Genomic DNA, 72,089 nt, shown 5'->3' on the forward strand with positions numbered 1-72,089 from the left:
GAATGCAAAATTCTGTTAATTGTACTGAAACATTGTCAATATTATTGTCTATCCGGTTGGAATCTGTTAAGTTTCAATTTGAATTACTAGCAACACGGCCAGCTTATAAATTGATCAATGTTGACAATCAACGTTGTGTTCTATTTTATAGTAGTAGTGTTGATGATGAGCTGTGCATTGTAGATAAATAAACAAAGCAACTTAATGATTGTTATTGTTGATAACGACTATAAATAGCACGGGCAATAAAGTGACCTGGTGTCAGTATTCAGTGAGAAAACTATAGACTTGTTGTTGTTATCCGAACATATCAGTTGGCGGCGAGATAAAAGTGAAAGTGAAGGTTGAACAAAAGAAGCAAAAGAGCAGACATATCAGTGGGCAGTGTTACGAGCGTTGGCAAGGAGTTGGTTGCTTTTCGGGAGCGCAATTGTTATCGCGGTTCGTGGAATACGGAAGGATTTTTCGGAAGAAGTGGTCATTATACGGAGAATTAGAGTGTGGTGCTATATCCGGCCGCGTGAGAATAGTGGCTTTGGCAGTTGGTGATTCGCACAAGCCGGTCGAAAAGCGACGCCTGAGCAATTTTCACGGTGGTGTTTCTTTGGGTCTGTGAACGGAATTACAAATCGGTTACGTGTAGGAAGGAATAACTAGTACTGAGAACGGTGGTTTCGACGGCCACGGAAGTGCAACTTTAAGGAACGGCCCAAGCCGGCGACCGGTCAACAGCGGATTGCAGCGAGATCAGGACATCTCCAGTTGCGGCTAGACAGTCAAAATGGCGTTGATCGGCACAATCGACCCGTACGTCCCCGGCACCAGTTTTTCGAATTACGTAGAGTTAATTGAATATTTTTTTTCATCAAACAATATTGCGGAAGAACGGAAGAAAGACATATTCATGAGTTGTGCGGGACTAGCGGTGTTTGAAGAATTGAAACTCTTGTATCCAGCCACGGATCTTAAGACGTTAACATACGCGGAAATAACGAAAAAATTGAAAGAACGACTAGACAAAATTGATTCTGAAATAATGTTGCGTTTTAAGTTTCGCTGTAGACGGCAAAGCCCTACGGAAAGTGGAGAAAATTATGTTCTGGCGGTTAAACATTTGGCTGAATCGTGCGATTTTGGCGCGTTTCGTGACTCCGCTATTCGTGATCAATTGGTTTTCGGTGTATATAATAGGGAGCTTCAAAAGCGACTGTTAAATGAAGAAGAATTGAATTTGCGTTCGGCTGAAAGGATAATTAAGGGATTTGAAATGGCGAACAACAACAGCCTTTATTTTGCCGAAACAGCAGCTGGAGCTGGAGTGAATTCTGTTAAGAATCGCCTAGGGAACAGACAGTCTAGGGTGGATAGATATGATCGCGACCGTAGTAGGTCGTGGGACAAAAAATTCAGTAAAAATGGAGATTCGCGTGCAGTTTATAGGAAATATGAAGGACGGGAAGGGCGATCAAGGTCGGGCCAACGGAATTCGAGCCGGGGCAGATACGCCAATTTTGTCTGCCATTTTTGTAGGAAGCGGGGCCACATCCAGAAGAATTGTTATCGATATAAGGATAGTCAAGGAGATTCGGTCAATTCGGTGAAGGAGGTCACAAAGCCAAAAGAAGTCCACGACTATTTCAAGAGACTCCGAGTAGACTACGATTCTGAAAGTGAGGAAGAAGATCTCAATCGGAACAGCCCTCATCTCGGCCCACAAGGGGCAGGTGAAGATTCGGAGTCAGACTGGACGAAGGCGTAATGTGACGCTCCAGCTACCCAAGCCGATCAACGAGGATGATGCCATCAACAAGAGAGGGTCGAAGAGAAAGTATCAACACCTGGAAGAAAGCGAGGAAGAGTTTAGAGGGTTCACTCCTAGTCCCGAACCACCACTACCAGCATCTCGCGAACTTCATCCCAGCGTATTACGACCCAATATGCAATCGGTTCCGGATACGACGAGTAATCTAAGAAGATCTACAAGATTGAAGAAAAAGAAAATAGATGACATGTATGTGTACCAACTATGAATTCTACGAGTGTGAATTAAATGTGTGAACTATGATTAATGTTGAATTCAAGTTACTATTTAGCTTACGGTTTAAACAATCTTACTGAAAGGGAAAGGTATTGTTAAGTTTCAATTTGAATTACTAGCAACACGGCCAGCTTATAAATTGATCAATGTTGACAATCAACGTTGTGTTCTATTTTATAGTAGTAGTGTTGATGATGAGCTGTGCATTGTAGATAAATAAACAAAGCAACTTAATGATTGTTATTGTTGATAACGACTATAAATAGCACGGGCAATAAAGTGACCTGGTGTCAGTATTCAGTGAGAAAACTATAGACTTGTTGTTGTTATCCGAACATATCAGAATCAAGACCGACATTCAATCAAAAATTGCCATTTTCTTGGTCCACAAGTGTCGCAACTGTTTCGCATCTAGTGCGCTGTGTTGCTGACAACAACGGGAAAGATGCGCACTACCTTTGACATGATTTAAAAACGTCGCGAGTTGGGTCGCGTCGCGACTTGATTGTGCGAAGTCCGGTTTGGTGGCGGCCCGACAATACCATGCGTGTATTACTGTTGACTAAAAACATTCTTGGTTCTACTATTTGAGCATTGTAATTTCGACCATGTAGACTTGAATGTTGCGCGTCTTAGATACACATGGTCAAAAATACAATGTCAAAATAGTAACATCAAGAATGTTTTTAGTCAATAGTACTTCACGCATGGTAATATTGACAATGTTTCAGTACAATTAACAGAATTTTGCATTCGGTTGAAAATTGTTGGTACAGTTCTTAATTTTACCATGGATTCGGTGGAAACAACAACAAAATTTATTTCAGTGTATTTATTGTTGTTCTATTTATCAGTCAAGCCCTTATCGCCAGCTGCTCCGGATCTCACCAGTACGCACGGAACTCACGACCAAATTCTGAATGCATACCTGTTCTCGGTGCATTTTGGTGCATCGAAGCAGAAAAGCAAACTGTCAAAAACGAAAAGATACACAAAAACGTCAATGTCGGACGCAAATCCGCAGAAAATTTCAAAGTGGGTCAAAATTTCGTAATTTATCACTAAGCAAATGTAGAGATTTCGCCGAAAAATGCATAAAACTATTACCCGTGGTGACGAGTTGCGAGTGAGCTAGATTTTAGTGGTGATTGCTCGTGTTCTGGTCCGAAAAGTGTAATTCTTAAACCGCGAGACAGTTGTGTATCCTCGACCGCAAACGGAGCAGCACCAAGAAAAGGTGAACTCGATAATACAAAGAGAACATTTTTCCGGAGCGTGTGTAAAAAGGCGTCAGCAAACATGGTCACAACAAAACAATCGTTTGCATTGTTTGTGCTGGGCTTAGTGGCATTAATTGAAACCGGTAGGTCGAAATCCGTCGCGGCAGCTGCAGCTGGATCCATGGACGGAGGAGCATCCACGGTGGGAAGCGACTTTGATGATCCGCCCGATGAGGAGGAAGGTTATTGTGCCCCGTACAATGGGAAAGTGTGTAAATCGTTTGTTAAGGGCAGACAGGTTTGGTACAACAGGGAGGATGGTTCCGGCGGCTGGTTGAATGAACAGATAACCGCTGCGCTGTTTAGGGACTTGATCAACGATCTTCCGGATTATTGCAGACCAGCAGCTGAGGTGAGTTGGTTTTCTTGCGGGGCTGGAATACTCAGGGAATATAACATTGAGGGCCGATTTCTTCACCTCGGCTTAACCGGTAAGCCAGGCTTACCCATACAGTTAAACCTGGCTTAACGCTTAAGCCAGGGTGAAGAAATCGACCTTGAGTCGTATGAATAAAAAGTAGTAAACTTTACTACCTACTTGTAGATGTACTCAAAAGAAGAACCCATAGAGATTGAATACTGAATTGTTGGAATGAATAAAAAAGTTTTCGCGTATGTGATGATTTCTTCTTTCGAACATAAGCTTTTACTACATGTTCATGTTTGTCGTAAGAATACACTGACAAAACGAATATTTTCCCGTAAATGCTGCAAAGGTTCTTACTGATAGCTTGTAATTCCATGAAAGCAACTTAGATCAAGAAGGAATCTGGATAATCTTAGATCACAAGAAGAACCTAGACCTAGAAAATATTTCCGTCAAGCCGACGGTTCTGATTATACGCTATTTTTCTTGTATTCTTTTTTGGATTTGTCCCGGATAGGTATACTTCCGAATTCCGTCCTGCATTTTTCCAGGATTCCTGACCGATTTCTCCTGGACCTTTTCACGGGGATGCTACAGATTTTTTTTTTTCCGATATTGCTCCCAGAGCCCCTCCTGGGATTTTCCCGGATCCCTCCTTTGTTTTGCTCAAAAAAAAATCTTCGTTCTAGCAGAGTTTATCCCAAATTCTCTATAAGAATTTCTATCGGGATAAATCGTAGAATTTCTCCTAGAATTTATCTCAGAATTCCTTTTGGATATTTTACGCGATTCCTTGTTCCGGTGTTCCTCTTGGGACATTCGTAGAAGATCTTCCCAGAATTTTTCTCAGAGTTACTAAAAGAGTTATTCCTCAGATTTCTACTAGAGATTTCTTCCAAGGATTTCTCAAGGAGTTTTTCGTGAATTTTCGGCAGAAGTTCTTTCCGAGAGTTCCTGTAATAACTTCAAGAAATTTATGTGGATTTTGTCCAAGATTTCCTTCCTGGTTTTCTACAGGAATTCCAGCTGGGATATTTCTCAAAGGTTCTCGCGAAGTTCATTTTGAAGTTTTACCTGAGATTTATCTCGGATTTTCTCCTGAAACTTCTCTCAGAAGATTCCTTCCGATGTTGGAACTTTCTCCTAAGATTTTTTCCTGAGTACCTTCTGAGATTTCTGCTGATATTTCTCATTAAATTCTTCCTGTGAGCCATATTGTTCCTCGTAGTTGTATTGGATTTTTTGCAATGATCTACTTGGGATTTGTTTTACATTCTGCATTATTCCCAAAACTCATCCCGGAATCTTTACCGGAAATAATCCAGAGTTTCTGGATACCTATAATCTACGCTATCCGTTGAAGTTTTTGTTGGAAAGTGAAGAGTTTTCAAAAGAAGACTTTGTGTTTGTGTCAGGGGAGTAAGCTGTGCGCGCGGTTGGATGCAATTTGTTTGTTGAATATAACTTTTTTACAAGCATCGGATCGCTTTGCAGTCTTCGACAAAACTTTTCAGAACATATTAGGCTATTATTTTACATTATCGGTTAAAAAGATTCAGACAAACTTTTTCAACTTATGACAAAAATGTAAAAAAGTATGTTTTTCCATACAAAATCTCATACAAATTTCAATTGTAATGCGCAAAATGTAGACGCAACCGATCGTGCTCAAATTTTGCACAGCTACTCAGGACCCGAAATTGAACCAAAAAAGCTTTGATTGGAGAAAACGGTTCCGATGATCCACGGAACTAGAACGATTTTTTGAATCATGCTATTATACCGTATCACTAAAGATAGTGGAATAAATATTAAAATTTGAGCTAATTTGGTTCAAAATTAAGTTTGCTAAAGCCTTTCAAAGTGTTTATGGGAATACTACGGGAAACGGCGTTTTTTCATTCAATCGGCCTTAGCATTTTCTCAAGAGCTCTAGAGAGATAGATTAATATTGCCCCTGGAACCCGTGGAACTCTAGAATTGAACCCTGAAAGACCAACAATCAGCGGAAAAACTAACGAAATTCATCAAAATACCTTATGATTTTTTACCATAATTTATTAGTATGGATGCCATGAGAATACCTTATGATAATTGATCGTGCTTGTTATGAATAATTTCATAAGATAGACTTGTGAAAAGAGTAAAAAAATCTTGAATGATGCAGACTGGAATCGATGAATGTCGGGATCACTGACTGAACTCGTGTTGAATCCACACGACTGCCGGTCGTGTTGCTAAATATGCATAAAAGTTAAGCTGTGAGACGATTCTGCGTCATAGAGCGACCTTATTATTTTTTTTTCTAATCATTATGAATTATTTAAAGGTCGTTGCACAAGTTCGGCCTTACGAAAATCTTAGGTTTATTTGTCTGAGTGTAAGCAAACTTTGTGACACGTTTTTCTCGTCTCCGCGTGAAATTTGATTCGGCCAATGAAAGAGCTGATACGAGTGAATTTTTGCGTGTGATAACGGTGGTATCACATTTCCAGGAATGCCACTTCCCGGAATGTCATTTCCCGGAGTGACATTTGCCGGAATGACACATTTTTCATTTTCCCGGAATGCCATTCGCCGGAGTGAAATTTCCCAGAATTACTAATTTCGCGAAATTAGGTATCAGGTCATTAGGGAGCTAGCGTGCTAGGTCATTGAATTGAATGACTTAAATTCTAAGGACGGGCATTGGGCAGCCTATTCGAATAGTTTGATTTTGATATGTGGTCGAGGTATGTGCACCTTGAAAGAACAGCCTATTTTCAAAAGAAGGAAAAAGCTCTAATGGGAGAGTACGTGATGTGGCCAATATTACAGCATCATTGCATTCGAATTAATAAATGAATTGCTAATGTTGTATACATATACCTCTAAAGAACAGCCTATCTTTAAAAGAAGGAAAAATCTCTAATGAGAGAGTTAGTAGTATGTATGTGCATTTATGATAATCAAGCCATTCAACTCGGCTGCTATACTGTACTATTGGCGGCCACTCTACTAACTTTCCCATCAGAGATTTTTCCTTCTTTTTAAAATAGGCTGTTCTTTCGAGGTGTATGCTGCACAAAATGCTGCCTATGATCGCATAACTGTCCCATATGAATATGAAACCCAGCAAATATGGGACTGATATGCGATCATAGGCAGTATGTGTTTCATAATAATTAGGCCATTAGGCTGCCCAGTGGCCGTCCTTTCAAAGCTGTGGTAGTTTGCTTCAAAATAAAGTACATACTGATAGGTTGGTTGCATTTGTTATTGTTTTTGGTATGTACTTTGCCATGAAGGATGAGGAGGTCTAAGGGCTTTCGACTAAAACATCTTCGATTTATCACGGACAACCGGCTGGTTGGTCCGATAAGAGCACGACAAACGAAGTCCTTCACGGACAACCGAATCGTTGGTCCAATGAGGACATGCCAATCCAATTCCCTCACGGACAACCATGAGAGCACGATAAAATCAAAATCCGTCATTTCATATATAAAAAGCTTTTTCAATTATAAAGAAAAGGAGATGAGGTATTTTTTGTTGGAGATATCACACAGCGGAACTACACAACAGCGGGACGAGTAGCGAAGCTTTCCGGACCGGAGTAAAAGTAAAACACTTGCTTACAGTGTGACGATCACGAACGAATGATTTATTCAATATTTACATTTCCAATATAAACAATAACATTACTCGACAACACTCAACATGATCACGGTGTATCTTTACACGTCGGTTGTCTCGATTACGAGGGGTGCTCGAATGCACAAAATACATATTCCCAACACCCCCTCTCAGGTCGATAACCCGAGTAACTTTTCTAACAAATATCACAGATCCTATGTCAATAGTCAAAATCATCACAAACAATCAAACAATACTTTCTCCTTGACTTTCTATAGGTCAGATCGCCGACATTCGGCTCTTCGAAATTCATAACACTGATACACAACATCAATTCTCTCTTACACAACAATAAACGTCAAAACAGTCCAAAACTTCTCAAACAACAATCGTCAAAAACAAGGTCAAACACTTAAAAACAGTTTTGTCTTACTAGGCAACCCCGTTACCTATACACTCTATATCGTCCACGATACCTTCTTAATATTACTTCTTCTACTTCTTCTTTTCGTTCTTAACCGCTTCCCTGCCTTGCTCTGCACTTCATTTTCTTCTAATTCTCGCGACTTCATCACATTCTTCCCGTTCAGCGCCATCTTCGGGTTCTCCGCATCCTTCACGCTCACTATGGCCGCATCCGCATCATGTTGCCTGCGTTCACACCAAACATCCAACTCGTACAGCTTTCCTGTATGGTGCCCGACAGCCACTACTTCTCTATTCTTCACTATTTGTACTCTGTCGCCGGCAAAGTGGACCTGCAACCCGGATCTCGCCACACGATTCACCGAAAACAAATTGCTCCGTAATCCGGGGAGGTACAACACTTCCTTCGCTTCACATTTCTTCATCCTCCCGCCGACGTCAGCAAAAAGCACTACGTCACCACAAAATTCCGCTGTCATCTTCTCGCCGTTCGCCACAAGCACTGGCACCGGCTTCTCCAATCGTCGCATCACTTTGAAGAAACTGGGATCCTTCACCATGTGATCCGTGGCACCGGAGTCTAGGAACCACTGCGTTCTCACCAGCTCTTCTTTTTCTTCCTGCGACGCCATGAAGCAAACGTCCGCACGATCCGAGGTACGTTTTTCTTCAACCACTATGTCAGATTTATTGTTTCGTCGTTTCACAACTTCGTACTCACTCGGATTCATCGGCAAACGCACACGACAGTCAGCTTGTTTATGTTCAATTTTGCCGCACCGGAAGCACTTTCACGTTCTCCACACATGCCTGCTCGTCATGGCAACACCCTCACTTTCTCGCTCATTTTCGGCCGCAGGGGCCAACATATTTTTCTTCAGGTTCACATCGAGCAACCGCTTCTTGACAAACGCCAGTGTCACACCACCGGGAAGCGTCTCGATGGCCGTCACCACCGAATCGAACGACGCAGGCATTGTCAGCAACAAGTGGCAAATTGCCAAATCAGCCTCTTCCACTGCCGCACCACTCTCCTTCAACTCGCGAATCAAACGATCAAACTTTAACAAGTGTTCCGGCAAATCACTATCAGCCCCCTCTTCATATTTTAACCGGAGGAGCTGTTTCCGAATAAATAACTGGCCGGCAACACCACAACGCTCGAACACCGCCTTCAGCGTGTCCCAAATTTGCTTCGGATTCGCACAGTCTTTCACAAGCTCCAGCTGATTATCCGCGATGGCCGAAACGATAATCGCTTTACACTTTTTCTCTGCGGCTCTTCGCGCCACCATTTGCGTTTTCTTCTCCGTTTTCACTTGTGCGGAATCGTCGGCCATCTCACGCAACTCGTCAATTTCACCGATCTCCCGGTAGACACAATCCAATAAACCGTACATGTCGAAGACGGTCTCCATCCGGAACTTCCAGTTATGGAATCCGGACCCGTCGAACGCGGCGACTTTCGCTTTCTCGTCCATACCTGGACCCATAGCCTATTGGAGATATCACACAGTGGAACTACACAACAGCGGGACGAGTAGCGAAGCTTTCCGGACCGGAGTAAAAGTAAAACACTTGCTTACAGTGTGACGATCACGAACGAATGATTTATTCAATATTTACATTTCCAATATAAACAATAACATTACTCGACAACACTCAACATGATCACGGTGTATCTTTACACGTCGGTTGTCTCGATTACGAGGGGTGCTCGAATGCACAAAATACATATTCCCAACATTTTTGTCCTAATCAAGACTGAGGATTATGATTCAATTCAACACCAGTTCAACTGCCAAGAAGATAACACGCAACCCACCACAAAAGTAATTCGACCTATAATGACCTATTCGGCCTATTGACACTTTCGTTCTGACGTACCTCGGCTTAACATACGTCAGCCCCAATGATCCAACATCATTCCGGGAAATGGTATTCCGGGAAAATGATCATTCCGGGAAATGTCACTCCGGGAGATGGCATTTCGGGAAATCAAATGTGATACCACTGTGTAAACAAAAATATCTATGATGCTCTCTTTTTCTGGACCCAGGATAGGTTTGGGTCCTAAAAAAATCAAATGAAGAAGGTGGAGTGTTTAATCTGCCTCAAATAACAAACAGGTGACGCGAGGCGGCTGCTTTTGAATTTTCGGTCGTGTTTTTTTCTCACTTTGTGAAGTGTGATTTTATTAATAGTGCTGCGGCTTCTATTTTCGTTTCTACAAACTCTACAGAGTTGTGCTTTTTTTTATTGTCTATCCGGTTGGAATCAAGGAAGATATTCAAACAAAAATTGCCATTTTCTTAGTCCACAAGTGTCGAAAAAGATGCTCAACGTTGGTATTCAACTTTCGGGAAAAAAATGGGTGAGATCTGTCTGATTATTGTGTAGGGTATTGTACCATTTGGGCAGGTGTACCTATTTTGGGCACTTGCCGCTATAACTAAGTCAATTTCAAACCGATTGATTTGAATTTTTGTACAGAGTTAGATACTGTATAGCGACAAGTGCGATAGTTATAGCGACAAGTGCCCAAAATAGGTACACCTGCCCAAATGGTATAAGACCCTACTATATTTATACATTATTAGGTAAATTTTATATCAATTAGAGAAAAAAGTAGTACATATTAATATCTACTAGGTACTAATAGATTTACAGATTATTTGGAAATGGTTTGTGAGACGTTATGACGAAGCCACACCTCGAATTTTCAAGAGCACAAATCTGAAGAACCGAATGTTGGTTTTTGCTGAAAAGGTGATCGTTTGGCCACCACCAATCGATCAACTTTTTAGCGCAAACAAACATTCCGTTCATCAGATTTGTGCTCTTGAAAATTCGAGGTGTGGCTTCGTTATATATTCACCTTAAAGCGAAACAGGAAGCATTTTCTCGTTTTTTTCGGTTTTTGATTTTTTATTAAATATCGAATCAATATTTTCAAAATCGGTTTTCGTACACATGTAGTGTAAGGATCAAGGTAGGGTAAGAAATCAAACTTTGAACTAGTCAAATTGTAATCTTAATTTGAACCATTTCAAAATTCATTGAAACGACGTACTTTTCAGGCAAACATTGTCCCGAAAAGATGTCAGCTTTCCGTAATATAACCTGATAACATGGACTTTAAAAGCATTGAAAAAAGCGTTTTTGTCATGGAAAACAGGCAATTGAAAAATCACTGTGATTTCACCCATTTCCCCCAAGAGAAAGCACATTTTCGGTGCACTCTACAGCTCATGCATTGTATCACACGCAATATGTGAACACGTCAAATAAAAACTTATTTATTGTAGAATCGACCAACCGAATAATATTACGCATTATTTCTCATAAAATTATCAAATTTAAGTGTTTCTTACTTGGAGAATGTTATCTTAAGTTGAACCATTTGTAATCTAAATTTGAACTAGTAAACGGGGGTGAGCTTCTAGTGTTGGCCTGTAGATTGCGCTAGTGGTTGATTTGTTTACTCTTGGGGGATGGAAAAATCCAAATTTAGTTTCCAATTTCCTAAAGAATTTCGAACATTCTGAGTTGAGATTCCACTGCCTAATGAAAAATAGGTATGAGAATTAGCAGATTCATGTGATTTTTCATTGTTTAGCATGGAATTGGCTGTTTTGTGAGTTGCTCGAGCTGCTGCCGCTAGTAGTTCAAATTAAGATTAAAATTGGTTCAAATTATGATTACGATGGTTCAAATTAAGATTTAAATCATTGTTGATGAAAAATCGAATATTTCAATGAAATTCGGTGCAAATACAAACTTTTTACCTTTTAACAGAAAGCTTATACCCGTGGCTTTCATGTACATATGATTTTGCCGTAGTAAATTATTTCCATGTGAGAGAAAAAATCACTTTAAAATGCACTGCTTCAGAAAGCCGCAATTTGGTTCAAATTTTGATTACCTACCCTATCTTCTGATTTTTTTTTTTTTTTGAGAAGGAAAATGTTTTCCATTTTTGCAGAAACCATTTTTTTGTGCAATTTCGTTCAAAAATGGTTTCTGCAAAAACGAAAAACATTTTCCACTACAAAAAAAAAATTGAGAAGATACCTTGATCCATACTCTACATGTGCACGAAACCCGATTTTGAAAATATTGCTTCGTTATTTAATAAAAAACTCAAAAACCAAAAAGTGAGGAAATGCTTCCAGTTTCGCCTTAAGCCTAGGCTCTAAAGCCAGGACACAAGGCCAAAATACCTGTGTCCTAATCCCAGGTGAAGACTTTAACGGAGTGTGGATTAACCTTCTTTTAGCTGCGCCTCTCCCAACGATTTCAAAACCCATTCCCCTAAAACGAAATGGTTGGTACGGTTGTCCCCGTTTCCTCCTTAATTAAATTCAAAAAGGTATGTCAATCATGTCATTCATAAGTGGATAACCTGATTGCCTTAAATTTTTGAATTTTCTTCCAAACCATTAGTCTGCACCAGTGGGCCTGGCCATTTTAATGACGTGCTGCAAATATTAATGTTGACTAGAACCCCCCCCCCCCCCTGGCAATGATACTAACGTTACAGCACTGATCTGTTTGTTTCCTTTGTTTCAGTATGTACTGCAAATACAAAAATGTACAAAAATTTAATTTTCAAAAAAAATGTTCAACTAGCTGTAACTTTTCGAAAAGTGCATGAAATATTCTTAAAATTTCACTGCAAGTTGATCAACTAGTTGTGTACCAATGGTCCAAATTTAGAAAAGATCGGGCTATTCTGCACGAAGTTATAAAGATTCTAGGAAAAGATATAGCTAATCGATAGCCAACTTTGAGCTGTTATATCTCCGGATTCAATGAACCGAATGTAATGAAAATTTGACCATTTGTGACTTATACAATGAGCTGTGAAAAACTTTTGACTAAACTTAAAATTTTAACACAGAGGAAAATAACGATTAGATTATTTGTCTAATATAACACCAAATTATCCAAAACTCCAACATCGTTTCAAAATTCAAGATGCTAATTATAGTTGATTTAAATTCCCTTTAATTAACTTGAATACAAATATGTTTTGATGGAAAGGAACAACATAGCTGACAATAGATTGAAAAAGAAATGGAATGCATATTGAAAATAGACCAATAATTTACTGAAAAATCATAAAATCAATTAAATCGCTACAACTTTTTCTGTTATTAAAATTTTAAGTTAAGTCAAATGTTTTTCAAAGCTCAATATAAGTCATAAATGGACAAAATTTCATTGCATTCGGTTCATTGAACGCGGAGATGTAACAGCTCCAATTTGGCCATCGGATAACTACAGCTTTTCCCAAAATCTTTATAACTTCGTGCAAATAGCCCGATCTTTTCCAAATTTGGACCACTGGTACACAACTAGTTGATCAACTTACAGTGAAAATTCGAGAATATTTTATGCACTTTTTGAAAAGTTACAGCTAGTTGAACTTTTTTTTTTAATTGAAATTTTTGCCTGTCTATCCCCTGTGTGTGATACCTGTAAATCCGATTATGGATCTTCTTATCATTTGATATGTAACTGTCTAGTTTTTGCGCAATGCGTTTTTGAGTACTCGGTAAACACTTATTAAGTGAATGTGAATTATTAATCATAACAGTACATACCCCAACTAACATTTTCAGCGCTATAAGCTTCAGTCATTTGCTTTCTGTTGTGTAACCATCGAATAAAAGCAGTCAACGCTGAATTAAAGAGAAGCTAATCAAATATAAATCATAAGCTAATACACGACTACAAAACAAGCACCATACAGCTACCAAACTCGATTTTCAGAAATCCATTGCTTGTCACTGGGGCTGCCTTTACTCCACTCTATTCCAACTCCGGGAGATTTCCCGGAAGATGTGAAAACATGAACAAATCGAATAGGAGTCCCCACTAACAAAACAACTGCTACTATACAGTACAATTCGTTACACTGACAAATCCCCAAACCAACAGCGCTTTGAAGGCTGTTATGCGATTTTTTTACAGCTAGAAGCTGTAATAAAGAAACTGTTGGTTTACCAACACGGCTTGTCGGATGTAAACATTATTGTCAAAACAAACTTTAAGCGGGATGTATATAGCTATTACACAATTTTTTTACAGCTACCCACCTCTGTGCTGTGAAATTATTTGGGTTGCTTTTTTTGCACTTTAATTCAATGCCGGAAGATTTGCCGGAAGATGTGCAAATCGAGTAAGAGTCCCAGCCAGTGCTGAAAAATTCATTTCGTCATATCTAAATTCAATCACCTACAGCTCATTTTAGAAGCTGAACCTGAGAATATGGTATATGAAAAACTTGTGCGGCTATACCAGTTCTGCAAGAAAGTCACGGAAAAACCACTACTTTTCCAATATTTAGGGTAAATGTCACGGACTACCTTCGAAAAATCCCAATGATATTCACGGTGAATATCATTTGGCATTTTTCAAAGGTAGTCCGTGACATTTACCTTGAATATTCGAATAATTGCGGTTTTTTTCCGTGACTTTCTTGCAGAACTGGTTTAGCCGCACAAGTTTTTCATATATCATATTCTCAGGTTCAGCTTCTAAAATGAGCTGTAGGTGATTGAATTTAGATATGACGAAATGAATTTTTCAACACTGGTCCCAGCCACTACAACAGCTGCTTTTATACAGCACGTTTTGTAAGGTTTTCAAAATACAAAACAGCAGCGCTTCGTAGCCGTTTAAAGAACACTCTTTCGGCTAGAAGTTGTGGAGAAGAATCTGTTGGCGCAACTACACAGCTTGTTCAATGTAAACATTATTGCGTTTGACGTTTCACAAGCTTTTGCAGCAAGATGAAGTTGGGTAAGGTTTCTTGTGGCACAATTATGAAGCTTTGTCTGGAGTAAAACAAAACGGGCTATTTTCTATGCTATTTATATATAGCAGTGTGGCAGCCAGGACATCATCGGGACCAGTGGATACGGAGATCGGGAGTTCGATTCCAAGTAGCGGCAAGTACTTTAATTATTCAATTTTAAAAGTGATAATTCCAGTTCCACATGTATTACGTCACGGTATCCATAACCTAATTATATTTCATTTTCATTTTCATTTTGCAGCATTTGGTGGGGCAATGAGAGCGCAAGTCAGTCCAAAGCCGATAATAAGGAGGGGTAATGGCTGAATAGTCTTTGCTGACCACATAAACGCCATGGGATAGGAAAAGGGTATTTTGGTGTGGGATTAGGGTGTTGGTGCAGACTTGACGATATCAATGCTATTCAGATGCAAAATAATTTTAAGGCTCAATAGTGAATCGCATACCTTCCAAAACCAAAAAACAATAATCCACAAAATACCAAGCAAGTCATAGAAAGAAAAAGCGCCCGATTGTTTATTTTGTCAATTATAACAAACTGAAACTTCTACCCTCTCCGACTCGCCAGTCACCCCGGAAAAAATGTCCCTTCAGTTCTGGAAAACATATTATCCCCAATTAAGCCTTTAATCGAATTGTCCGCGTGGTCTTGTAGTACCCCTGCTAGGTAAGAATCAGTCATTGCCATACATATTAAATGCTTTGCTGATGTGACTTTCCTATTAGGCAATTCTCTCATCTCATGTTTGTCTTCAAAACCTTATCAAGCTTAGAAAATTGAAGTTGATAAACAATACATTACAAGGTTCGAATTCCCAAAGAATGAGATCATTCATTCGCACTACAACACCATAGGAGATAATACCACATTGGCTGATTACAGTACAAATGTGAAAAATCTCCCTTTTCCCCCTATCCGCAACTCGGGGACGCGCCCTGTTGGATTTCGAAAGCCTCGGAGAATATAACAAACCTTCAATGGCATTCCCATAAACTAACCCACATTGCCCATTCAGGGGTCTGACTGGGCCTATTACCCTCCCTCAGTTTGTAGTATTCTCTCCAACTTGGAATTCCCGGCACATAAATGACTTCGACAAATGTTCGATATACTATGCAGCGCCATGATCAGTATAACTATATCAGATGACTTGGAGATCTGATTCTTACAGAATTGTTTGCCATTGATTATACATTCAGCTATTCTAATCATTACTGCAAAGGCCATCGACCACATGCCTGAAATCAAAGCTTCCTGGAAGATATAATCCAAGCCCAAGGGTACCCATAACCTAATTATATTTAAGGACAAACGTCTTGAAATCCCGCTTCAACAGTGCATCAGAACTTCAGACGCACAAATCTCAAATAACAGTGAATTTTATTATTCTGTTCTTCCTCACTTGTAATAAGCTTAAAATGAGAAGGTCAGATGCGCTGGTTTTGTTTACGAAGAGATTTGTGCCCTCAAAATCGTGAGTAGGTGCCGAAGTCGGCCATTGTGACCGCCATTTTGGGATTCTTACAAGTCTGTCCTTAATCGTTTAATTTGGGGATGCCGTATAGCTATTATTTAACAACTGCGAAAAAGCTGAAAAGCGCCTTTTCAAGATGTTATTCAGTTACTAGTTATATAGCAGCCGAGAAAAGAGCTATGAATTAGTGGCATAGAAGCTGCTCGCACAGCATATACATGTGGATTAGGTTCGCCAGATTCATTGGTATAGGGCTTGCATAGAAGCTTCCGTCCACATGTACAACACAGTAACTCAGCATCAAGCCGTATTGAGGACGCTTTGTTGACGTTTACATTCACAATAAATGTTAGTTGGGACTACTCCATATCGCTAAACTTGATCACTAAAATCACTGCCTGACCTAACGATTACAAATGAAAAGGATATTAAATGCACGTTCAATGTTTTCCATTTGCAGAAACTGCTGTGTGCCTTTGCGTTTCCCCAATGTGTCATCCGGGACGGAGTAACGGTTCGATTACCACTTTGCTACGAAGACTGTGTGGCCACGCATCTGCAGTTCTGCTACAATGACTGGGCCTTGATTGAGGAGAAAAAGGAACGTGGTGATGTGATCAAATCGAGAGGACATTTCAGACTGCCAAACTGCGAGGATCTTCCCCGTTATAATAAGACTGCTCGTCACGCGACTTGTTCCCATGTCGGTCTCACCGAGCTGATTCAAGAGGAAGTCACATGTAAGAGATGATGAATGTGTAGTTGAACTTAAATTTGCCCTGACTTACAATACTTTGGGTGATTATTGCAGATGACTGTCGCATGGGAAATGGGCGTTACTATCTGGGGACGGTAAATGTCACGGCGACAGGAATACCGTGCCAAAAGTGGGACTCCCAAGAGCCACACTCTCATCATAAACCACCGCTGGTGTTTGCCGAGCTGCAAGAGGCTGAGAACTACTGTCGCAATGCTGGAGGAGAAGAGCCGACCCCTTGGTGCTACACGACCAATAAAGGCGTTCGTTGGCAGGCCTGCGATATTCCTCTATGCCGTAAGTAAATCGGGCGATTTCGACATACTTCATACATACAGTCGTTGAGGATTATAACGTTGCAAAAATCATTTGTAGCAATTATCATATTCTAGTGTTAGTCATTGTTTGCAATTAGCATTATTATTATAAATCTAAACCGAAAGTAGACATGTACATATCACGAGCATTCTCGAGTTTGAATTTTGTTTTGTTTAGGCTTTTATCCACTCAACTGCTGGAGGGAGTAAAGTTAAATGTTACCATTCATCTGCCGGGTACGTGATTCAACAACTTTTTTACGGATAGGGCAAGCCAAAAAACTTGAGCTATATAGTTCTTGTTTTATTTCAAATTTATGGAAACAAAGCGAAATTTAAAAAAAAATATACCCCGCTAAATCCCGTAGAATACCTCGGATTTTCTTAAATGACAATCTACTTTTGCTGCGATGGAATATATATTCTGCACACTCCTTAAAGCCTTATTATTATTCTTTTACTTGCAGCTAATTCAACCGACATGAGTGCCACCAAGAAGCCCGTAAGCATAGTGATGGAATCGGTATTTACTCCGTCAATGATTTTCCTGCTGTCCGGAATTGGGTTCGTTGCAATCGTTCTGTTGCACCTGATGGTGTTCCTGTGTTACCGAATCGCACGTTACAATCGCAATCGCCGCCAGGGTGGCCCCGGGTACAATACCGCATCTACCCAAGACACCCAAGGTATCGACATCAACAAGTTGCCTAGTAATGTGAATTATCACAGGACAGGAGCACAATTGAATCCTAAACTGGAGAAGCTCGAATTCCCACGGAACAACATCATTTACATAAAAGACTTGGGTCAAGGAGCATTTGGAAGGGTATTCCAAGCAAAAGCTCCCGGGTTGATAGCTGGTGAGGATTTTACTCTGGTTGCCGTGAAAATGCTCAAAGACGAAGCCAGTCAAGATCTGCAGGTGGATTTTGAAAGGGAGGCTTGCTTGCTGGCAGAGTTTGACCACCCGAACATCGTGAAATTGCTGGGAGTCTGCGCCATTGGGCGACCGATGTGTCTGCTGTTCGAATTCATGGCCAGAGGAGATTTGAACGAATTCCTTCGACAGTGTTCTCCATTCGCCCAACAGAACCGAGCCGATAACATCACGACAGAGTTGTCCCACGGAGATCTTCTCAGTATAGCGTCACAAATCGCGTCCGGAATGGTGTACCTTTCCGAGAGGAAGTTTGTACACCGAGATCTGGCCACACGAAACTGCCTGATCGACGACAACATGGTAGTTAAGATCGCCGACTTTGGCCTTTCGCACAAAATTTATCTCCAAGATTACTACAAGGGAGACGAAAACGATGCTATTCCAATCCGTTGGATGCCTCTGGAGAGTATTCTCTATAACAAGTACACAATCGAGTCGGACGTTTGGGCGTACGGCGTTTGCCTCTGGGAGATCTTCTCCTTCGCCATGCAACCCTACTACGGCATGACGCACGAAGAAGTGGTCAAATTCGTCAAGGAGGGCAACATGCTGAGCTGTCCGGAAAATACACCCCTGACGGTGTACGATCTGATGCGGAAATGCTGGAGCCGAAAACCGGCAGACCGACCCAGCTTTCCGCTCATCTATCAAAAGCTGCAGCAAATTCGGGCGGATTTCGACGGAAAGATGCTGATGTAGTCCGGTTCGCGGTAAGTAGTTTTTGCTTGCCACGCAGTTTTATTTTTAGGTTTAAGTTTTCCGACGTACTGCCATCCCCGCTTTAGAAGTTTTTCGCAAATGCGCTACCATTGACGTGAGATTTGAAAGACTTACTGACCACAAGATACATATGACTGATTTGTATTATTATTTTTTTTATTCAGAGGTGCTTGCACACTAAACAGTATTTTAACAGAACGTACACTCAGTCATAGTACATCACATATAGTTATTTTAGAAACAAAGAAGGTTAACGACTACAGTACGATTGGCTTGCGTTGGAGTATTGGAGTGTTTTGAATGTTGGTCACTTTCCACTATATGTAGGTACCTCGGTCAACTGTATATCAATTGACTTGATTGGTGGTGGATCAAAAATCGTGTTGACGCCACTTTGCCTATCAAATTTTTAGCCAAATTATTTACCTCCTCCCAAAATTTGAACTCATTTGATTGAAAATTGAAACTGTACAAGCCCTTCAAATGACTATAGGATAACGGTGTTTTCATTCAATGGAACGTAACATTTCCCCAGGTGTCTTAGTGGGTTTTTTTTTCTTCTAAACCATAGGGGGAACAATCTGCTCAACAATCACCCTAACAGAAAGGTTAGGGTAGTGTGGGGTTAAGGCCGTCTTCTACAACAGCAGTAAAAGTCAGGACTACTCTCTTGTCGATCCACTAAGACACATTCCTATGGTCGCCAAACCCTTCGTCTCTCCGGCATGCTGGCGCTTAGCCAGTTTCCCGAGTGGTCCTCACCACTCCCTTTGTCCCCGGAAGGTGGGCAGGGTCACCCTGTCTTAGTGGGTTAGCTTCTTGAAATCACGGCTGAATATCTTGGAGGAATCCCTAAAAATCTAGGTGTGTTCTTTGAAAGAATCCTTGACAGGAGTAGAATATTCATGAGGAATCACTAAGAATATCACAGGAGAGATTTCTGGAAAAATCCTGGAAGAACCCCTGGAGAAATTCCAATAAAATCAATGTAGAAATCTCCATAGAATTCCCTGGATGGACCCTGTTGGAATCTCGGGAGGAATCCCAGGAGAAATCTCGGAAGCAGTCTTTGAAGGAGTGCCAGGAGAAATCTCTAAAGAGATCCCGGAAGGAATCCCTAGAAGGATCTCCGGTGAAATAATTAAAAGAATCTGGAGAGGAATTCCGAAGGAATACTTATCCCTAAGGAATCCCTGAAAGGATCCAATAGGAATTCCTGAATAAATTTTGGGAAGAATATATGAAAGAATGCCAGATGAAATCGCGGGGGAAATGAATAAAAGAATCTCAGAAGGATTTTCGGAAGAAATGAACTGGATTATTCGCCTGAAACCCTCATGCTATGTTGCACACCGTCCATCGTTGCTTTAATCAGTCTAATCAGCTTTCCTGGAAAGCCGTTTTCGACTATGATTTTCCATAGCTCAGTGCGGTTGATACTGGCGTACCGTGCCATGCCCTAATACCGTGTGCTTTCAGTGCTTCCGAAGTTAAGGGCTGTTCAAATATAATTATGCTGAAGTTGAAGAATCGGCCTTTTATCCTCAACCTGCACATTCTTTCGTCGATCGGCCACCAACCGATCACACGCCTCTGCAAGTCGCCTATCACGATAAAAGTTGTTCCCAGCTCACGTGGGTTGCTGTAACTCTGGTAGATGGTAAGAATACCTACCTACCTCTAAATGCTCGCACCATGCATCCTATCCAACAAACCTCCTACAGCGCTACGATATCGAATCCGTGGCCTCCAGTAGATCGGCGGTTCGCTGGGATCAGTAGCCGTTGCCGGTGGAGCAATACAAACCGATATTATTCTGTTGCTGATTTTCCGTTACAATGGTTGTTTACGGCTGCCTCGTAAGGCCGGACACCAACCCCCTACGTTCCGGAGTACCATAGTGCATAGTTAAGCTTAGAGTCCTTCTCTCTGAAACTTGGACGTTGATCAGCAGCCTCTAACATCGGAATCAGACGCTGTTGTGAGTCGCTCCTCTGGGAGAACAGACGCTTCACTGTCAGCCTGCAACCAAAATTTCCACCGGGGTTGGTTACCCGATCTTCCCTAAGGTTGCTCGCAGCCCAGTCGGTGCCACGCGGAAGTAGAGATAGGAGTTGCTGAGCAGAGGCTAGTGATCTCACGCTTGCGTGCGCAGCCTTTTCTTTTTTCTCGGTCGTTCTTTTTGGTGAACGCAAGAAAGAGCGAGACAAAAGAGGGGGCAAAGTGCCCTTTCTATTATCTGTTTCTTTCGCGTGTTTGTTTACGAGAGTGAGTGAGAAAAAAGAAAAAGCTGCGCACGCTAGAGGATCTCAATGGTATTTGTACTGCGCAAATTACCCAGCCTTCACCGTTCCATGGGCCCATACAATCACAGCTGTAAAAGTGTGGGTATTCAGCAAGACCATGCTGAGGGTGACGGGTTCGATTCCTATTCTGAAACCTATAGAATAATTGGCACAGCCAAGATAACCTCAGAATTTCGAGCTGAGCTTGAATATTCAGGTTAGTCACTGCAACTTCGAGTCTTCTCGTGGTGTAGTTAGCAGCACTAGTGAGTAGGAATCGTGAGTTCGAGTCTCATCGAGAGGACGAATAAATTTTTCGTAAATTCCACTCCAATTTGTCCATTTCTTACTCACATTTGTAAAATCTAGCTTTTGGAATTAAGTAAAACTTCCCCTCGGCTGGTTTAGCCGCAAAAATTGATAATTAAATTCCGGGTGTGCTCCCTACCATGTTGTAATCGTTCGCATAAAGTTAATACGTTAAATACAAACTAAATCAAAAGCGCCCTTAATATCCAAAAAACACTAAGCCCAATTGCTGAATTTGCTCATTTGAATTTCTGAAGAAAGACAGTTGTTCGTTTCTTTGGCTCTACGGAAACCAAACTGCGTATCTGACAGCAAGCCTTTCGATTCAACCCATTTGTCCAGTCCAGAAAGATAATCAACCTCAAGGAGGAGTCCTCTCACTACTATTGTGGTCCTTAGAGCAACATTAACAGTGGCTACTATTAGAGCAACCCGCGCAGCGCTACCATTTTGACTTAACCACCCTTTTCCACACCGGTAGCAATCAAATCAGTCACCTTGATTCGTATCGGGAGGGCTGTCATATTCCCATATAATTTTTAGCAGCGCAACTGTTCCGCTACTATATTTGGTCACCCACCCATAGCGCTACTATTTTGCGAGCGCATCCAGCAGCGACCGGTAAAGTTTGCTGCAATGATGAAGGGCTGCCAAACGGGGTATAGAAGCGCACCGTTAAAGGTGCTCTTAGTTGTAGACGATCTTCTAAGAAGCTTAAAGGAAAAAGGTTTCGAAGTTGTGGGCTTTGCCGACGATATAGTCATGATAGTGAGAGGAAAGTATGACGAAACTGTTTCGGAGAGAATGCAAAGGTCCCTAAACTATACACATTCATGGTGTATTAACCCTCTGATACCCAAATTTTTGATTTTGATCTAAATATCATTTTTCGTCATCTAAAATCGATTTAAACATGTTTTGGAAGATGATTCTTTTTAATTCTCGATTTCGTGAATTTCAGTTTTTGATTTTTCTAATTTTTATTTTTGAACATCCCCACACTTTTATATTTTTCCTGGGAGCCAATTTGGGGAACGGATTTTTTGAGATGAAAACATTTTGAGATTTTATGATTATTGTTGAAATATTATTATTTTAAATTTTTTTCGCTGAAAATTTTATTTTCCGTGTAATTTTAAGGAAAATAATTTTAGAGTGTATTCGATTCCCTTAAACTATTAAACAAGGATAGAATGATTTGGGGGCTGTCCATTTATTACGTAAGGGGATTTTTGCGATTTTTAGACACCCCCTCCCCCCCTTGTAAGATTTTTTTTGTATGAGAACCCAAATATTTTTGTATGGCGTGTAAGATTTCTCGAACCCCCTCCCCCCATAAACCCTTACGTAATTAATGAACAGCCCCTTGGGAAAAATTTAAAATATGTTAATTGTAGCGATTCAATACAGAATAAACAATGACTTCTAAAAGGTGATTAAAACATAAATTTTTCAATGATTTAAAAAAAATGTAAATACGCTTTAAAATACACCAAAAACCATTTTGAGATATACAGAACAGTCCTAAATATCAGCCAAAAATATAAAAACTTTGATTTTCCACGAAACAAAAATTACAAAAATGCTCAAACTATACCCCGTCTAAAGGCGGGGTTGGGTATTAGAGGGTTAAGGAGGGCCTTAGCATCAACCCGTCAAAAGTCGTAATTGTCCCTTTCACTAGGAGAAGGAAGATCAACCTAAAAGCTTTTCGGCTTGAAGGGATACAAATTTATCCTAGTGATCTAGTCAAATACGTAGGTTTGATACTGGATGCTAAACTGAACTGGAATGCTCAAATTGAGTCCGTGATCGGCAAGGCAACAAGTGCGTTCTGGTTATGCTCCAAAACTATTGGCAGGAAGTGGGGCTTGAAACCAAAAATGATAATGTGGATTTATGCTGCCATAATCCGCCCAACAGTGTAGTATGCTTCGTTTGTCTGGGGACCAAAAACAAAAGAGGCTATCACGTAATAAAAGCTTGCGAAAATTCAACGTCTTACGTTCATTGCCGTTACAGGAGCGATGCGCAAAAGCTTTAGATGCGATTCTCAATCTGCTACCTTTGCACGAGTATGTGCAATTATAAGCAGAAAAGGAATTGCTGAGACTTGAACGAGTTGAAAAGTTTATGCCAGGTGCTCTTGTAGGTCACCTGAGCATTTCACAATACTTCCAAAATAGGCCAGTATTAAAAATGATTAAAGACTGGATGAAACCTGTGGAGAATCATGATGTTCCTTACAAGTTGCACGAAACAACTCGTGCAGATTGAGAAGTCGGAGGTCTCACTGTTCGTCAAGGATCAATCAAATTCTATAGAGATGGCTCAAAATTTGGAATAAAAACGGGAGCAGGAATCTACGGCCCTGGAATACAAATTTCAGTGGCGATGGGACACTATCCTACGATGTTTCATGCAGAGATTCTTGCTTTTTTGAAATGCGCAAATATCTGCCTTGATAGAAAATACAGATATGCAAATATTTGTATTTTCTCAGATAGTCAAGCTGCACTAAAAGCATTGTGCGCTTACAAATGCTCTTCAAAGCTTGTCTGGGAATGCATTTTTTCACTACGCAGGCTGTGCCAAGGGAACTCAGTAAACTTATACTGGGTTCCAGGTCACTGAGGCATTGAAGGGAATAAAATGGCAGACGAGCTTGCTTAAAGTGATTCCAATTTACAGTTTGCTGGCCCAGAACCATTCTGTGATATATCAAACTGTACAATTAAAATGGACCTGAAACTCTGGGCTGAGCAGAGGGTGATATCCAATTGGATGGATGTCAAAAATTGCAATCAGTCAATAGTAGTTTACGCAACAAGGTGCAGAATGAGGATTTTTACAGCACGAGTTGTACATTTATCCAACGAGGCTTGCCGAGTTGGATAATTACGACTAGTGCTGTAAAAATCAAGTTCTGCACCGAGCTGCGTACAACGTTTTTTGCAATTTCATAAATTACTGCTTTAGGATAGTTTTTAACAAAACTTTTCCATCAAACTGCACACTGATGTTCATAGCCTTGTTTAGGAAAATCTGACCGTAGCAGGTTATGCTGTATAGTTGTCAGAATTTTTCAAAACTGCGTCCAGAAAGAAACAAGATCTTGATCAAAGCTGAAAACAGTGCTGTAATGGTTCATTACGCAACGCAAATCAGTGCTGTAATGAACCATTACAGCACTGTTTACTTGGTGTGGGAAAGTAGGCCTTTTCCTGTCAGATTTGAGTGAGGTAAAACAGCCTATTATGATGAGAAATTGCAAAAAAACTATTTATAACATCAAATGCTCATAAAACCAAAAAGCTCTTAGAGCTCAATAAGAGAGCTCATGTACATACACTGGCCTAGTAACTGGACACTGCCCGAGCAGGTATCACTTGAAAAATATTGGCCAGGTTCAGAGTGATATCTGTCGTTTCTGTAATATGGAACGTGAAACCTCGGAACATCTGCTTTGCAGTTGTGTTGCTTTATACATGCGCAGGCAAAGATTTCTAAATAGTGGTTGCTTGCAACGCAGTGAGATCTGGTCTGCAGAACCTGGGAAGGTCTTGGGGTATATTAATTCCATTGCACCTGACTGGGAGACGACGCGTCGTGGCAGAAGCTGATTACTTGACACATGGTAATTAGCTGGCTAGATGCGAATATCAAAACGGGACATGCCACAAGAGTTCAGCTTATTGGACGCAGTGGCTTAATTTCCCCAAAAGGGGGGGGGGGGGTAAATCATCCTCTCCATCAAGCTCCGTAAACAAGACAATATCGCGATTGTCGGAACATATTATGATTCGTCATGAGTTTCTGGATAGTTATCACCTTCACTCTGGGTTCTGGATAGTTATCACCTTCACTCGATTCACTCGCTTCGCGGGAACGGAATTACAACTTATTTTGCGGAACGCAAACTTATTTTGCGTAGGTACTTGAGAATCAACCGATGAGAGCTTTCTCGATCATTGTTAACCGTCAGCGATTAACACATTCTTAACCTACATTTCAAATAGTTTTCGTTTAAGCCTCGCGTAATAAACTTTTAACAAAGATACGCTTGTTGCCACTTTTATACACCTTGACAAAGTTCTTGAACTTGCGTTCAGGAGAAGCATACTGCTCATAATTTTCGACAGAACTGCGTTTCAGAAACCCTTAGATTTATGGCGATTTAGGGGGTGGGGAGGGGTGTATTTTCTACGATCCTGGCACTGGCCGGCGTTGTACCTGAAGCGCACTGTCGACGGTGAAATGCTGAGTAATTTCTGTCAACGGTTCCCTACATGAATCTGAAAGAATCTCATCAAAACATTTCGTACAAAAATGCGTAATCGCTGAAGCAAGTTCGTGACTCACTATTGCCTCAGGAAGGCTGTCAATAGATTTCTCTATGAGCTTTAAGACATTCCTTCCGAAATATCATCCGTTCGGAATTATTGCAATCATCGGTTGAGAAAAAATGATTATGAATCTCTGGTTTTTATAATTCTCGAAAGGTATATTACCCTACAGGTGATCAATTAGCCCGGTATATCTTAAACGCTTTGCCAACGTACTGTAATTCGTACCGATTTACCATATAGCCTGACGAATAGCAATAGCTATAAATTAGACAACAATAGGGTTTCATTGAACTAGCTCAAGGTCCCATTATCTTAGATTATCTCGATGCATTTATTTCTGATCTGACCACAGAGCAATAGACTTTTAGCATATCGTTGGTTTGTTGGTAACAGCATACCCGCATTTAGTTATCAAATGTTATAAGACACAACATGAACTGAACAATAATTTAATAATCCTCTCCGAATTGATATAATGCAACACGTAATTGCTATATCAGTTACTTTAAGGGTTTTCATATATCTCGTAGATTAAGTAACGATTGTATAAATGTTTCTATATTTTATTTAGTTTTTTTATACTGCTCTAGTGATGCATTGTACGTATTTTCCGATTAGCCCAAATCTATTTATATAACGAGTTTTAAAATTGCTATTACGTCAATCCCAGTTCATCTAACCAAACATTACAATTAGATATCGCTAGCAGAAGTTACCCCAATAATTTAGTACTGTCTACAATTTTCACATATATTTCCATTTATACAACAAAAAAAAAAACAATACCAATAAGAATATGGCGTTTCATGATCGATCATAAATGATATGATAAACTACAAAATCTACGAAACGAAAAACGAGTGAACTGTGCACAAAGAATGGATTTTCTATTTTTATATTGCTTGTAAGCGGATTGCGTCATTTCCGCTACTGGGTTTTTGTAGGAGAGATAAAAAAAAGATGAGGCGTAATAGATCCTACGAATGGTCCGAAGTATATATACTCAAAGAGCATGGTTTAAAAGAGTGTTAACGCAATGTAAGTATTGCCCAGTGTTTTGTACCAACCCACTAATCAATTTAAGACAACATTAAGCTGTATCAAAAAGAAAACAAGAAACATTTAACATTAAGCCTGCTGAAAGTTGAGCATAACGTGTGCGAAAGCTCCGACCGCTAGCCGGAGATGTAAATCCAAAGAGAGACCATTCTTTAAAATTAAGTGAATATGACAAAACCGGAAAATGAAGTGATGTATAATATTATCAGAGGTGTTCTACAGAAATAGAATATAAATGTGTTTGTCCCCAAAGTGAATATTTGTGTTTTGCAGGATTGCGCGTAGTGTCATATTACAGCCAGTTAGAGTCCTTAAAATGATTTGGGCCCTTGGTCCAATTAATGGTATTGTCTGGTTAGGTGGGTACTTGGGTCTTATTTTTTTTATTTTTTTTTCTGTTCGGAACATAAACCACTGCGACCAAAATTTGATCTATTGTGGTATATCCCGTGCCCTTTGTATAGTGCATGTCGTATTACTTTATCGCCATTGAGAAGTTATAAAGTATTCGGTTTTGTTACAGTAGTCATTTTCAACTTAATCGCAAGGAAGGATTCTGATTGATAGGTTTCGCTTTGAACACGCTTTTTCAGTCAAAATCGGATTCCGATATTGACCATGCATCGGAACCCTAGTACTTACTGTTTCAAACTAGTGAACACCGAATAAAAGATTAGGAATACTAATCCATTTGTTCTTGTTTCAAGATCTATCTCGGCCACACCTAAACCGAGACCTATCACTTTCAACAAGGTGTGAAATGTGATAAGGACCAAAGTGTTTTCCTTTGATTACTAAGTTATGCTATTCCACTAGTTGGAAGCAGTTGGGACTAGGGTTCGGTGTGGTAGATCTTTCTCCGCAACGCAACCCAACGGGCTCCGTTAAAGATTGAGCATATTTTAAACCCCCTCAACCATTCATCCCTCAGCACGGGTCGCCTGACACCTTGAATTGGGGTTACCTGTTCGGTGGATTTTTACCACTGGAACAGGTGGTCCGTAGTGCTATTCTAAGCTGGCAGCTACACTTGGGCCTTTGTTTTTTATATAATGAGGAAATCTGCTGATTAGATACACAAGAGGTGGGTCTTCGAGTTATGTACCCGGGCAGAAAATAATTACAAAACAATTGCAAGTTTTACCATTCAAAAAGAATTACTGAATGGTAAAATGTATCATTGGTTTGTTTGAAATAAGTGACAAAAGGGCAAAAATAATAACTGACATTGTTCGATAAAATAACTAAAGATTGTCCAATTTTGACATTACAATGGTAAACCAAGAACAAAAAAATTAAGATTGAGAATTGCAAAATATACCATTATTAAGTTATTGAAAATAGAACAATATCATCCCTTGTCATCCAAAAGAAGGGTATATTAAGTTGTTTATTCCAATAACAAAATATAAACTTATAAGTTTTTTGGATGGAAAGTAATTGCAATAAATATCAAAATTTACCATTAGAATGTTGTTATTGATAAGAGCCAAAACTGCGAGTTCATCAAACTCGCAAAAGGTCAACAATATCTCACCGGTGAACCGAATTGAATGAAATTTTAAACGTACACTAATAATATACAAATGCTTCACAAACTATTAAAACATAGATACTTTTTGAACGTTAAAAAAATTATCATGGATAGACACTTTTTGGATTTTTATCGAAAAAATGTAATTTTTTTACATCAATGTCAATAAATTTTAGTGTTGATGTCCAAAGATTTTCCACTTCTGTTCTCAAATTATCTTTAATCAGATATGTGTATTAGAGCCAATTTAGCTTAAAGGAAGAACACATTTAGTAATTTTTGTGTGGTATTGTAAATTTGACTAATTTTCCTCTATATGGGTAAAAATTTCAACCCGGTAACTTAATTTGTCGTGAAAAAATAATACATTTTTTAACGTTGTATTAAGTATCAATACATTGTTGATAAACGTTGAAAAATTCATACAATTCGGTTGTCTGGTTTCCGAAATATGACAGCTCAAAAATGAGTTGTCTTAAAAATAGTGTTTTACCCGAACGGTTCTAACTTCGTAAAAAACTATTCAATCGAGCCCAAATTTGTATCAATGATGCACATATAACAGATTGATAAACAGTCAAAATTTGAGATTTTTTAATGCACTCTATGGAAAGTTACTACATGTTGATATTTTTTATGGGAGAAAAAAAGTTGCCTATCCCAAACATTTTGGCCACCCCCTGTATGTCGATCTTGGTGCCACCATTTGGTTACCAAGACATTGAAAGCTTTCAGCATTCTCCACTACTTGCCAAGCTTCTGTAAAACTGGAGCTGTTGACCCTGTTTACATCTAACGATTTGGTATTGTTCACGTTGATAGTAAAACTTGCCGCCGAGGAGCGATCGGCTCTTTGAATTTCATGCTACGAATGGCTGTTTCTATCTGTTGCATTGATGGAGCTTCGGTGTTGACACGGGTAATGCCTTGGCGGATCATGTTGAAGTGTTGATGACGTGGCTGACATTTGAAGAAGGTTTCTAAAGTGCTCGAACCACAGCATCAACTGGTAAGCCGGCTTGGCCAAAACTTGTCCAGACGTGTCTTTCACGGGCATCGTAGCATTCATCTTGGTCCCACTAATGCGACGTGAAACATCATAGAGGAGACGGATGACACAGGTGTTTGCGGTTTTTTCGCCTTCGTCGGCTAGGGAGTTCGCCCACGCTACATGAACGTTTCACTTCCTTCTGGAGAGCCGAATAGCGCTGACGGGCTACGGCTGTGGCTCCTCATGTTTGCACTCCCTCTATCGCGGCTTCGGTGTTCCTTCGCTTCTCTATCATCCTCCAGGTATCATTTGTGACCCACTGCTTTCTCCAGGTACGTAGCTCACCCAAATTATTCTCGAAGGTGGCTATGAAAGCGTTCTTGATGGCGCTCAATTGATCTTTTACGCTCCCATCATCCGGAATATCCGCATTACAGTTCTCCAGCTTTTCAACAACGAACCTTTTTAACGCAGCGTCTTCCATTCGGCGTGTGTTGAACCGTCGCCCGACTTTCTCCTCCTGCAATGCGCAGCCGGATCTCGCCGATTCGGAGATGATGATCGGTCGCAATATCGGCGCTACGTTTGTTCCGCACATCAAGAAGGTTCCGTCTCCATTTTCGGAGGATGCAGATGTGAACAATTTAATTTACCGTGACGCCATAACGGGAAACCCATATCACTGTGTGCATTGGTCGATGAGGAAAGAGCGATCCCCCAATCACTATATGTAAATGTTGCCACAAAACTCTGCAAATAGTTGCGTTCTCGCTCAGTATTCCGAGACCATGGCGTCCCATGACATGCTCATAGTCCGAGTTGTCGGGACCAACCTTCGTGTTCAAGTCGTCCATTGAGGACCTTGGTATCACCTTTCGGAATCTTGTCCACGACAGCGTTCAGTTGGCTGTAAATGTTCTCTTTGTCTTGCCTCGGTTGTGCGTAGCATTGGATCATGGTAAGGTTTCGAATCCGCGTTCTGAATCAGGCTACAATTATCCTCTCATTAATAGGTTCCCACTTCATGAGCGCAGCGTGGGCGTGAGCGCTGAGCCGGAAACCAACTCCACGGTGGTGAGGAGAGTGACCCGGCGCCAATTTGTGTTCTCCAAAGTTCGGCCAATGGACTTCGCTCAGTCCTAGGATTTCAAGCTTCATACGGCATGCCTCATTGGCTAGATGTACCAGTTTACCCTACTGGACTAGGGTTAATTATTAATACATTCTAAGCTCCAATTCTTGTCCGTTGTTTCGCGCTATAAGTCTTCTTCTTCTTTATGGCTCTACGTCCCCGCTGAGATTTGGCCTTCCTTGCTTCAACTTAGTGTTCTTTGAGAGCACTCGCACAGTTATTAATTGAAGGGCTTTCTTTGTCTGCTATTGCATGAATTTGTATATTGTGAGGCAAGTACAATGATACACTATGCCCAGGGAAGTCGAGAAAAGTTCCCGTCCAGAACTGTAACTGTAACTGTAGACCTCGCTATAAGTCGTTGCCGTTGAAATAATTCCTAATCTTTCATTTTCGGTTTCTATAACGGTTTTTTGGGTTTCGGGAACAGTAGGTTTTTGGCCTAAGCACCTGTCGAAATTTCCGCTTCCTGGTGCTGGATATCGCCAAGCAGTTTGCAGTCGAAGTGTGTTGCAGCCCCAGTGAGGAAACTCTCAAAACCTCACTGGTGGCTTTTGCACTTCTGCTGCTGCTGGCGCTCCATACTGCTGCTAACCGGGTCTCCGCTGCTGCAACCAACTTCGATGCTGTGTCGTTTATGACATCCGTTTTCAGAATGAGCTTGGTACGGCAAACACTCTGCTTTTATATCCTATGTGCGCACGTTGCGACCAATCCGAAAGGCTGAATGGAGGGGAAATAGATTCTCCTTAAGTTGAAAGAAAATTTGTACGCACGATGCGGCCAATCAGAAAAGCTGAATCGAGGGGAAATAGATTCTCCTTAGATTGAAGTTCACATTTTAGTTTTGGAAGGAGTCGACTTTTTCTCAGTGTTTCTCAAATCGTTATTATATATTTCTTACATTACAATCCGATTCATTGAATACAAATTTTTTTTTTGTTACATCTATATTACCTATATTCTACAGCACCCCTATCCATCGCGGTAAGGCTGCAACCTTAGGAATAGCTCCCGGTGGAAGAGCATTTCATACTCAGCTGTTGGATGCCAGAACAGATGCTGTTTGAGCCGCATCTCCGCATGCGGCAAGCATGCAGTCACGCATTGTGTGAAAACGCGGGCACACGTACAAAATGTTTTCCACCGTTTGCTGTAAACCAGCACAAACCGGTCATTCAAGAGAACCCGCATGACCGAAACGATGTAGATACTTTTAGAAGCAGTCATGACCTAAAAGGATCTGGGTCAGGTGAAATGTTACTTCCCCATGGTGCCTGTTAACGCAATTATATACCCTCGGGATCAACCTGTAGGTCCATTTACCTTTGGCGGAACTGTCCCACGCGCGCTGCCATTTGTCCACAGAGGCTAATCTGACAATCCTGCGTATGCCTATTGTGTCGCGCATACTGAAGCACCCCATGTGCTCTCCGATAAGGATACCGATAGGCATATAAGTGTAGAATTAGCTATAAGTTAAAATACACATTAATAAAAACAAAAAAAAACCGATAGGCACCACATCAGTTATGACGTAGAGCGCATCGTGTGACACGGTATGGCATTAGCCTATAAGTACTTTCCAGCTTACCACGGTAGCTTTTGGTACTTAGTGCCGTGCATAAATCCGGGCCTCCATACCTTAGTAGTCCATGGCAGCAGGGACGGATGTCCTGGGGCCTGACGCAAACCCCTACCCCCCCCCCCCCTCCCGCTTGCGAGTCAGCAGCGTAGTTGCCGGCTAAGAATAGGACTACACAGTTATTACATGACGTACTATTTTTCAGCATGCTTTCATTTTGTACTCATGTAAAATTCATTTCTTGCGTGAAGTTTACAACTGCTTGTAAGATGCCACAATGCTCTTGATTTTTAGGGTTTTTCGGAATGAAAATGGCAAAGAATTATTTCACAAACAAAGATTTTATTCAACTGCCAACATTATAGGGTTTGGTACAAATTAGAACATCGTAAAACACACGGCTTTCGGAGTCGGATTGCTCGCCATTGCTGCCGATACCTCGCTAGCCGTAGCCGCTAGCGGCCGCTAGCTGCTTCCGTAAGCCCTCCAGCCCTAAAGGGTTGAGCTTTCCATCACATTTTGAAAACTTCTTATGGTTTATCATTCTAGAGAACATAAAACGCCTGAATCCCCATTGTCATGCATTACCATCACATTGACCGCAATCAAATCAACCTGATTTCGCATCCGGAAAAACTTCCACAGTTGGTTCGGCAATCTGTCGCTGTTGCTGAAAATACCTCCGCTCTGGTTTCTGTATATTTTCTCCTGTTTACCTGGTAATCAGTATTAAGCATTAGTAATTTAATCTAAATATCACGAGTAACGCAAAAACTTAAGGTACACCGGGGCAAGTTGAAACGGGTGGGGCAAGATGAAACACGAAGTTTTGAATCAGATTTCAATACAATTTGGTAATTTATCCTTCGTTAAAAGATTGTTTGAATCAAACCTATCAAACTATTTATCATCATTAGAAAACGTCATGTTAACCCGCTGTTTCATCTTGCCCCACCCGTTTCAACTTGCCCCGGTGTACCTTACTTGAAGGACTTGGATCGTAGAAATTGCACTTTTCAGTAGCTGCCTGAGCCGAGACCGGCTTGTTTACTACGACGCCATATTGATTTGCTCTGCAACCGGTTTTACACGTGAGTCATGTAAACTTCTAGGTTGAATGATGTATTTTTTTTTTGTTTAACAGATAAATGTGGGCAAACTAATGCTTTTCTAATTTCAAACTGCAAATTTGATAAACAAGATCGATTGCTGATCGTTTACATGACATATGGTCGAAACTTAGATTATGAAGGAGTTTACATGGCCAAGGATTACATTGGTTTTTAACTTACGTTACGAGTAATATTCATATTTTCTTGCTGTGTACTAACCCCAATTCAAGGTGTCAAGCGACCCGTGCCGAGGAATGAGTGATCGAGGGGGTGAAAAAGATGCTCGATCTTTAACGGAGCCTGTGGAGTACCTGGGCACCCCCTACAGTAAGCTGTCCCTTACCGCGTTAATACAGAGCTCTGGCGTGGTGGACATTCTTTCTCGTGCAACTCGTGGGAATACATTATGAACAAAAATTCTAAAAATATCAACATAGGTGGAAGTAGTGGTGCGATCAACCCCTTCGCAAGAAGCGGGTTGATGAGGTCTCCGACAAGGAGAAGTGAGGAGTCAGGTGCTGGAAGCTGCTTACGTAGCTCAAGCGTGGGAGCTCCTGTCCACTCCACGGCAAGCCAGCCGGCGGAGGTCATGGACGGAGCGTGGTTGCTGAGGGCCATCAGCCAAGAAGTAGGAAAAGGACGGCCCGCATTAGAGGTTGCTGAGCACCAGCTTGGCAAAATCATCGACTTTGCGACAACTAAGTCGAATATAAGCAAGGACCTGAAAACGGCCTTGCTTAGACTTAGAGTGTCTGTCGATGAGGCCAAGCAGGAGCACGCGGTCGCGTTGCTGGCTGCTGCAGCGGCGGAACCCGCAAAGGAGAAGGCGTCGAAGTTTACACAAACGGAGGCCTTCTCCTTTGCAGGTAGTGCGAAGAGTGTGGAAGCGAATGCTCGTGACAAACGTGACAAGCATTCGCAGAAGAGGGCGAGGCAGCCGTCAGGTGAGGAGCTGTCTGGCGGCGCCCGCAAGGCCAGGCGTATAATAACCCCGAAAGCCGGTGGTAATGCCGGAAAAACGGACCCCAGCCAGGGTTCCCGGAAAGCTGGGAAGGGTGGGCCTGAAAAGGCTGGCCCGTCCCGGAACGATGGGAACAAGGGGTTGCGACCATTGGTGGGCCCTCAGCAGCCACAGAGCAGGGCGATCCAAGGAGAGGACCCTCCTTGGACAAAGGTAGAGCGGAAGAGGAAGAAGAAGGTGAATCAACAGGTAGAAGTGCAGGACGCCAAGCCAAGGCGTAGGAGGGCAGGTGCCAGGCGCGAGAAAGGCGACGCTATCGTCATCAAGACAGAACAGTCTAAGTACTCGGACGTCTTGAAGACGATGCGAAGCGACGCTAAGCTTGAGGGTCTTGGAGCCGACATGCGCAGTACAGGTATTCTTCGATATAACGTACCCTCGATATAGCGAATTCGATTGCTTCGATATAACGTACAACATTGAAAATTTTAATTTTTCCCAGGAATAACCCCCAGATAAGCTACGAAACCACTCAAATCAATGTTTTCTTGCAGTATTAACCTTGTATCCGCAAACTGTGTAGGCGATGCGGCGCTGAAGGTCATAAGGCCCAAAGCTGCACGAGTCCGCCCATATGCATAAACCTCGAAAAACAGACATCCGATGGGTGGTCCAGGGTGCCCGGCCTTTAAGAAAGCCGCAGTGAACAACAAATCACAGTGCAGGTAACGCAGCTGAACCTGAACCACAGTGATGCGGCTCAGCAACTGCTTTATCAGGCGGTTTCTGAGTGGGAGACGGATATCGCCATCATTTCGGACCCATACCGAGTACCCGCCGGCAACGGCAACTGGGCCTCAGATGGGATCAGAAAAATGGCGGCGATATGGACGACGGGTAAATACCCCGTTCAGGAGTTGGTGTCTACTACCTATAAGGGCTTCGTGGTCGCCAAAGTAAACGGGGTCTTCTTCTGTAGCTGTTATGCGCCTCCGCGGTGGCCGCTCGAGCAGTTCACGCAAATGCTGGACCGCTTAACGACCGTGCTAACAGGGCGAAGGCCGGTGGTAATAGCGGGCGACTTTAATGCCTGGGCCGTGGAATGGGGAAGCCGTTTCACGAACCAGCGGGGTCAGATCCTGCTAGAAACACTGGCCATCTTAGATGTCGACTTGGCTAATGTCGGTACCAAGAGTACCTTTAGTCGAAACGGAGCGGACCTTTTGTAGTCCTGGCCTAACAAGTAGTTCGAACTGGAGAGTAGATGATGGCTACACTCACAGCGACCACCTGGCGGTTCGCTACAGTATCGACTACAATAACAGCAGACAGCGGATAGAAGAAGAGGCGGCTAGGCCAAGGCCAAGCCCTCGCAGGTGGAAGACATCATACTTCGACGAAGGGGTATTTAGGGAGGCGCTCCGCCGTGAGCGAAACTTAATCGGTTTAGACAACGACGAGCTGGTAGCGGTGCTCTCACGTGTGTGCGATGCGACCATACCTAGGCGAGTCCACCCTAGAAATGGGAGGCCACCGGCTTACTGGTGGACCGACGCGATTGCGGACCTGCGCCGCGCCTGCCTACGGGCTAGGCGGCGGATGCAGCGAGCACGATCAGAGGAAGAGCGAAACGAACGGCGCACAGTGATGCGGCTCCATACAAAAGGTGGCGAAAAGTCTTAACATGAATTATATACCTTCACAGCTTACCAAACTTTATTATTTATAAGAATTAATTATCAAGAAGACATTTTGACATCCCATGAGTCACATTGGCCACTTTTAGGACTATTCCGGAATCCTGGTTCCCCCGGGGAACAGGACAATTTTTGGATATTTTTAGAACCCATCCTGCGACACGCCATTTTTCATGATTTTAAAAAAATAGGTCCAGTAGAAGTCATTTCCGGACTTTTGGGCGAGATTGGCCACTTTCAGGACCGTTCCGGAATCCTGGTTCCCTTGGGGAAGAGGACAATATTTTGATGTTTTTAAAACCCATGTTGCGACACACCATTTTTCATGATTTTGCAAACACGTTCCATTAGAAGTCATTTCTGGAATTTTTAGCTAGATTGGCCACTTTCAAGACCATTCCGGAATCCTGGTTCCCTCGGGAAAGAGGACATTTTTTGGATGACTCCATCTTGCGACACACCATTCTTCATGAATTTTAAAAATATGTACATTAGTAGTCATTTCAGCACCTTTTCTAGGTGGCCATCTAGAAAACATGACTCTACTCAAAACTCAAACGAATGAACATGTGCAAGTATACGGAACCGTCCAAGATTATTTTTTTTAATCACGGCTTTATAAAACAATTGTGAATATTTGTGTTATATTGAGCAAAAACTAAGCTTGATTATTAAAAATTATTGAAATATGAACCAGTTGGTGTGTTATAAATTAGTTCCTCAAATTGCTCAATATGTCATTACAACAATAACATTTAAATTAGTTATACATTTCGTTTGATCAGTTATTATGTTCAAACTTTTAATTTTTGACTTTTTGACTTATCCTAATAAAAAAACAGAAAAAATAAGAATACCATTCATTTGATATCCATGGGTGAATCAATTGCTAACGACGATGATAATTATAAAGAAGCTTGTTGTATATATGACAAAAATTTTAATGATAAAAGGTTGTAGGACAAAAGGTCGAATGGATAAAAGGTTAAATGGACAAAGGGTAGAAAAGGCAAAAGAAACTACATCGCAATTTAAAACAGCAACCATATTACTTGAAAGGTAATCCATAGGCTAAAGATAGAAGATTTGATTGGAATATTGCCAGGCTATGAATTAAAGAAGGATAAATCTCTGGGTATACCAACAAACAAAACGAAATCAGATATAGTAATAAAGTATAATGTGGAGGAAATGCTCATCTTTGAAAATATTGACAGACCAATTAAAATAATCTCTGGGATAATATAGCTTGACAGAATAACGAATTTTTCAAGATTGAAAATATAAGAAACAAATGTATTATTCGTAAGTACGCTAATTATTTTCTAGCATTACTAGAAACAATATTATTCAAAAGAATGTAGAATACTATTTAAAAAGGTATTAGTAATCACGCCAATAACTGTAAAAACAAGTTACTCGAGAGAACAGCCATCGTTCAAAAGAGGTATAAGTTCTTCAAAACACTTATACCAGGTAAACACCAACTATTATAATAAGCCCAGATTAGAGGTTCGATTACGATCAGAAAAAAATTCCGACTTCCTGGGTATAGTGTGGTATTATGTCTATTATGCAATATACAAACACAATACAATGGAAAGCAAAAGAAACCCTGCATTCAATAATTGTGGAAGCGCTAGAAAAGAACTCTAAGTTGAAGAGGTGCAGGTCAAGTTGCAGTGAGAATATAAAGCAGGAAAAAAGATGGTCGCATCGGCATTGTTTCTCTTCTTTTTGTTGTCAATTCAACATTCGTCCTTCTGTCCTTTCAACCTTCTGAACTATTTTTTTTTGTTTCGACCTTTTGTCCATTCGACCTTTTATCCATTCGACCTTTTGTCCATTCGACCTTTTGCCCATTTGACCTTTAGTCCATTCGTCCTTCTGTCTTTTCGATCCTAGTTATTATTCTAGTTATTTCATTTATTTCGACCTTTCGACCTTCGACCTTTTGATTTTTGACCTTTTGTCCTACAACCCCCTGAGAGCATATTTTACTAAATTTGTTATTCATTTGACCTTTTGTCCATTCGTCCATTTGTCAATTAGTCCATTGATTCGACCTTTTGTTCATTCGACCTTCTGTCCATTCGGCCTTTTGTCCATAGACTTTCGATCTTTTGTCTTTAGACGTTCTGTACTTCAACCTTTTCTCCTAAAGCCCATCCGTTCAGGCACAACCCGAAGAACATTCATAAAACATCACACGAAAGAGCTGTTACATGCCATGTTTTGACATTACTACATACATGTTTCTTGCCACAAGTTCCCCGGGGCACCACGAAACGTCCGAAAGTTTTCTAGCATAGCTTCTGCTATCGATGATCTGTCCAAGTTTCAACCAGCAGAATACCCTTAGTGTAAACATATTTTTTAACTTTACTTAAAACCAGGTTTCCTATAGAACCTAAATGCTTGAAGATGCGGTAAGAGTTATGGTCAACATGATATGCTTGTAGTCGATTCCCGGTGATCATTGTACCACAAATATATTTTTTACTTCAACATCGAGTTTTTAACTAAATTTTCAATCGAATGATATATAAAATGATGTTGTTTGGTTAAAATGTCACTGGGCTGTAAGGGTTTGATTTTCCGCGTTTATATATGATCCTAGTGTATTATTTGTAAGTTTTTTGTTCAGCTCGTACGGTTTATACTTTATCGAAAATGTTGATGCCATTTTATGTTACCCCAGAATAATAAGTCTCCGTGCATAAATAAATAAGGTATGCCTGTTTTATATTCGAATTTGTGTCATATTGACCCTAGTATACTAATAGAGTTAACGACTGAACGCTGCCTTCATTCGAACTGCATGTACGGCTCCGTTAAACTCTAGGACGTGTGAGCTTGGACAGCTCAAGTGAATAACACAAAATTGCAATGAAATCGTTTTAGCATCGCCAATCTCAGCTACAAATGAAAAAAAGAACCCGTTTTAACAGATGCTTTTACCCTGACTACAATGATATGCATACCAAGTCTAGGCCCGAACGGTATTATTTTGTACTAAATATTGTATCATACTCTATGTTCAAAGGACTTAAAACATAGGTAGCGCAAGTTTGCGCAAGATGAACCATTGATTTTCTGAAAGACGACATGAAAATCTTCAAAATAAGCATAGCGTGAAATGTGTCCAACTGCGTCCTCATATTTGAAAACTTAGTTGATTTTTTTTTCGTTTCCCCATACATTTTACAAAGAAACTAAGAATGCAACACTTTTCAACACATACTTTGTAATGCTGCAAAAAAATCAATTTCGGTCCAATCTTATTAAAACTTTGGTAATAAGCTCTCGAAACATATAGAAATAGTACAAAAATAATACAGGACCTATATCTGAAAGTTGATTTTTTGACTTTTCGCCGCCCTCGCATCACTGTGCGGCGGGTGGTGTTCGCCGCTGCAAAAGCCGCGTTTAAGACCGAGATAAGAGCAAGCAAAAAGGCCTGCTTTGAGGGTCTCTGTCAGAGTGCCAATACAAACCCGTGGGGTGACGCCTACAGGATCGTTATGGCCAAGACGAGAGGTGTGATGGCTCCTACAGAGCAATCTCCAGATATGTTGGAGGGATCATTGGAGGACTTTTTCCGCGTCATGATCCTAATCCTTGGCCTCCTTTCGTAAGACAGCCGGGGACTGGGGCTGGCGATGAGGAGAGGGTCACCGATGTGGAACTTGTGGGGATAGCTAAGTCCCTTAGCGTAGGTAAGGCCCCAGGTCCGGACGGAGTTCCGAACCTGGCCTTAAAAGTAGTCATTGCAGAGGCTCCCGAGATGTTCAGGTCTGCTATGCAGAAATGCCTGGAAGAGGGAGTTTTCCCAGAAGCTTGGAAGAGGCAGAGCCTGGTACTATTTCTTTACTATTACTGGTACTATTGCCAAAGGCGGGGAAACCACCCGGAGACCCGTCGGCATATAGACCAATATGCTTGATCAGGGGTTCCCAACCTTTTTGAGGCGGCGACCCCCTTTAAGCATTCTCAAAACATCTGCGGCCCAATGAAAATTTTTAGAAAAAAAATATGAATTAAATGAACGACACCGAGTTTTTTTTTGGGTACAGTGATGTAGACAGGAACTTATTGTGGGAGGGATTTTCGACGATCAATGATACATTTTTTTTTATTCGACACTCTTATTTCGTAAATAATGATGTTATGTGCATTCAGTTTGATTTGAATTTGAAAATTTTCTTCTGAAAGCGTTTTATACTGAAAATTTGTTCCTCAAATTGTGGCTTTGGGGCGGCGATATACAAAATTGAAAATTGATATACTTTGCACAAAATAGAATAAAAATTTAACAATTTTTTTGGGAACATCGCGGCCCCCTGGACTGGCTTCACGGCCCCTCAGGGGGCCGCGGACCACCGGTTGGGAACCCGTGTGCTTGATTGACACGGCGGGGAAGGTGCTCGAAAAGATCATCCTCAATAGAATGTTGCGGTTCACCGAGGGCGAAAATGGTCTTTCGAGTAACCAGTACGGCTTCCGGAAGGGGAGGTCTACCGTAGACGCTATCTTGTCGGTTACAAAAACCGCCGAGAAAGCACTCGAGCCTAAGAGGAGGGGAATCCGCTTTTGCGCGGTAGTGACTCTGGATGTAAGGAATGCGTTTAATAGCGGCAGCTGGTCTGCTATTGCCGATGCGCTCTTGCGTCTGGGGATACCGGAGTACTTGTACAAGATTCTCGGAAGTTACTTTCAGAATCGTGTACTAGTCTACGACACGGAGGTGGGTCGGAAGTGCTTTCACATAACCTCAGGAGTCTCGCAAGGTTCCATCCTGGGTCCGGTGTTATGGAATGTCATGTACGACGAGGTGTTGAGGTTAGAGTATCCAGTGGGAGTGGTGATTGTCGGATTTGCCGACGACATTACGCTCGAAGTCTACGGTGAAACAATCGAGGAGGTGAAGTTGACTACCGATCGAAGTTGTGGAGGCGTGGATGCGGTCCAGGAAACTGGAGCTGGCTCACGACAAGACTGAGGTGACGGTTGTTAACATCCGGAAGTCGGAGCAGCAGACGGAGATCAGTGTAGGTAAGTGCACTATCCTGTCAAAGCGCTCCGTCAAACACTTGGGCGTGATGATCGACGATAAGCTTACCTTAGGTTGATTATGCCTGTAAAAGAGCCTCCACAGCTACTGCGGCATTGTCCCGGATGATGTCCAATAGCTCTGCGGTGTACGTCAGTAAGCGCAAGCTTCTGGCTAGTGTTGCTACGTCCATATTTAGGTATGGCGGCCCGGCGTGGGGCACCGCGCCGCAGTACTGAATGCTACCGACGGAAGCTGGAAAGTACTTACAGGCTTATGTGCCTGCGGGTTGCGAGCGCGTACCGTACCGTGTCACACGACGCTCTCTGCGTCATTACTGGTATGGTGCCTATCAGCATTCTTATCAGTGAGGACATGGAGTGCTTCGAAATGCGCAGCACAAGAGGCATACGCAGGACTGCCAGGATGGCCTCTATGGTCAAATGACAGCGCGCGTGGGACAGTTCCACCAAAGGAAGGTGGACCCATAGTTTGATACCGAGGGTAGATAGTTGGATTAATAGGCGCCATGGGGAAGTTACATTCCACCTGACACAGGTCCTTACAGGTCATGGTTGCTTCCGACAGTATCTACACCGTTTCGGGTATGCGAATTCTCCTGAATGCCCAGTGTGCAATGGTTTAGAGGAAACGGCGGAACACGTTTTGTTCGTGTGAATGTAGCTATCGTCTACTCTCCAGCTCGAACTACTTGTTAGGCCAGGACTACAAAAGGTCACATCAATAATTGACTCCGCTCCGTTTCGACTATAGGTACCCTTGGTACCGACATCAGCCAAGTCGACATCTAAGATGGCCAGTGTCTCTAGCAGGATTTAACCCCGCTGGTTCATGAAACGGCTTCCCCATTCCACGGTCCAGGCATTAGTGTCATCCGCTATTACCACCGGCCTTCGCCCTGTTAGCACGGTCGTTATCAAGGATGGAAATCTAGTGATCATGATAGGATCCCAAATGTGTCGCGGTTGGAAGGCATCGCGCGATCATAGCAACAACGATAGAATTTTGTCGTCAAGCATTCATAACAACCCATGCTCCCTGAATAATGAATCGCTCGGCATGTGCGGCCGCGATGCGATCGTTATCATGAAGTCGAAATGATAAATTTCGATTTTCGATCACTTTTTGTGCATGCTTATTGCTGAAGCTTCGCGATCTGCATATGAATGTAATATCCCAGATCATGAATTTTGATTCCGGGTGCAAAAGTGGACATAATCGTGATGAATAAAGTTTATCGTGACTTGTAACATGATCCGATAACGATGGATCCCGTGATAAAGCGTGCATCAGATGTTTGATTGCTCTGTGATACGAGCACAGCGCTAGGGTGTCGCATCATGCTACCGTAAGAGCAACGGCTATCTTTGATTGTTCGTATGGTGTATAATTTATCGTTAGAAGTGATTTTCTTCCATCCTTGGTCGTTATGTGGTCCAGCATTTGCGTGAACTGCTCGACCGGCCACCGCGGAGGCGCATTACAGCTACAGAAGAACACCCCGTTTACTTTGGCGACCACGAAGCCCTCATAGGTAGTAGAGACCAATTCCTGGACGGGGTATTTATCCGTCGTCCATATCGCCGCCATTTTTATGGACCCATCCACGACCCAGTTGCCGTTACCGACGAGTACTCGGCATGGGTCCGCCATGATGGCGATATCCGTCTCCCACTCAGAAACTGCCTGACAAAGCAGTTACTGAGCCGCGTCACAGTGGTTCAGGTTCAGCTGCGTTACCTGCACTGTGATTTGTTCACTGAGGCTTTCTTGAAGGCCGGGCACCTTGGACCACCCGTCGGAGGTCTGTTGTTCGCGGATTTCTCGGTACAGATCATACAGATAATTGGACTCGTGCAGCTTTCGGCCTTATGACCTTCAGCGCTGCATCGTCTACACAGTTTGCGCCTTTGCAGTCCCACGACTTGTGTCCTGGTATCATTCAGACACCTAAAGCAAATCTCTGGTGGCTCGTGGAATGTCAGAGCACATACGCACCAGCCCACCTTTATTCTCCCTACTTGAACGGACTTTTTAACGTCCGCCACAGGTAGCTGAACCAACGGCTACCGCGGCCACCTGCACATCGCACAGTGGCCGCAGTGCCGTGACGAGCTCCGCCACTTCGGTGACCTCGTCTAGGTCTTCGACCTTCAGATTCGCCTCATGTGTGAGAGCCCTCACCTCTACACCCTCACCAGCGACCTCTTCTGCCAGCCTTTTGTAGGCGGCGCTTTTGTGCTTCAACTCCAGGATCATCTCGCCCGTACGAGTACGTCTAATACTGCGTACGTCGGCTTCCAGACACTCAAGCTTGGTGTCGCTTCGCATCGCCTTCAAGACATCCGAGTCCTTGGACTGTTCCGTCTCGATAACGAGCGCGTCGCCTTTCTCGCGCTTGGTACGTACCTTCCTACGCCTTGGCTTGGCGTCCTGTACTTCTGCCGGCGGATTCGTCTTCTTCTTCCGCACTACCTGCGTCCAAGGAGGGTCCTATCCTTGATACGCCCTACTCTGTGGCTGTTGAGGGCCCACCAACGGTCGCAACCCCTTGTTCCCATCGTTCCGGAACGGGTCAGCCTTTCCAGGGCCCACCTTTCCCAGCTTTCCGGGAACCCTGGCTGGGGTCCGACTTCCCGGCATTGTTGCCGACCTTCGGAGTAATTATGCGCCTGGCTTTGCGGGCGCCGCCAGACAGCTCCTCACCTGACGGCTGCCTCGCCCGCTTCTGCAAGTGCTTGTCCCATTTGTCACAAGCAGTCGCATCCACTTCCCTCGGACTACCTGCGAAGGAGAAGGCCTCCGTTTGGGTAAACTTAGGCACTTTCACCTTCACAGGATTCGCCGCTGCAGCAGTCAACAACGCGAGTACCGCGTGCTCCTGCTTGGCCTCATCGATCGACACCCTAAGTCGAAGCAAGGTCGTTTTCAGGTTATATTCGACTTAGTGGCCGCAATGTCGATGGTTTTGCCAAGCTGCTGCTCAGCCACCTCTATTGCGGACCGTCCTTTGTTTTCTTGGCTGACGGCCCTCAGCAGCCACGCTCCGTCCATTGTCTCCACCGGCTGGTTTGCCGGGAAGTGGACAAGAGCTCCCACGCTTGAGCTACGTACGCAGCTCCCAGCGCCTAACCCCTCACTTCTCCTTGTCGAAGAGCTCATCAACCCGCTTCTTGCGAAGGGGCTGATCGCACCACTGCTTCCACCTTAATATTGATTTTTAAGATTTTTCTTCATGATTCATCCCACGAGTAGCACGGGAAATAAGGTCCACTACGCCAAAGCCCTGCATTAACACGGTAAGAGACAGCTTACTGTGGGGGGTGCCCAGGTACCCCACAGGCTCCGTTAAAGGTCGAGCATCTTTTTCACCCCTTCTGTGGTGTGATGGAACACGCTTAGCGTGTTCGTATTAGCCCCAGTTCCCCTACGGTTTGTATCGGCTTAACGAAAATTTGTTGATGCCATAAGCGGACCCCACACGAGCATCAATACTTCAACAATGCCGATACTTTTAGTCGAATTTTTCATCAAACCTTCAGCTTAATCGAAAGATTTTCCAAAAATACATTGCAAAAAGCATGAATTTGACGACGAACATTCCGATAAAAAGTACTGATATTCATGAAAATATTGATGCTCGTGTGGGGCCCGCTATAGTTCAGAATTAAGGGCGAACGGGACGGTCGAGGAAATATCCGCCATTGCTCTGTTGCTACTAAGATGATAATCTCAGATTCTACTTTATATTATGGAACAAAAACTTATCATTGTGTATGCTCACTTGCAGTGCATATGCTTATTGTTTTTCAGCCTCTTCTGTGCGATAAAAATAGAGATTACCAGGGTTCGTAAATTTCGTTTCAGTGATACGAAATATGTACGCAATTCTCACGCCAGCGGGAGAGCTAATTTTCACTTTTCTGCATGAGGAACACTTTTGATTATCATCTTCAAAATTGCGAGCCAAATTGTTAGAAAGAGAGGGAAGATGAGAAAATTAACACGGCGTCCCGTTTCACCTTAAACTCACGAACAAAGCGAAAATGTAATCCTCGAAATTGTAATACTCCTTACATGGCCAGACGGCAAAACGAATCAGATGTAGGCCGTTATCATGCTATTGCATGCAAATTTCTGGTCCGTTAGCTGATATATATTCTAACATTTTGCCCACAAGCTTTATATACATAATTCTCGCAGATCAGTATGTATTTCGCCTGAGAGTGATTAAGTGGGGAGACAAACTGGCTCCACCATTTCTCAAGACTATGACGTACAACACTTCGCGACAGAACGAAGCACGATTCCGTTTTTCCGTTGTGATACAAACACCTGGCGGCACTAGGAAATGTTATTCATATGGGTACAGCTATAAATTGAAATTTCTTCCCAGATTGATTGGTGGCTTAAAATAATACTTCATTGGGCCGGGCATGCTCTCCGAACTATCTGTGACGCTATGGTTCTGCAATATCGGAAAGTGGGAAACCCACCCATTGACATTGGTGTATGCTTCTTCTACAAGACTGGTCCGGTGCCGTCAGATCATCTTCATGACGCAAAGAGACCTTCATGGATGGCGTCTATATAAAATTGTGGATTTCTCCGAAGCTTATCACTCGTCCAGTTCGTTTCGAAGAAATCCTAAACTGTTTGCAGAATTCAAATTATTCGCACAAAAATGAAACTTATTCTTGTGGTTTTAATGAGCCTGATCGGATTGATATCATCGGAGGCTACTCCAAATTTACTGGATGCTCCAGTTGCCGAAGCGGGCAAAGATGTTCCATCGGTCCTGACTGGAAAGCCTAAGCCTTTGCTAGACGAGGAGGTTTGTCAACCATAATCTGACTAACGTACATAAATTATAATATATTAATTTTTAATTTCATGCAGGGCCAGAAAAGAGTTTATGACCTAGCAGCGCGAGTTACCGATGATGACGCGAGCAACGCAGTTCAATTGTTGGTAGAATCAGATTGAATTTGATGAAAAAAAAATGACCGGGCATTCAGAAATTGCATTTCAAATGACCTCTAGGTTTAAGTAATGCTTTCTCAACAACTACAGGTCTTGCATAATACATTTTTATAAAACTTTTTTACATTACCTCAACTAATTGCGGGAAAGTACACTTTTGTGTTTCATAAACTAACAAGATTGCTATGAATCGTATACAACATTATAAGAAATGCGGTTCTTACAAACTAACAAAAAAGCGAGGTATACAATTAATAAGGTAAAAAGGTGCATTTTTACATTCTATTAATGGGTGGTAACCACGGGATTAATAAATGAGATAAATATTTGATACCAAATTGTTTTGTTAAAGTTAATCGAAGTCCTAATGTTTATGTTGTTTATTTTATCCGAAAAAATATGTTAATAAGTTTCATGACTTTTAATATGACTTTTAGTATGACTTTTAACCGAAAAATTGATACCGTAAAACAAGTAATTTAGATAGCGCAGATGGAATAGCCTCATTTATACTATAACCGTAATTCTAATAACCAGGTAAGCAAAGTGGATAGGGGCATCTGGGGTAATACGCACTGTCGAGGCAAAACGCACCCCCTTTGTTTTTCAGGGATTATCGGTTTTAGAGCTTTGAAACCTTATCAGTCTAATAGAACGTCTTAATAAATAAACATCTGGAAAATTTTACATATCTGCGTTACGTAATTAGTGAGAAAAATGAATAAAATTGAAAAGCACGATTCTGATGTAATTTTCCCGATCGTTTGTCTAATGATTTGATGGTGAAAACCGACCAAACATCTAATCCTGTTGTGTTTATTCAGTTCATTGAGGGCAATGCTAAGCATAGGAAAAATAACTTAAACAGTAATCTACGTAAATTATATGTTTTAAACTATTTTATTTTTTGCTATTGATTGGGGCAATATGCACTCCATTGGTTGGGGCATAACGCACCTATAGAAAACAAGCTGTAATAATATCTATGAGTGCTCTGTAAGTAATCGCAAACAAAATTGAGCTATTGTTTGTCTTAAAACCTTATAAAACATGCATTTTGTCTAAAAAGTAAAATGATTTCTAAACTCGACGGTGCATCTTGCCTCAATGATGTGGTGCGTCTTGCCCCTTTGTTTGAGTGCATCCTGCCCCATTGTTGTAGTGCATTTTACCCCGAGCTAGGGTGCATACTGCCCCGCATAAACATACGAAGCCGTAATGTTAGTCTTTACAAAAACCGTTATTTTCAAGAGTTGAACTGTATTAAGGTTGAAATTTTGTTTGGTTTCTCTTAGAATGAAAGTATATGTATTGAATGCATGCATTAAACCAATAAATTATTGCCTTTTTATATGCATTTGGACGCATCTTCCTTAAGTGGTGCGTATTACCCCAGAATCCCCTACGCGGAGCAAAACTTCTCTGCGGTAAACACAGAGCCGTAGCGTGCGGTTGGCCAGGTTGGCCCCCGCCAAGGGCGCCAGCCTCAGAGGGGCGCCGAAAAGGTCTAAGGCTAATAGCAAACAGGATGAATAATATCAAGATTTCACTGTTTAAAGTATCTAAAATTGATCATATGTTTTTCACGTTCTTCCGATTTATAAGAAAAAATCACATTTTACTAAAATATTTTGTATATTTTCTACGATGTTACCTGGAAATTTATCTACAGTGACGATTCGTTCTTTGAGAGCTCGTTAGATGGGCTGCCTCGATGGTTGAATGTTCACTGGTTGGGGCAAAATCCAACTAAAAGCACTGTCAATGCCAAAATAGATGTCAAAACGAGTTTGACGTCTGACCGCCGTCGCATCACAGCTCCTGTATACAGAACGTTTGCGCAAGTATGTGAGTGTTCCGTGTCGTATTTGTCGTCACTTGCGTGTGGCTAGAACATTTTGATCAGTTGTCAGTTGCCCCAACGAACGAACACGATTAGCTAATCGGGGCGCAGTCGTGACCCAACTAGCGAATCTAGACTGTACTAGGTATTTTATTTTGAGAACTATTCAAGATTTTTTTTTAATAAACAAAGCTATATCAATATGCTTTCGACATTCTAGTGAATGTAAACATTCTCACTGGGGAATGTCTTAGGGTTACTTCCGAGAACAATCGTCGCATTCATTCAGTGTTGACCATTAGTAATTTAAATGGAAAATATTCAGATGATACTCTTTCAGTTCATACAATTGCAGAAAAGAACTTTATGTTTTTTTGGGCTTAAACTCTTATAAATCTGGCATAATCTGGCGGATTTGTTGAAGAATTTTCAGCAAGACCCGATAGTTTGATAAATATTTTTCATCTGCCCCCTCAAAATGCGAAATCCAGCCAAACAATTTTAAAGGGGGGGGAGGGGGTACAAAAAGCCGAAAATAAATTTGTATCAGCCTTATTTCCTCAAAACAAATTCAATATTCTGGGAATCTTCAATAAATTTCACCGCGTCTTTCTTCGGAATTTCTTGCAAGCTTTCTTTCACAAAGTCTTTCAAAAAATCTTCAAATTTTTTTTCTATGGATTTCTTTGAGAAATTTTCAAAAAATTTCTCCTGAAATTCTATTCTTCCGAATACTTCTTCAAAAATCCTTTTAAAAAGTCAAATCAAAAATTCTTCTGGAGATTTCTCTTGAAAATTATCAATTTTTTTACAGTAGACGTTCGATAAGTGCAACATGTTTACGTTTCAGTTACCGAATGAAATTCGCTAACTGCAACGACTGACAGCCGTCAAACAGTTGTCAATTGCTGTTGGATGCAGCCAGAATGCACTCAAAAACATCGAAATGCAGCTGTAGTGCATCTGTAAAACATCGCAACTCTGTGGACGTTTCGTTTTTGACAGATAGCGGTGCGATAACTGCAAAACTGTTGCACTTAGCGGACTTGCAGTTAAAAGCATTGCAGTTAAACCGTTTGCACCGAGCGAACGTCTACTGTACTTAGAAATTCCTTCAGAGAGGCTTTCAGAAAGTTTTTTTTTTTTTGAATTTCCACATATTTCTTCAAAAATTATAAAATTGTGATAAATAGAAGTATTTCCTCAATACTTATTTTACTATTTATTCCCGGATTTCTCCTGCAAAATCTGCAATAAATTTCTAAACACTTACGAAGTTTCCTTCCTCAATACTTATTTCACTATTTATTCCCGGATTTCTCCTGCAAAATCTGCAATAAATTTCTAAACACTTACAAAGTTTCCTTCTGAAATTCTTATAGAAATTCCTGCATCAATATCTTTAAGGAATACGGATTAGGATTAAGGATGTGCCATGGATTCTAGAAACCTCTGCAGAGATTCGTTTAACAATCTCTTCAGCGATTCCTCCACAGATGCCTCTGAGAATTCATCTAGAAATTCTTCAAGGACTTTTTTTTTTGAAAATCATCTATTGATTATTTTATAAATTCATCCAGTTTTCTTCAGAAACTCTTCTACAGCATTTTTAAGAAAAAATCTATAACATCGCTTAGGAAATTCTATTGATTCGAAATTGTTCCATGTTCATTGGAGATTGCTCCATAAATTTCTGCCAGAATTACTCTTTTTTCTCATAAATTCTTCTTTTAATTCTCATAAATTCCCCCAAAAAATCATAAATATAGAATTATTTTAGATTTTTTCCAGGAATTCCGTTAGAAAATCTGCCATTGATTTCATTCAAAATTTCTCCAAAGGTTTTTTTTCTTGAATTACTCCAATGAATTCTTCCAGGGATTTCTTCATAAAACCTTCCAGAGATTTGTTTAAAAAAATCCTCCAGAAATTTTTTTCAGCGATTCCTTAAAAAAAAATTGTTTTAAAAAACTCTTTCAATGATTCTATACATTTTTTACAAGCATTTTTCCGGCATTTCTTCAGGAACTGCTTTAGGAATTGCAGCAAGAATTATTCCAAAAATTCTATGGGAAATTCTTGTTGAAATGTCTTCCGGGTTTTCATCAGGTATTCCTCCGGATATTCCTGCAAGAATTCCTCCAGAGATTCTAGCATAATTTCATAGTGATTCCAGCAGGATTTTTTTCCAGAGAATTCAACAAAAACTCATTCAGAGATTTCTTCCTAGTATTTCTTCATGTCCATGATTCGTCTAGCACTGAAAAATTTCTATCAATTTTTTGGTAAATATTTTAATTAAACTTCGAATGAAAACTTTCATAAAGTTAATGAATGAAACTGATTGACCATATTTTTTTTACAAATTAACAATGTTCAATTGTCGTGGGGCGCCACTCTGGATGCTTGCCAAGGGCGCCATGGGACCATGCTACGGCTCTGTAAACACAACGCTGTAGGCCTGGCAGTGCTATATCTCTGATATGCCGCGAGCAAGAAGAATATTTGGGCGTACACTTTCCCTAACTTTTCCAAAATATTTTCACGTGCTGGCCGCGCCTTTGTTAAATTACGTTAGTTCCAAACAGTGAATCAAAATTCAACCATCGCGCAACAATAATGACAATGTCGCAACCTGTATTTGTTGCGACAAAACAACCCATGCGACATAAGTTTGTCCCAACTTGAAAATAATGGGATTAACATCGTACACCACGAGTTTAGAGATTTTTAAGCCTTGCATTGCGATTTTCGAACGGTATCTTCGAGTCGGTAAACACTGCAACTCTGGTGAAGCTCGATCATCAAACAGTTTCGACTTTGGGTTAGTAATAATTGATTATTCACGAGTTGAAAAGTACGCAACAAATTCAGCTTCCGTTTTGTCTGCAACAAAAAATTTCGAGATCATGTCATTATCTGTCACCAGTAGGGATAATGACTAATCGTCGCACCTTCTTTGTTGCTTGTTTTGTGCCTCTTTTGTCTGACAATTCTCTTCACTGGTTCCAAAATAATCAAGAAAACCGGCAGACGTTGGTTGATGAATTCATGGACAACTTCTAATAATAGGTCTAGACAGTAGTAAATCATTTGGCCATCATCATAACAGAAACATCACGTGCTACCACATCACAGAGCTGGTCGTGTGACTGTAAGACTTTCGGAACAAAACCTCATCCCGAAGCGCCAAGTCATTTGCATAAATTATGGACAGAAACATTGATAATCGATGTGAGAAATATGCATATTGAGTTAACGCGACGACCAAAAGGGGAAAGCTGTCAACAATGAAAGCTAGCTTATCAATACAAAACACCGAACACAAGTAAAAAAATGCTGAAATTTCCATTGCATCTCATAGATTGTGTGTTTCAAAAAAGTAAAAAAAATATGTTGAATGAGAAAGTAAGCCGTATGATAGTTTTGAAAATGTCAATATCAAGATACGACATAAAATGATTGGATTTTAGCACTTAGCCCTAGCGCTGGAAATGCAAATTACTCATGTTTTGTGTTGTCCCACTTTAGCTTAGATTTGTGTCTACCTTATTCATTTCTGAGTAACTTTTTCTTAACGTGTAAATGACATTTTTATCCGAATGTTATTTATTCGAATGCGTCATGCACCAGAAGAAATACAAGATCTGGGTAACTCTCGCTGAGATCGTCCCACTATTTACAACATGTCTTCAAAAATGTTTAAGATAGCGATTTTCTGATAGTCCTCCCCTAAAAAGTAAGGAAAATGCATTTGGTTTATCAAATTGATGGACCCCCCGTTAGTTAGAGCCACAACCATTTTGGCGAACCCCTCGATTTTGGTCAATTGTTGGCTCATTTAAACCGTTATAACTCGCTAGTTTCGCCAGAACCCACTTAAAAACGAAATGTTGTTGAAAAGAGAAAAGATAGAGGTACTCCTTGCAGTTATAAAAAGTTTGGTCGGCCATATTGATTCCGGCCGCCATCTTGAATTTATATACCAAAACATTTTCAAATTTCTTGTGTCGATCGAAAGCTGGAATATTTTTACACAACATATCAAAATATTAGAGATGTATCTTTTTCCTAACAAAAGTTATCTGCACTTTTGTAAATCATAACACATAAAAAATGTTTTGGTATATAAATTCAAGATGGCGGCCGGAATCAATATGGCCGACCAAACTTTTTATAACTGCAAAGAGTACCTCTATCTTTTCTCTGTTCAACAACATTTCGTTTTTAAGTGAATTCTGGCGAAACTTTCAAGTTGTAACGGTTTAAATGAGCCAACAATTGACCAAAATTGAGGGTCCGTCAAAATGGTTGTGGCTCTAACTAACGAGGGTCAACCAATTTGATTAACCAAATGCATTTTCCTTACTTTTTTGGGGAGGATTTTCAGAAAATCGCCACCTTTAACATTTTTGAAGACATGGTGTAAATAGTGGGACGGTCTCAGCGAGAGTTACCCATCTTCATATGATGTGTAATATAACTATTATAAAATGCTAGCTGTCCCGGCAAACGTTGTGTTGTCATTTGTGTTGGTTTGACAACTGTTGGGTTCAAGGTTTGGTTCATTGCAGCATGGCACTCTAGATCGGTTTTATTTCGATCGTGTTGATTTCCCGCCCAGCTCATGTAAATTTCGTTAGTTTTACATTTTTCTTCATTTTCAATTGATTTTTGTAACTTTTTATTACATATAAACACAGCCACCACAAATACGAATCGAACCGTGCAAGAGTCATGCTAATCAGTTCAGCCGTTCGTGAACTTTTGTTGCCTCAAAGGGACTTCAAACTCATTTTTATATATATAGACTAGCTGACCCGGCAAACTTCGTCTTGCCAAGCTGTGGTGGTTTGACAGCTGTTGGGTTCATTGCAGCACGGCACTCTAGATCGGTTTTATTGCGATCGTGTTGAATTTCTTCGTTCGTAAAAAATCAGGTTTTTATAAATTTTCTTACTTTTTTAGATGATTTTCGCAACTTTTGCTGCTTATAAACACAGCCGCCATGAATACGAATCCAACCATGCAACGGGCATTCTGATTGGTTCATCCATTCGTGAGTTTTGTTGCCTCAAAGAAACTTTAAACTTTTGAGGTCCTTGCGGCACAGCTCTCTAGATTGGTTACATTTCGATCATGTTGATTTTCTTTCCAGTTCATAAAAAATCAGTAATTTATCAATGTTCTTACTTTTTTTTGTTGATTTTTAATACTTATAAACACAGTCACCATGAATACGAATCGAACCGTGCAAGAATCATGCTGATCGGTTCACCCGTTTGTGAGTTGTTACCTCAAAGGGGCTTTAAACTCATTTATAGATATATATAGATAGATAGATAGATAGATATATTATGGGGTTCAATGACGGGTCATTCGGCCGAAGGTGAATTGAGGATGACAAGCCTCGTTGGATAAATGTGCGACTCGTGCTAAAAAAAATCAACGCTTTGCAACTCATCCCATAAACAACTAATACCTAGGTCCTACTTTTTGTATTTCTTGTTGGGTATATAAGTCACTGCGCCAGTTTTTAGATCTGACAAATGCCTCATTGTTGACTACATTCTCCTATGCGTGCCAATGCGTCGTTTGAACCCATTTTCCTCTTGGTGTGCCGTTCCAACTGGGATAAATCCTGTTTCTCAAATGTTTTGTATAAGTTCCAAATTCACAACATAAGATCCTAATTCCTAGTTATTCTTTTGAGCTTTCCTTGTAAATGAATGTTTTTTTTTTAATTACTTTGGTATTATTTAGCTTTCTTTTGTACTTCGTGTGTTAGGCACACATATAATCTAAACCCAATTAGTTAATCGAATGCCTGTAATTGAAAAGATCCTGGATCGTGCCAATCATCGAACCGAGACATTTTCAGCATGATCTTGTCGAATGGCTGAACGTTTACCGTCGTAGCTATACATATAGACAAATCGAATAAATTTTAAGAGTCCTCAGCTTGAACATTTTTTTTTTTGGAAAGAAATGTTTTCTATTTTCGTGTGGTTTCAGTCACTTCAGTTCGTTGTCAGGTGACTGAACTCGGAATGTGGATATTTGTTGATGGCACTGGTGGATATAGAATTACAGGGCTGTTACAGGTGGCGCGGATTTTGCGTTTTTCGCGGTTTTTGCGTTTCGCGCGGATTTCGCGCGTTTTTGCTAATTTCTGCGCGGATTTTGCGGAAATGGTTTTCAAATGCTCTTACATCAAACATTTAGACATCGAAATTTTTTTTTCGAAATTTTGGACGAAACTTATAGTAATGCCTGAGGTTCTAAAAAAAAATTTTGAATCATGGCAAGATTTCTGGAATAATTGCTAGAGTTTCTGGGTGATTCTGAAAGCTTTTTTTTTTGGAATTTGTAAAAGACCTCTGCGGGAAGTTTTAGAGAAACATTTGGTTGAATTTTCTAGTCAAATTTAACAGATCCTCGTAAAGAAAATCATTGGTTTTGTAGACTGTGTGTTGCGTAAGAAAATCTAAACAGAAAGATCAGATACGGCGTCCTGGAGATTTTTACGATTGTATTTTTAGAAAATTCCTTGGAAAAAGCTTTTGAAAAACTCTGGATAGAATTTTATTCATAAAAAATGTTTTTAAACTCGCAATTTTTTTTTTTGATTCATTGAATGAGTTTCAGAATGACGGAGTTGACGAAATTCCTGAATCATTTATTAGTGCAACTTTTGCCGAATCGTTTGTTTTTTTTTTTTCTAATAACTATGATTTTCAATCGGAGCACTCGTTGAGAAGGGCATTGCGGGCATAGTAATTAAAGAGTATAGGGTTTCTTGGTAGATTTTTTTTTGCAGAATACTTCTTTTGCATAATACAGAATACTTTGTTGAAGCTTTCGGAATCCTAAGACTGAGGACATTTTTGCTGATATCCTCACCGAATTTCCAAGGGTGTTGTATGATCAGAAACTCTTATCATACATTTTCCAATGAATTGATACTTTTCTACTTATCGTTTGCTTCATGTTCAGAACATTTGTCAGACATTTATTTATGAGGCGTTTCCTTTTTCATAAATATCACTCTTACGGATAAAGTTTATTGTTTATTGTACGTTTAAGTTTAGTGATGATTTAATCAATACATTTCACAAGTATTACTCCATTAGTTTCTTTACATAATAAGTTCCATGAATTCATCTAAAATTATATGAATTTTTTTTTGCATTTCTCTCAATAATCTTTTGGGTTTTCAGGATTTCTACCAAAACGTTAATTATAAATTATTTCAAAAGTTTCGTCAAGAATGCTCCTTTTTTCGTGAAATAGTAGACACCCCGATTGATAATCAATCGAAGAACTAATGATCCAAAAAATTTGCTCTTCACCAGGAGTGCAACAAAAATCATGAACAGTTGATTTTCTCCGCAAAATTCTGGCATTTTATGAATTTGAGTCATCAAAACCATATGTTTTGAATGGCGCGGATTTGATGACCTCGGCGCGGATTTCAAATGGCTTGGCGCGGATTTTGCGGTTTCTAAATCGACACTTTTGTAACAGTCCTGGAATTAGTTTAGTCACGTGAGAGCACTAAAGGAAGTGTTGAGATTCACTAGTTGACATTCTCAGATGTATGCAATTCTCAAGAAGATCGGTTTAATTTACTTGGTTTAGGGTAGATGCAATAGATTCAAATTTATAGTTTCAACCAATCGACATAAAAATTTAAATAGGGTAGAAACTTCAGTTTTGGCCACTCCGGAGTTTTCGGCGTAAATTTATTTTTTACTAGTAGATCCTAATACAATATGATGATTACAGCTGTGAAAACCACACGTTTTGATTAAAAACTAGAAGAAAAAAATATAATTCCTTAAAAAATCAGCTCCCATATATCTATTTTGGCCAGGGTGCTTCTAATTTGGCCACTCCCATAAGAAATACACGTGATTGGCCAAAATAGAAACCAAACTTAAAAATATGGTCAAAACTGCGGCAGTGCTTCTATTTTTGGCCAGTGCCACTTTTAATACAAAAATCAAGTATTGGCTTGATTTCTGCATTTTTCCTTCAAAATATAGATTGAAACCTTTCGTTTGGCACACTGGTTGTTTTCATAGGATTATTGGTTATTTTTATAAAAATGATTTCCCTTAGACTGGCTAAAACCGGTGCCCGCACCCTATATCATAGAACTTCACACATGGAATTTGATTGTCTGACTTGCGATCACTTTATATTATTAATATCACAGCGCAACATTTTTTTGTCTCAAGAGCAAACTTATGTGTCTCCAAAGGATTTTGGGCCGCTGAATCCGAATCCGGGCTCAGATTTGCTCTAACACGTCACAATTTTGAGCTATACCTCAATTTATAGGGCAAAATATGCTATTTTGGGCTTTTTTGACTGCAAATAATTGAGCTTGGAAATATTTTTTTTAGGCAATCAAAAGGTTAATTGATCAATTAACATCTAAATTAACGACTCATGCAAAATATTTCGTTTTACCTTATCAAATTTGATAGATTTAAGCATTTTATGTTAGTATGAAAACTTGCATGCAACTTTTGGAGGATGACTTGTATGGGAAATATCGTACCTAACATAAATCGCTTAAAACTATCATATTCGATTTGGTAAAATAAAATACTTTGCATGAGTCGTTAATTTAGATGTTAATTGACCAATTAACCTTTTGATTGCTTAAAAAAAATATTTCCTTGCTTAATGGATTGCAGTCAAAAAAGCCCAAAATCGCATATTTTGCCCTATAAATTGAGGTATAGCTCAAAATTGTGACGTGTTAGAGCAAATCTGAGCCCGGATTCGGATTCAGCGGCCCAAAATCCTTCGGAGACACATAAGTTTGCTCTTGAGACAGGCAAAAAGTTAATTTTTGTTACGCTGTGTATTTCGCAGCGAGTCATTTTTTAAGTCTTTCTTTGAATCGATAAGCACAATCAATGTAAAATTATCAAAGTAACCCAATTATTTCTGTAAATCTTCAAAAATGTGTACTTGCATAACACAACATGTCAAACACTTGTTATTTGCTTTTTTTTTCGTGGTAGTCATAGAAACTAATGAACAAAAATAAATAACATAAGAAAATCCGATTTTTTCATTGATTGTGTTATCATTATAATGCCGATATCTCAACTCATGAAAGAGATAGCTCAAAACTGTCTTCTGCCGAAATAATCTACACAAAATTGGCTATAATCTAAGGGAATTGCGAATCGCAGGAAAAATTCCAATATCCTTATAAATTGAGCATTTTTGGAAAAATTAGTGAAAAAAATCACGATTTTTTGATATTTTAACCTTTGCCAAATATATAAAATCAGCTTTGATGACCTAAACTCCCTCCAAACTTTGTTTGCGGGACCCAGAACTATGATTTACTTTGATTGATAACTTTTATTTCTTTTATTTTTCAACTCATATTAGCATTTTTTTGGTGAAATAGCCAAAAATCGTCCATTTTTCATAAAACCGATGCGTGCAACCTCTAAATATTTTTTGATTGAGTTTTCATGTATGGAACTATTGTTGCTAGGACCCTAATCTATCATTCTAAGGGTGAGCAAGTTAACTTTTTGACACTTTTTCTATTTTGGGACACCCTACTGGGGAGACTTGTTCCCCCCCCCCCTATTTGCTCGGAATCAAAAACATTTTTCTTCTAGCATAATTTTTCCAAAACTACTCCTCGACAAACGACTATGTTTTGGCTACAAGTGATTTCGATTGTACATTGCATTATTTTTTAACGACTGATGGTTTGTTTTCAGTCCTTGAGAAATCTTTTAGGGGATTCCGGAAAATCTCAATAACTTTGTGAAAATTGAACCTAATCGTATCAAAATTTCACAGCACATAGTTTAAATAAAATACTTTCAAACTTATTTATCCAAATAAGGCTGTTGTTAACATATTTTAATTAATTCAGCTTAGTATACACAACAGTGACATGGGGAGACTTGATCCCTCGAGGATTACACACACATTATACATGTGAAAAATAAAATTCTATTCGGAAGCCTCTATTTACTAGGAATTCTAGTCTATTCAACGATAAAATGTGTCAGATAATTATAACTTTAGTACAAACCAAAAAAAAGTGGGATCAAGTCTCCCCATTTTAAAAATACGGTATATCCTTAAAAATTTAAGGAAATCTTAAAATTTCAAACACTCCATATTCATCAAAAATACAAGAAAACTCGAAAAGAAAATGAATAGGAAGACTCTGGAATGATTCTCCCTTTAAATAAACCATGTGCTGAAAGGGGGATCAAGTGTCACCCTTTTTTGAAAAATACATCATAAGACATGCCTCCATAAAAACACAGTTTTGAAAACTTTAACAATAATTTAAAGGTCTTCTGCTGTTTATTAACTTGCAATACATGTTTACCTGGCATTTTGTACGGAAATCTAGTTTTGTGTTTTTTTCTGAAAGTTTCAGGTAAATTAAGAAAAAGGGATCAAGTCTCCTCAGTCTCCCCTACATATTGGAATAACTCAATCATCGTCGACAACTTGACTGGAATTTCAGAATAGCAGCTAATAGCAGTTAAATTTGATTTCAATGTCCTCCAGGGATCCTTGAGAAAGACTAGTCCCGAAGCAACATTTTTTTGTATGGAACGGTTCGTATGGGGAAAATGTGATTTTTTTAAGATTACATTTTTTTATCTGTATTAACAAGATTTTTAGCTCTAGGCTCGCTTATCTCGGAAGCCACAGTTTACTTCCCTTCCGAAGGAAGAACTCACATTTTGTGAGTTTGTTGGGAGTGGGATTCGATCCCAGGTCCTCGGCGTGATAGTCAAGTGTTCTAACCGTCACACCAGGTCCGCTCCACTTTAAGATGACTTCATTTAATAGTTTTACAATCAACTTTTTTACGTCTGACATGTCATTCAAGAGGTTTATAATAAAGCTTTTAGAAACTACTTTAAAAGTTCAACATTTTTAATTTAATGCGGAGATAAGCAAATAGGAACAATTCATTAATTTTACCAAAAAAATGCCAATGGTCTCACTCTGCTGCCAATATCTCGATTGTGGAGCCTCGTAGCCGTTCGGTTAGGGTCACCAAGCTTCTAATCGCACCATGCTATGGGGTGAGGGTTCGATTCCCGCTCCGGCCGATGACACTTTTAGAGAGAACAGTTTCTTCTCCGCATCCACTGGTGCATGCTCCGTGTGTCCTTTGTCTAGTGATAAGTTTCATTCAGTCTGTACAGCCTCTGGCTTGAGACGGTGTCCGCGTCTTTTTTTCATATATGGATTAGCAAACTAATATTCTTTGCCCCGTAACGTGGGTAGATCACCTTAGAATGGTGCGTTGCGGCGTAAGATCTACCACCATATCAAATTTCGATCTTGTTAATGTTTTCATGCCTAATGGCTAGTTTCCACTTCATACGTACTGTACAAAAAGATAGGACAAGTAATGATCAAGTAATGATTCCGCTTCAAAATTACTTGAGCGGTTTGCAGATGGCAACTAAGGAAAAAGGTGTAACGCCAGTAACGCTTCCCGTGCAAATCAAATGAAGCTGTCACTTTTCCGCGCGGAAAAATAGTCCGTGCTATTATTCCGTAAGGGAAAGTGACATTTCTCCCCATATAGATCAGTTGTCAAAATTACTTGCGGAAAAAGGAGGAATTTTACTTGAGCGCTCTACTTGGGATCTGGAAACTTAGCTTAAAGTGGCCGATCAGTGGTGAGCAGACATTCCAGGATCGAGATTTGATGTGCTTTTTTTAAATGTTTTGTTGCTAATCCACATTTTATTTCAGGAGTAATCACGTAAATGTTTTGTTTATAAATGCTTATTAATCATGATTATGATCGTTTTGCAAACAAATGTATAACAAAACATACACAACACACACTGACATACATTACATATACATATCTCATCATATATTGGGAAAGGGAGGGACCCTGCAGGGCACCCGATTGAAACGATTTGGACAGGAGCTTGGGACTGCCTCCTCCTTGTTAAAATTTCGTGGATTGAGGGCGGGCTCTTCGACCCCATCTATTGGGAGTATTCTGTCAATCGAGGGTTGATGTTCGTGAGAACTTTCTTCTGGAAAGAGATTATTTTCCCCTGACGCGGGTTTCGCGCAAGTGTCTCTGCTTGCGGGTTCGCACAACCCTTTTTGGCCCTTCATACAGGAGAATGACTGACCACTAACAACAGCACAATCTTGATCAAATCGCTTTTCAGATTATTCCAGTGCTATAGGCAGCTGCCTTGTTACAATAGATGGAAGAACAATATCATCATCATCATCATATGGATAAGCAAACTAATATTGCGCGCAAACCCCAAAATTTTATTCCCACCTTTGGGTTTCCGCGCCGAAGACCCAGCGCTAGATTCGGCGACAAAGAAAACTGACAGCAGTCGCCGGACAGTTGGCAATCCTGATATTTGACGGCGGCCGCCTGGTAGTCATGGGAGTGGATTGTTGTCACGCAAATAGATCTTTTCGCTGAAAATGCATGTGTATTGAGTTATTGTTGACAGGTTTTCTGCAGTGTTAGTGTGAAATTCAGCGATTTTCTGTATCGCGTAAGCCTTCGCTGGAAGAAATCGTCATGTTGTTCAGCGAAGCAAGGAAAATTTTCAGTGAAAAAAGCAATATTCTCGGGTTTTCTGGTCTAAGTAGTCTATTTTCAACTACCGAACCTAAACCTCAAATTAAATAAAGTCAATTTTTGATTTTTTGGCCATCTGAATCCCCTCAGTGCCATCCCCAGCTGTCACAAGGACGTGGCCAGGCTAGCTCTCGACTATGAGCCTCTGCACGAATCTGAGCAGTACTCCCACAGAAAATTTGAAAACAGCTCGCACAGTGAAAGTCAAATGTGACTTTTACTGTGCGCGCTGTTTTCAAATTTTCTGTGGGAATGAGCAGGACAGGGCAAATTCGTACAGAGGCTCATAGGCCTTTTCAGTTGCCAGATCCGTGCATGCCACTGTTTACAACTGCCGAACAAAGGCGCAAACGCTGAACTGTCATTTTTATAGGAGAACTGTCCCCCAAAATCAGCTGATTTGAAACGTCTTCTGATTAGGCCTATTGGAGGATTGCTTCAATCTTGTCTAGAGTTAATCCTAAATCGCTGTGCTTTGGTAACGGACGGGAAGGAAGCAACCCTCATACAATGGCCTACGACTATACCCTAGCGTGGTTCAAAAAATCATTTTTGCTCCACACCGCTTATTCGATTCGTAACCAGATTCTATGCCTTCTCCCAAAATTTGAGCTTATTTGGTTGAAAATTGAGACTGCACAAGCCCTTCAAAGTTTGTATGGGAATTACTATGGGAAAACGATGTTTTGCATTAAATCAACCGTAATATTTCCCCAAGTGCCCTAGAGCGTTAGTTGACCCTTGGTGCTTCTAGGTTACTCTATCAGCTACAACTTTGCCGAAGACCGCATTCAAATCGCATGCCTCATTAATTAGTTACCGATTTTTATCCAGAATCGAAATCTTTGCTTATGATGTTTAAACTAATCGGAAGGCATCACTGCATTTTGCAGTGAAACATAGTAGCCATGATTTCAGTGTGCTATCTTTGGCGCCACATGCAGCAATGTTGCCTGCTGGGAAGCTGGAGGATCATTACTAAAGTTTGTCCAGTTGGATACAAATCGATAACTAATTGATGAGCCGTCCGATTTTAATGCGGTCTTCGGCAAAGTTGTAGCTGATAGAGTGGCCGAGGAGTACTAAGGGTCAACTAATCATCTAGGGCACTTGGGGAAATGCTATGGTCGATTGAATGAAGAACATCGTTTTCCCATAGTAATTCCCTTACAAACTTTGAAGGGCTTGTGCAGTAGTATGGGACACGCTTGTATGGAAAAAAATAATCCTCGCTCCAGTCCACTTTTTAGATCCCATTTAGGTCCCATATGAACTGTACAAAATTTCAGCGCAATCGGTGAAACTATAATTTAGCGCAAGCGCTTCAAAGTTTTCATAGGATTTACTATGGGAAAAGTTACACTTTCAATCAAAAAATCCCAGAGGTCGCCCTTTGTCTCCTTAATTCAAGTCGATCAACGTTTCTTGTAGAAAAATCATTTGTGAAACTTTCCTTCGAAGACCGCAAAACGATTGGATGCTTGTGGAAAAAGTTATTGATTTATTACCGATTAGTGATCCAACGAACGGCTTTTTGTTTTGTTTTATCAGCAGCACTGCTGCTGTCGTTGTTGAATGGGGAGGCGGGAGGCATCACCACCCCCAGAAACAGCAGCAGCCAAGGCAGCAGCTACAGTGCTGCTAATAAAACAAAACAAAAAGCCGTTCGTTGGATCACTAATCGGTAATAAATCAATAACTTTTTCCACAAGTATCCAATCGTTTTGCGGTCTTCGAAGGAAAGTTTCACAAATGATTTTTCTACAAGAAACGTTGATCGATTTGAATTAAGGAGACAAAGGGCGACCTCCGGGATTTTTTGATTGAAAGTGTAACTTTTCCCATAGTAAATCCTACACGGAGAGACGAAACTACCCAAAAGTGAGTTCTTTCCACTCAACTTCGGGGTTGCGTGCGTCAAGCCACTTTTGAGTTGATGGAATCGATGTTTTTGTTGGGTTGTTCCCGCTTGCTTCCATGTGAAAGGAATACCTAATTTTAGATTTTTTTTACCCAACCGAAATTTCGACTAGGTTGTATTCACTCAAATTTGAGTACTGTGCTAGAAACTCAGTTTTGGCTTGACGCACTGAACTGCAAAAGTTGGGCTGTTTCTCTCTTCACTCTCTGACAACATTAGAAAGAGCGCATGAAAAGGGAGACGAAAAAGAACTCAAAATTGAGTTTAAAAGTACCTAATTTTGAGTTTTTTAGTTTCTCCGTGTATGAAAACTTTGAGCCGCTTGCGCTAAATTATAGTTTCACCGATTGCGCTGAAATTTTGCACAGCTCATATGGGACCTAAATGGAATCAAAAAAGTCGACTGGAGCGAGAATTTGAAGTTTGTTCCATACTATTGTGCAGTCTCAATTTTCAACCAAATGAGCTCAAATTTTGGGAGGAGGCATAGAATCTGGTTACGAATCGAATAAGCGGTGTGGAGCAAAAACGATTTTTTGAACCACGCTACACCCCCTATAAACGTGTGCGACTTGCTTAATGCTAATGCTAGTCAAATCCATACAATGGTCCACTGCACGAATTTATTCTGGCCTGCTTACTCTCACACGAAATTTGACGTTGAAGCGGTGTCGGCACCTCTCAAACGTCAAACTTTCTGTGAGAGTAAGCAGGCCAGCGAAAGTTCGTGCAGTGGTCCATAGGAGCTAAATATTTGTTTTTCTTTTTCGTTCCAATAGAAAAAACAAATAGGAGAAACCGTTATAGCGTACGTAAGTCAAGCACAACAGATCGGGGATTTTTTCTTTCATTTCCATTAGCAGTTTCCAGTTTTATCTCTTTTCTGATCCGCAGCCGTTTTCAACAGTTTACTGAATGACACGATTCCATTGAACTAATTAGAGTACTACTGCGTATAGTATAAACAAATGAGTGTTACTTCGTATTGGCACAGCTTAACGAAGAGTTGGTATTATCGCCAGTGTTGCCACATTTTTTTCGGTTTTCATCTGTGATTTTGGTCAAAAAAATCTTTTTCATCTGTAGGAAATTTCAGAAAATCTTAGTTAAAATCTGTGATAGATTAATGTCTCCAAAATCGAATATTTTTGAACAATTTGTTTAAAAATCACGGAAAAAAATGTTCTTAGAATAACGTCGACCAAAACACTCCCAGGTTGCATCTGAAGATCATTAGAAACCACAAAAACGTCGAAAACAATGCGCCTGAGGCTTGGTCTAGACCATCCAACTAGAAGATTTAATTTCTATTATTTAAATTTGAGTACCTGAAAATTATAACAAAGCTTTTTTTCACGAAAGTCATTGTCATAGTTTTCAAATTCTTAAAAATCTTTTTTATTGCAAAAATCTTTGATCTGTGATCACAGATATCTGTAGGCGAAAATGGGGAAAAATCTGTGTAATTCTAGGTAAATCTGTGTATGTGCCATCACTGATTATCGCATCAGTATCAACCATAGGCGCCAACTTGTGACGCAGTTGGGGGCGCAGCTCTCCAAAATTGGACAATATTCAACTTTTTTCAGCTCAATTTACTAGTTTTCACGTGAATATGCCTAAATGAGATGATCTGCGTTGATATTTTCTGAATTTTATTAGTTTTGAGAGTCTTTGTCCCCCCCCAAATACGCCACAAGTTGGTGCGTATGCTATCAACTGAAGTGTTGATGTTGATCACACGTTTGAGCTGGCATGATTACGATTTTTCTCTATGCAACTTGGGTCAAAAACTGGTTCCAGAATAATTAGAAATTATCCTGTCATGGTATCAAATATAGCAAATCATTATGCTGCATATTTGTAACATTTGCATATTTTACTGGTATTGAGTTAATATCGGGGATCATCATCAAATCACAAGTGCTTTCGACCACCTGAATAAAAAAATCAAGTTTGTTCTAGGATTTATGAAAAAAAATACCAAGTCATTTTGTCTCATTGAGCAATGTGGCCACATAACAGTCACACTAGGAAAATAGATTGGCTTTAAAGCGTGACATCAATCATATTGAGGTTCGATTTATTTTTTGACAATTCCCCCAGCGTACAGGAACTGCTGTAGAAAATTTGATTGCTATACGACTGATTACAAATTTATGAGAAATTTTTAAAATTTCGATTCATTCCTATACTATTCAAAGTTGCAACTTTGGGTTCCATTTTCTCCAATGCCTACTTTTGTCGAATGTTACTGTTATGCGGTTATGGGCAGTATAGTCCTATTGGAATTTCTTGATCGACAATGACTCCGAACGAGTCACCGTTGCAAATAGACCTCTAGTATTCCGGTTTCAGTAAATTTGTGCAATTCATAACAACGATATCTTTCAGTTAAGGATTTATTTAAAAGTATTGCTGAAAGGCACAATGTGCTTGTCCCTAGAAAACGTTTCGATTTCACAAAAATCTACTGAAAATACTTTCGCTGATAATATTTGAATCATTTCAGGACAAATGCATAATAATGTACCTTTCAAAAAATTTGTAGTGCAGCGAGGTTGGCCAAAAATGTTGTCTTGAAAGGAGAAGACTAAAGAGATTGTGGATATGTTTTCAATCAAAACTAATCTGATCAGGTTATTTTCAATATTTTAATTTTCATTTCCAACTTAACAATTAATAGAACATTCAAAAATATTGCACTGCAATATTGCATAAATTGCTTCACGTACCAGCGTGTCGCTATTTCTTATAATATCAGTCCATTTTGTACTGTCACAAAGTAATGTAAACAATATCTTAAATCTTATCATATTGCATTCAATTCGGTTTTGTTCATATTGCAAGATAAACTAGAGCTTGCATCCAGTTTATTTGTTTATAAACTAATGTTTTTCTTGTCCAATAATTCAGCGTGCCAGGTCATGTTTCGGTGAACGCTAATGCTAGTTCCGGTGGTGCTCGTGTCTGTGGTGATGATGTCTTCGTTTCTTCTTGGGGGTATCGACATGGGCTGCTTCCTGCACCGCTAGGAAATGTGAATGTACCGTCTCAACGTCATGCTCGTCGGTTATCATGTTTGCCAAATCGTAGGTTCCCTGCTGGCCCTGTAAGAAGATATTAAAATAAATTATTTAGAGATTGCTTTGCACCTCAATAGGGGGATTAGGGGCATAATGGACACCCGGAGTGAAATGGACACCCCTGTTTTATGTTAAACTTTTAAGGACAAACGTCTTGAAATCCCGCTTCAACAGTGCATCAGAATTTCAGACGCACAAATCTCAAGAAGCAAGCTTCAAACCACAGTACATTTTATTATTCTGTTCTTGCTCACTTGTTATAAGCTTGAAATAAGAAGATCAGGTGCGCTGGATTTGTTTACGAAGAGATTTGTGCGCTCAAAATCGTGAGTAGGTGCCAAAGTCGGCCATTCTGGCGGCCATTTTGGGATTCTAACAAGTCTGTCCTTAATGCATAAGTGTAGAGGAACAAGTCATTGTTCTATTTTTCATAAGCACCTTTTATATTCCTTCAGATTAATTAAAATATCATTGAAATTGAAATATGTTTTTCATTCGGTGAAATTCTTATAATTTCGAAGGAGCAGCAAATAAGGTATTACATGTGTTTGAGTGTGTCCACCGTGAAAACAAATGAATTGTTACCTTATCTACATGTATACGCCTATTTAGCAATGGATGAAGTACTTTATTTTTGATAAGAATTTACTTAAAATAGTAATTTTAATGTTGTAGTCGATTCGGGGCGAAATGAACACCGGCAATTATTTATGGATGTACGCACATTGTATACTGTTAGGCGTTTTAGAGAGCTTGGAAAAAATCAATCCGATTATTTTAGTCTAAAGTTTATTTAATTAACTTTGATGTTATGTAAACTCGGGTAAGATGGAATATTGTACAGGGGATGGCCAAAATGTTTGGGATAGGCAACTTTTTTTCTCCCACAAATTTCAACATGCTGTAACTTTTCATAGAGTGCATCAAAAAAATCTCAAATTTTGACTGTTTGTCAACCTATTATATGTGCATCATTGGTACAAATTTGGGCTCGATTGAATAATTTTTCGCGAAGTTAGAACCGTTTGGGTAAAACACTATTTTTTAGACAACTTATTTTTGAGCTGTCATATCTCGGAAACCAGTGAACCGAATTGAATGAATTTTTAATAGTTTATCAACAATATATTGATACTTGATACAACATTATAAAATGTAATATTTTCTTACGGCGAATTAAGTTATACCGGGTTGAAATTTTTACCCATATAGAGGAAAATAAGTCAAATTTACAATACCATACAAAAATTACTAAATGTGTTCTACCCTTAATCTAAATAGGCTCTAATATATCTGATTTGAGATAACTTGAGAACAGAAGTGGAAAATCTTTGGATATCAACACCAAAATTTATTGACATTGACTTGAAAAAATTTACATTTTTTCGAGAAAAATCCAAAAAGTGTCAATCCATGATAGCTTTTTTCAACGTTCAAAAAGTATCGATGTTTTAATGGTTTGTGAAGCATTTGTATATTGTTAGTGTACGATCAAAATTTCATTCAATTCGGTTCACTGGTTTCCGAGATATGACAGCTCAAAAATGAGTTGTCTAAAAAATAGTGTTTTACCCGAAAGATTCTAACTTTGCGAAAGATTATTCAATCGAGCCCAAATTTGTACCAATGATGCACATATAATAGGTTGACAAACAGTCAAAATTTGAGATTTTTTGATGCACTCTATGAAAAGTTACAGCATGTTGAATTTTTTTGTGGGAGAAAAAAAAATTGCCTATCCCAAACATTTTGGCCATCCCCTGTATCTGTGGTATTGATCTGCGTAGGCAAATTACTTAACTGGTCGATGTTATCAAAGAATTAGCATAAAACATGCAGGGGTGTCCATTATGCCCCGATTGGTGTCCCTTTCGCCCCGTACCTTTGCTGCCAGCCCTGAAAAACACACGGTTTACAATTTATTATTTCTTCACAATAAAGACACTCTACCTGCTGTGAATGATTGAAATACGTCGGAAACAAGCTAAAGTTGTAAGCCAACTGATTATATGTTAAGTTTTTCTTTGTTATACAGGCCTAACGTACTCATTTACTTAGGGTGTCCATTATGCCCCTAATCCCCCTACATAACTGTGAAAAATATTATGTTTTGTAGATGTAGTTGTGAAACTGCGAGGAAAATATTTGCACTCTTGCCCCGGACGTTAGTTTTATCATTATTCACCCGTTTTACCCAATTCGATTGGGTAATATTTGCATATGCAATCTGAATAGCCTTTCAATCGGCGTGCACTTTTGTGTGAGGAAAAACTTGCGCTAGTGTTCGTGTGTTGAAATGTCATTTATCTCTATTGGTGATCGTAGTAAACTGTGCGCGTGAGTGATTGTATATTGAGCCGCTGTCACGTTTTTCTTCGTCTAAGCAATTTTATTGAAATCGGTTGAGAACTGTTTACGCAATCGTAGTCAGCACATCGACGTTCTTGGAAAATCATATTTAGGGGATTCACTAAACAGCGTAAACTGATTAAACGTCGCAATCACCAGGGTCTTTTTTGATTATTTCTTCCACAGTTTCATAAAATATTTCAATAATCAGATAATCATGGCTTATGGGTAGTACGCAGCTCGCAAGAAATTTCTTGGCCTATCTCGATGCGTGGAGAATTCACTGCCCATATTCGCATAGGTGACGTAAACGCCACATACACTACCCGTCATAAGTACGGACTCACAAAAAGTATTGCAACAATATTGCATCACCCTGACTCACCTCGATATCTCCAAAACCTGAGGACTTACAAAGATGCTGTCTTCAGGAAAGTTATTCAGAATACCAAAAGCGACAACTTTTCTGAAGGCGGCATTTTCGTAGGTGTTCTGGTTTTATAGATATCGAGGTGAGTCAGGGTGATGCAATATTGTTGCAATACTTTTTGTGAGTCCGTACTTATGACGGGTAGTGTAGGTCAAAATCCATTTTTTTAGCTTAACATATCCTACACCATGTATAGCATATGCTCCAATTATTAAAAAATGTGTTTGTTCTAAAACATGTGAGTATATTAGAAAGAACGTTTTGACGTAACCACCATGTGGTCGCAATACTGACGTCTGTGTACAAGAAAACTAAAATCTCCCCATAAAACGCGATTGAACATAATTTATTGAGATAATTTATTGACACATAATTTATATTTGAGATATCTAATTGTTTGATTTCAGATGCCTGAAAATCATTTTCAATATCAACAACTTTCATTGTGAACATTATCAATTATGTTTAATACTTATTGCATCCATAAATGTAGATACTGAAACATTTATGATGCTTTGACAACAACATGCGAATAATTTAACAAATTGATACTTGATATTCTACAACTCGTAATGGTGAGTCTACGCCGATTGAAGTAATCGTTTCCACTGGTCTTAGTCCTGGATCAATCGCTTCCAGTCGCCCTGAGATTTTGGAGCCCCTTAGGGCCGCAAAATGCAGTTGAGGAAGACCTAAAAGGCCAACGTGTGCGCTCTACTACGAAGCCAACGGCTCCTTCCTGCTAATATGGTATAAGTTTGTCATTTCTCTGGCATACGAGCTACGTACCCAGCCCACCGCAGCCTGCCGTGTTTTATCCGCTTCATTATACATCAGTTGTTAACCGATTTTGTCAGCCTGTTTCGGGGACACATTTTTTGTTCTCCTTAAATATCTAAAAAGATTTTCAAGTAGTAGTTTAGTGATGAACATGATTGAATTAGTTAAAGTTTGACCGTAAGTTAATGAGAGCAAACAGTTTGTGGGGCTGACAAAATTGGGTTCATACTGTATCGATTTATTTTCATACTTGGTACAATTCGTAGTTCATGCGACGCCGCCATATGCCGTGATCTTGGTGAGCAGCGAGTATTGTTCGCAGTTAACGTGCTTACTTTAAATAAACGGGTGGTCACTAAATAACGGGAATGCTTTGAATGTGCTCTTAAAAATATATGATCTTTAAAAATGGCAATCTGAATTTAACTATCATAAAGGTTTAACAATGTACGTCCATGGAAAATATAAAATTTAAGAAAGTTGAACGTAGTAATTTGTACAGTATTTTTTTGCAGTGATGTTGGAGCAACTGCTTTGTACGACTTTTCAGAGTTTACTTTCACGCATTTTCTGCGTCTGTGAAATCGTTGGTCAAAATAAATGGTTTCTCAGCTACCTTTAGCATCTACACACTCAAACAGTAATAAGAAAAAATGGGGATACTGACTTGTTTTTTTTTTTTGCTTTGGTTGTAGCCTTTTCCCGTAAATGACATTTATAGAAATTTCCAAAAAATGTTATTTTTCTGTATCACCAAAACGTGTCGATGTAATTTGTGCACTGTGGTTCATTGTTGAACTTTTTTTGTGCTATTTTTTTTTATAACGAACCATTTACATGTTGTTCAATGTGTAAATGTGATTAGATGTAAATATTTGTTATTTAACAAGGCATTCTATTGATTTATCCAGCCCATGTCACAAAAGAAGATTTTATTATGTGAAATGATATCATGCTTATTGGTTTTGCTAGTTTTCCTCTATTTCCTTCAGGATCTGTTTCTTGGGATGCCGAAATGTGGAATTCATTCAAAACCGGGCGGGTTCTAGTTTTATAATGGTTTACTATTAACTTTTTTTACGGTTGTTTTGAGCAATCAGTAGAGCCGTCCAAGGCGTTTTGGTAGTGTTTCCTGTTTCAATGTCGTTTTCTGCAGAACAGAATAAGTTGACACAAAATAAAAAATACGCTGACTTTGTGGATAGATAGACGATGGTTTTGTCTAAAAAATGTTTACTCTATGGACGCTTCTATTGTTTTTAATCAGCTGCTAAAAGCATTCCCGTTATTTAGTGGCCACCCGTTACTCTTGAATGGGTGTTTGTCAAATCTCCTAAATATAGAATCCAAACACCTCATGTATGAACAGTTCTATTTTTTGTATGGATGGTGTTGGTAGCTCTCTGTCGCTTCCCCTGAATTACGACGTAAACTCCTCAAACCCCCTTTCAGCTACTTACTAAGTGCTTGAAGCAAACTCATTGAAACCCGAAACGTGAGTTTTTGTGGCACCTCATTGATTAATGAAATAGTAAACTCATGGATAGCCACGAGTAAAATCATTCCACAGCAAAACTATTATAAGTTTTACGTTTTGTTTCAAAACCATCATTGAAACAATACTACTGAACTGTTGTGGCTTTTCAGTCTAACAAAAGTGAAACGGTCAGGGGTTTGGCATAGCCGTTTTAATCCTGTTAGACTGAGAAAGCCACAACAGTTCAACATTTCTTTTTTTTGGATTTGTCTTTTTAGACAGGCTAAGACCACGGTTGGTCCATCTCGCCCCTGGGTGTACTGTTGTCTTTTCGTTACATGTTTAGTTGTGTGTTTGTTACATGTTTAGTTGTCTTTTTATATGTGAATGTTGTTCTCTTCCAAAAACTTTACTATTTGCTTCATTTCTTCTTCACAGCCTTCTTGTAGAATCACTTCTAAGGGTTTCATATACTCCAATGCCGGAAACTGACTTCGACTTAGGTTGTATTGTGGGCACTCGTAGATTATGTGTTTCAGATTTTCGGTTTCTTCACACCATTCACACAATTCGTCTTCTTCCCAACCCCATTTCGCCTTCCTTTCTTTCATCATACAATGTCCATTTCTAATTCTGTTTAGAATTTTCACTTCTTTTGGGTTTAGTATGAGCTCCTTACTCCATATCCGTTTCCCTGGTTTCTCCATCAATTGGTAGTGCCATCTTCCTTTGTCTTTCGACACTTCCTTGTACTTCCGGTTCCAATCTTCCCACGTATTTTTCGCGCTCAGGACGAGCGCGTCTCCAGCAGTTACTCCTTGGTAGTCCGATTGTTTGTGCTGTGTTTTGGCCACTGCCAGCTGATCGGCGATTTCGTTCCCATGGATTCCCATATGGCTCGGTATCCATTGTATCTTGATCGCACTTTCCGCGTTGTTCAGGAACTCCTTGTATATCTCTCCTATGAGATAGTTGTTGTCCACTGCTCGTCCATTTCGTATCATCACACACGCACTCATTGAGTCCGTGAAAATGACCGCTTTCCTGTATCCTTTTGTTTTGATGAGTTCCAGTGCTTTTAAAATGCCGAGTAGTTCAGCGTTCGTGATTGAAAAGTTCGAGTTGATGCTCTCCGTGATGTTGTCCGAGTCTGCTTCATCGTATACCGCTATGGCCGTTCCGGTAGACGTTTTTGATGCATCCGTGAAGATCTTTATGTGGTGTTTGTACTTTGTTTGGTACGCTTCCTTGAACCGTGCCTGCCACACTTCAGGTGCCGTCCGCTCCTTCTTTAGCCTTTCTCCTGATATTGATGTTTCTACTATTCTGTCCATTTCCACTCTTTCAAAGGTGCGCATTCTCATTAAGCTTGGGAGCTCCCTGTCCGATGGGTGCACTTGGAAGAGTACGTCCAGATGTGTGTCTGCAACCTCAGTTAGGAAGGATTCGTTGCCCATTTCTCTGTCCATGGTTGGGCCGACGAACTTCATGAGTGGTGTCCTATACCAGATTGTCCTTATTATTTCTTCCCAGTCGTAAATATCCTCCAAAACTTAGATAATAGAGTGAAGAAGACAAAGAAGACCTGTTCCGCAAACGTCAAACTGCTGCACACTTCAAAAAGTATGCACACAACCTTGAAACAAAAATAAATAGTTGAAAATCTAAATTATGTTTAATGGCGTACAGCTGCATACTAAAGTGCTAAAACTACAC

General features: G+C 40.2%; 3 protein-coding genes across 3 annotated transcripts in view; 1 reads left to right on the forward strand and 2 right to left on the reverse strand.

Moving 5' to 3' along the window:
* The first annotated feature begins 3,003 nt into the window (after positions 1-3,003).
* Positions 3,004-18,886, forward strand: LOC109423779 (tyrosine-protein kinase transmembrane receptor Ror2-like). Its single transcript, XM_029879666.2, has 4 exons — positions 3,004-3,670; positions 16,488-16,767; positions 16,839-17,081; positions 17,569-18,886. The coding sequence occupies exons 1-4, from the start codon at positions 3,338-3,340 to the stop codon at positions 18,738-18,740; spliced, it is 2,028 nt and encodes a 675-aa protein (XP_029735526.2). The 5' UTR covers positions 3,004-3,337; the 3' UTR covers positions 18,741-18,886.
* Positions 18,887-64,934: 46,048 nt separating this feature from the next.
* Positions 64,935-72,089, reverse strand: part of LOC134287139 (uncharacterized) — a 10,858-nt gene continuing 3,703 nt past the window's right edge. The window contains exon 2 of the mRNA XM_062848817.1: positions 64,935-65,361. Coding sequence (XP_062704801.1) covers positions 65,200-65,361 — 162 coding nt within the window. The 3' untranslated portion in view covers positions 64,935-65,199. The remainder of the gene's footprint in view (positions 65,362-72,089) is intronic.
* LOC115269753 (uncharacterized) lies at positions 70,673-71,834 on the reverse strand. The gene has a single exon (XM_029878567.2). The coding sequence runs from the start codon at positions 71,828-71,830 to the stop codon at positions 70,751-70,753; it is 1,080 nt and encodes a 359-aa protein (XP_029734427.2). The 5' UTR covers positions 71,831-71,834; the 3' UTR covers positions 70,673-70,750.

The sequence above is a fragment of the Aedes albopictus genome, chromosome 2, assembly GCF_035046485.1.
Source record: "Aedes albopictus strain Foshan chromosome 2, AalbF5, whole genome shotgun sequence".
Lineage (NCBI taxonomy): Eukaryota > Metazoa > Arthropoda > Insecta > Diptera > Culicidae > Aedes > Aedes albopictus.

Bases quoted from the DNA above. Each gene is read 5' to 3' on its own strand.
- LOC109423779 (XM_029879666.2), top strand. From the start codon at position 3,338: ATGGTCACAACAAAACAATCGTTTGCATTGTTTGTGCTGGGCTTAGTG. The intron at 16,768-16,838 runs GTAAGAGATGAT...TGATTATTGCAG, and splicing joins GATTCAAGAGGAAGTCACAT to ATGACTGTCGCATGGGAAAT. The intron at 17,082-17,568 runs GTAAGTAAATCG...TTTTACTTGCAG, and splicing joins CTGCGATATTCCTCTATGCC to CTAATTCAACCGACATGAGT.
- LOC115269753 (XM_029878567.2), bottom strand. From the start codon at position 71,830: ATGGGCAACGAATCCTTCCTAACTGAGGTTGCAGACACACATCTGGAC.